This window comes from Pithys albifrons, chromosome 1, assembly GCF_047495875.1.
Source record: "Pithys albifrons albifrons isolate INPA30051 chromosome 1, PitAlb_v1, whole genome shotgun sequence".
Taxonomy (NCBI): Eukaryota; Metazoa; Chordata; class Aves; order Passeriformes; family Thamnophilidae; genus Pithys; species Pithys albifrons.
In genome coordinates, this window is record NC_092458.1 from 106,817,698 (window position 1) to 106,889,786 (window position 72,089).

The 72,089-nt window shown below is 39.4% G+C and overlaps 1 long non-coding RNA gene across 1 annotated transcript; it reads left to right on the top strand.

Moving 5' to 3' along the window:
- The first annotated feature begins 8,303 nt into the window (after positions 1 to 8,303).
- On the top strand, positions 8,304 to 39,220 carry LOC139675502 (uncharacterized). Its single transcript, XR_011698492.1, has 4 exons — positions 8,304 to 8,400; positions 20,468 to 20,587; positions 37,478 to 37,546; positions 39,035 to 39,220. It is a non-coding gene; the product is annotated as an uncharacterized lncRNA (long non-coding RNA).
- Positions 39,221 to 72,089: the final 32,869 nt, after the last annotated feature.

The window sequence follows — 72,089 nt, forward strand, 5'->3', positions numbered from 1 at the left end:
AAAAAAACACATCCTTCTGAACATCACATCTTTCACACAAAATCTTAAGCTAACTCATGAGTAACCCAGAAGCTTCAGTGTCCTAAGTTAGGTATCCATTTAAATGCTGCATTATTTTTTAATAGTCTAATATCCATTGACTCCTTTATTAGTGGGAAAAATATATTCTTTACACTTCCCTTCTCTTTTATAAAGTGCAAGTAGCTGTTGCTGGCATAACTTCCAGTGTTTTAAACTTTCTGATGTGACACACTACTGAAGCTTTTTCAGTGGAGGTACCTGTGGACACAGAGACAGATTTGGCTCAATGAATTCTTTCATGGGATACTCATCTGGTAAACGCTGCTATTCAATTGGCAGTATCATTAAAGTGATATTAGGTGTGGCAGAAACCAGCCTATGATATGTCTGATTTGGGGAAAATCTATCCCCTTAATTTCTTTCATGCCATCAGTCTGTGCATGTGTATGTATAGGATACCCCTGTGCATATAATACAAAATTGATCTCAGTAAGAAATATTTGGCTCCAACAGTCTTAGAGCTGAAAAACTAGGTAAATCAATACATTGCTTGCTAAATGAAGAAGTGATAGTTTGAAAACAGCATTTGTTCATTTTAATTTCCACATTTGACCTTGAATATGCCTCTAAGTCAAGGAACATTCTTAAGAGGTGGTGCCAGGATGTGGGTTTATTTCTTACTATTACATTCTCTAGGTTGCTCTCAACCATGTTTCTGTATGGTAAGCCAAACTTATCCTTGGAGTAAGACCATTTTAGTCAACGGATGCATTTGGCCCATTAACTTTAGCCTGCCATAAAGTCAAGGGCAAAAGGATATTCTTATGCAAAGCAGAATCCCTGTAGATATGCTACTAATCACTGAGGATTAGAATGAAGATATTCCTGTCCTCAGAGCACCTTCATATGTCTTTTTAGCTTTTTTTTCCTAAGTAGCAAAATTACAAGGATTTTATTCTCTTAATTCTAAGAAGAAATCATAGTTTCATCTATTAACACGAAGTGATGAAACTTTATTAGAAATGCAATTGTTTCCTAAATCTTTTAGTACTTCTGTGCTTGTGATTGCTAAGCAATAGTAGTTCTAATTACAATTTCATAAACTGCCTATGGGCAAAATGGTAGGTTGTATGCGAACTTTCCAGTATTACTGTTTGGGTTTGAACATGCTCATGAATTATTTTAAATTTATGTATTTCAAAGGAAGATAAGTTCAAAATATTGAGGTAGAACTGAACCAGATTCACCTTCATCTTGTAAATAGATCTACGGGAAATCAGTGGGACCATTTGGTAGGATATGACATCAATTATCCTTAGGGTTCTGAATCTAATTTTGAGTGGCATTTTATAATATGTAATGTTTTGTCTGAACAATACTACTAAAATCCTTCCAGTATTCTGAAAACCACAACCACACCCCCCACCCCCCCCATGACAGTAAATTATTTCATTGTCAGAATTAAAAGTGTTTTTCTCCTTCAAAATGAAAGACTTCTGACATTTTTAATTTTGTTTAGGTTCAATGTGATTGGATTTTAGCTGTAAATACTTTATAGTGTATTCTATGTATATATATATATATATATATATATATATATATATATATATATATGAGAGAGAGGAAGTGATTTCATTAATAAAGAAATGCAGCTCATCACTATATTTAATTACAATGTTCGGAACTGAAATACACAGCCAGTGGGAATAGGACTATTGATTAAAAACTAGAGTAGTTTCTCGTTTAGTGTGTTGAAGACTCTTCTTTTTTTTTTTTTTTTCCCAATTACTGTGTGTAGGAGAGGTCAGTCTGATTGCATTATAAAATTAGGTTAAGAGACAGTATTTCTGTCACTGAGTTTCTTGCAATCCATTTCTTAAGAAAAGGCACAGTAGAATACTTTAAATTCAGAGCACTTTGCTCTGACTGGTGTTAAAGGGGTTTTATTTCATCCTTCAAATTCATAATTGCAAACACAAAGGAAACAAATACTACAAACTGATATTTATATGAATGTAAACAGTCTAGTTCATACTATATATTTCCCCTCCATTTGAGGGAAATTTGCTATGGAAATTACAATGGATGTTTAGAGAGCATAAAGAAGCAGAAGGAGCATCATGAGGGTTTTATAGGATGGGATGTCATAATAATGTCTGAGAATTACATACCTTCTTGGGGACAGCATCTCTCATCTGAGAGCCTAGTTGTGTTCACTGAGCATCCCCAGCAAGAGGTAAGTGGGCTGAGAGTTGCTGAGCTCCATGGACAGAGATTGCTGCGTGTTCATCAAACAGGTGGCTCCTTTGTGGAAACTGGTTTTATTTTGCATTGCAGTGAGGTCTATACTTGTCTGGTGAAATATGCTAATTAATGAAATGTGATTATGTTGATATGTGAATAAACAGTATAGTAAGATTTCTCAAGAAGAAAATCAGGTTTTGCTTAATGCTGCTTCTCAATGATTGACAAAATTCATAAAAACCAGAACTCAAAAGGATCTTGAAGGGTCATTTCCTCTGTCCTGATACTGGATCAGTCCTGTTTAAAACACCTTGACAGATGTTTGTCAGGCCTGTACTTAAAACCTGAAAGCGTAAGGACTTCATGGCCAGCTCAGGCAGTCTGTCTTTGCACGTAGATAAGCTTTTCCTAGAAGCTGAATTTTCTTTAGTGCAATTTAGGTCCATTATTTTTGTCCTCTCCAAAGTCGGTAAGAAGAGCAGTTTATCTCTCTCCTTTTTCATAGCAACCTTTTACATATTTGAAAGCTGTTATCGTGTCACCCCTTAGTCTTCAATTCTCTGGGCTAAACAAACTCAGTTCGTTCTCTACTCTCCCAAGGGTCACGTTTTTCAGAATTCTTATCATTCAAAAAGTGTTTGTGAAACTTCCACTGATTTTGGGAACCAAGTGAAAATCTTGTATTTGCAAAGCATCTAGACTTAATACAGCTATTTTTACATAAGTGTCTTGTAACCCACATTTATGTCTAAATGTGTTTGCTTAAAAATCACAATAGTACATCTTATCAATGACCTTGTGTGTCCACACTGAGGGGAGCACTCAGCCTTTGACTTGTGTGTTTTAGAAATGTACATGGGACAGATGGGTATCTTGTATACTCACATGACATAACATCTGCCGATGAATAAAGATTGTTATGGAGACATAAAATAGAACAGGGAATGTGTTTACAAGTACTCAACCAGTGTTGCATATACAGCAGTGCATGGAGTTACTTGAAAAAAAGGCCAAAAACAATTACAAAAGATGCGTCCCTATTATCCTTGGACAATTAAGATATTTCACATGTTTCTGCTGTCTGTGCTAGGATATGCATAACTGAATGAAGAAGGAATATGAAATAAGATCATCAGTCATCTAAAAGGGAAAATGCTCATGACAGAGGTAAAGCTTCTCTTCAGGTTACTTTGCTATGCTTTTCATTCCTCTTTAGATGTCTGCAGTATTGAGGTACTCACGTAACCTATCCACTGTACAGTGCCTTTTTTGAGTGGTAAATAAGAGCTTTTAGAGTTCAAGTCACCTAATCATATTTAGATATCTATTTCTGGTTGAGATGAATTGCTGCTGAACCGCTTTTTTCCACTCCATTAAATTTAACTGAGTCTAGGTGACTAATTTAAATGAGTAGATTCTGCCTAAGTTGCTAACCAGGTCCCTTAATGGGATTTACTTTAGATCATCTAGGGCAGAAAGTCCATGTTGCGGCCTCTTTAAAAGAAAGCCCTAAAAAGGATGAAGAGCAGTCATTGGGAACTGAGTAGTGTGGCTCTAATGCTCAGCAGGTAGAAGACACTGGCAAGAGTCCAAGGGGAAACCTGCCATGGGTGAGACAGTTCCAGGAAGAGGAATTGTACTCTCTTTCCAAAGAGAAATGGAAGAAGAGTCAGAAGCAAAGATGAGTAAGAGAGACCTTCAAAGACTCTTCAGAGGAGGACAGCAAAATAAAGGAGGACTTGAGAAACAGCTTTGGTGGAGACAGCAGGAGAAAAGCCAGAGCACTGGGAAGACAAATCAGGATGATCCTATTTTACCTAGTTCCCAGGGCAGAGGAGTCATAAAGAGGAATATGTAAAAATAAAGAGGAGTATGTAAGAATTTCCTCTGAACTTCCTACTTACTTCTGAGTTTTAGCAGAAGACCTGACTCTATAGACTTTAGGAGTGTTGGTAGCTGCTGGAGAGGAAGAGCTGGAACAGAGATTGCAAATGAGGGATACACACAGTGCACTTCATTAGGGAGGAATAAGAGGCTCCTGTGTTTGTACTACAAGGACTGCAAAGGGTGCGGGAAGTCAGGGGATCTCCATACTAGGGATGGAGGAGTCATTGAATCAAGTTCTGCTGAAAGTTTGGAAATTACCAGGATAACTAGGAGAAAACTGAAACTCCTATGCTACAGAAGGGGTAACTGCCTACAATAATAGCTATGTCCTAAACCCAGAGTTGCATAAAACATTCCTCCTCAGGAGCAGCCTTGGAAAGTAGTAGTTGCTGGGAACTGACTCTGAGGTATGACTCTTTCTATACTGCTACTTTTTTCCCCCTGCTATTTCTGTGCTGCTCTATACCTGTATCTTTAGCCATTTGTACTGTACTTTCTCTGGGCTCGAATATATTAGTCACACAGTATGAACTGGAGTCAGACACCTGCCCATTCCTTCTTGCTGGTGTTCTCTGGACAGACAGTAATTTCAAGAGCAATTGTACGTGCCCAGATATGACAGTAGGCAACTCTGACCCAAATCAAGTGTTCTCATGCTGCTATCAACTCCTCCAAAAATAGGAGTAGGTTCTACTTATTTAAATCACTTTTTGGCAAGTAGTAAAGTACAACTTTATTCATATCTGAAGAAAAATTTTGTTCCAATTCTGATTGGTAAGTGTATGATACAGAAGTTTCTCTAAATTTTGGGTTGCTACCTTTCTCAATCTAATAATAGGGTAGTGGCTAGTCTTCAGCTAAGTATGAAATCAAAGTAAAGATTAACAGATTCTTCAGTGGTCCTCTCAACCCAAGAAATCTTCAAGGAGTAGGAGTTTATGGTTTGTAGCAATACTGTGAACTATACATACACTTAAATAATAGCCTATGTCATGTCAGGTTTGACTTACAGAGGGACTTTCCTGTCTGAGGCAAACACTGGGCGGAGATTCGGTATTCAGAGCTGCCCAGTGGCTGTGTTAAGTTAACCCTGCCCCTGGCTCAGGAAATATTTGAGTATTCTGTACAAAATGGACAAGTGAGACGGACAACAATCTGTCTAAAAATAAGTGGAGGTCAGTGGTGATGTCATCTTCAGGGAGATCATCGAGGTTGCAATCCTTGCTCCATTTAGAGACAAGATTTGAACAGGACTTTCCCACATCTCAGAGATGTATTCCAGTTAAACTAACTGAAGGGAAGATAAATAAGAACCAATTCCTACTTTTCATGGTAGCACAAGTAGGACTGCCATGAAGCATTTCTAAAAATGAATAGTGCAGGATGCCAAAGTTACTGCATGTTTTCAGGGATATTTCCTTCTTCAGTGTGCCCAAGGGTCCATGGGCCTACTGCCAACATCTGCAACATCCAGTTTTTAGGTTGGGTCTTATTTTATTTGCTTATTTGCCTCTTAAATCTTGGCTGACATCTCCTAGCTGAAGTCCTTTGTTGTCCAGACTTTTGTGACCAACATTAACATGTTGACACTTAAGGTGTAGCTTCACAAAGGTGGTCTGAGCTCAACTAGATGCTGTCACTCCCTGGCTCTGCCTTAGTCCCGACCTCTCGGTACAGTTGGAAGTGCTGCTGAAGTTCCTCAGAACTAAGTGAAATTACCCTGTTCTGGATTAGAAAGGGTTTCAAAACATGCCCATGAATCAGCACATCTTAGGTAATCAAGGAATACAAAGGATAGGGGATGAGAACAGATGTGGTGGAGAGGTTGGCAAATCCATAAAATGGCCTTGTCACTGATGCTCACATGCCATGGATGTCCAAATTGCACAAAACCGCACTTGATAGTGCAGGATGTTCTTATGTTTCTACGGGTAGTGAAAAATAATGGTGTAGATTAAGGTGCTTTTGCCTCATAGTTTCATTTTCATCCTTCTTTTCTTGACTTTTCTGGTTTACAGATCATACTACAAATTTTCCTGTCCTTCATCCACAATTACAAATATTTCCAAACTAATTAAATAACAAAAATGTTATGTTTTAGTGGTGTGAACCAGAGGTGATTAAAGGATAGGTAGGCAAGGACAACACAAAATTTCCTCATGTATCTATCCTGCAATCTCCTCCCTAGCAGGTTTCCCTTCAGATGTTTTACACTGTTCACTGATGCGCATGGAAAATTATGTTGCTGTAGTTAATAACCTTATTTTTTTCTATTAAATTTATAACCCTTACTGGGAATTAAATGTGAATAAGTCACTTGATGTTTTTGCTCTTATTTTAAAATCCATATGTTTCTTGAGGTCTTCAAGTCTTGCCGTTTAGTGTAACTATAGTGATAATTTTGAAGAAAATGGCTATCTGGTGAATAACCAACAAATTTATTGCTGCCTAAAACTATAGAGGTCATACTTGTTTCTGTTGAAACCTTAGCATTTTCTGAGATAAAAGACATGCCCATGTGCTTGTACTCAGCCTTTTTGGCACAATCCATTTGTGTCTTTTTCTTTTTTCCTTTTAGCTTTTGCACCTTTAATTTGGGATAAGTGGTGTTTGAGGGCATTTCAGTCTTCCTCCCTGAAATAACGACTGGAAAAAACAAGTGTATTTCAGAGTTGCTTCCTAAGTATCAGAAACTTTCCAGTGATGACTTTTTTTCATGTAATCAGTGGTGCAAAGTCCAGCTGGAGGCCAGTCCTTAGTGGCATACTCCAGGGGTCAGTCCTGGGTCCAATACTGTTTAACCTCTTCATAATGACCTGTATGCATGGAGCAGAGTACACCCTCACTGAGTTTCTAGGTAATAAAAACTGTGAGGAGATGTTCATAGGCAAGGAGGTTATGCTGACATCCAGAGGGACCTTGACAGGGCAGAGAAATTGGTCAGCAGAAATGCTATGAAGTTCAACAAAGTCCTGCACCTGGAAAGGAACAACCCCAGGCACCTGTACAGACTGCAGGCCAGACAGATGGAAAACAGCTCTTCTAAAAAGAATCCTGGCCTTGGTGGACACCAAGCTGACCATGACCCAGCAATGCATCCTTTCAACAGAAGGCCAACAGCCTTCCTTTTCCTTCTGCTCAGTCCTGGTGAGACACATCTGGGTGCTGAGTCCAGTGCTGGGCTCTCCAGTACAAGAAAGACAGGCATACTGGAGCAAGTTCACTGGAGTCATATGAGGAGGGGATGAGAGATTTAGGACTGTTTAGCTTGGAGCAGAGCAGACTCAGACACGCTTTCTAGGGCTTGGAAGGGTCTGATAAATGGGGCAGGGGGAGGCAAGAAGAGGGAGTCAGACTCTTCTCAGTGGTGCCTTGTGACAGGATGAGAGACAATGGGCACAAACTAAAATAAGGAGTATTCCACTGAACATGAGAAAACTACTGCTCTACTGTGAGAATGGTCAAACCTTGGAAGAGGCTTCCCAGAGAGGCTTGGCAGATTTTGTAAACCTTATGGGTTGTCGCCCTGAGCAACTTACTGTGGGTGACTCTGCAGTGAGTAGGGATTGGACTAGATGATCTCCAGAGGTGTCTACCTGCCACTGCTGCCCTGTGAGTGTGTGGTTCTTGCCTGAGTACAGCAGAAGCACTGCAACAGCCTTTGTCTAGAAGCTCAAAGCTGACTCTTCTTGCCCATTTTTCCTTGTTCCAGGAAATATGCTTGTGTTTCCAGATGCTCATAGTTTCATTTTCCAAGTTTAATCCTAGTGTAGGAGTCAATTATTTTTATGTCCTCTTTGCTCTACTTAATTTGCAAAATGTTTTCATGAGACCATTAATAATTGTGCAATATACAAATTAAGGCTTTTCACATCCAAGACTTTGCCTAATGTATCCCATGTTTCTTTGTTCAGCAGGGAATTATTATAACCTATAGAAGCTGGGGTTAGCTGTGCTTGCAAAAGATGGGCTTGGATCTCTCAAACACAACAGAGCATCTTGGTTAAAGGTCAAGGTAGTTTCAGGATGTTACTGTATGTATGTTTGTTAACCATGGTACAGCTCTGAGTAAACAGCTTATTCTTTAAGCTCCTGTCCTCGTGTGTTTCCAACAGAAGAGTCATATAAGGGCATTGGGGTTGGTGGACCAAACACTCAGTTAATTCTGGTGGAGCATCCTCATGCCATCTTGTGTACAATTTTTAAACTGCATCTCTGTTGCTTTCATGCACAACTTCAAACTGACTGGTGAGTGCAGCTACTAATCCCAAGTAATTCTTTTTACCTTCTGTTCTTAATTGATAAGTCTAATGCAGGGAAAGTCTCTTAAGTACAAAACCCTACCAGAATGTTTGTATCATTAAAACAATGATGTTTTCCTTCCCTGTCTTCCTTTCCTAGTCTGGTTAATTCAGAACAATTTTAGTAACACTATCTTCCCTAGCTGGTATTCCTTCAGATCTGACTCATTTTGAAACTGGTTGCTTACCCTGATAAGCTCTATGGGCACTTTTTCTCAGCCTACTGCTGCTGCGAGTGAGGTGCCTTTGGGTTGCATGGTGAAGAAAGCCTGTCACTACTTGGCTTTGGCAGTACTCTTATCAGCTACTAATGAAGGCAGTTTGCATTGAAAATCCTTGTCAGATCTGTACTTAAAAGTCTCTGTCATAGTTTCTGGCTCTTCTTGAGCTACCCATACTTGGCCAAAATCCTTTTCATGTTGCACATCCTCTTGACTTGTCTGTTCTTGACTCTTGTCCACTTCTTGACAAGGTTTGCTTTATAGGTCTTGTAGCTGTTTTTCATATCTCTGTTTCATGATTTAGCCAGTCAAGGCAAAGATATTTCCTCTGATACCTCAAGCTGAGACTGCTTTCATCTGCCATTTTCATAGCATTTGAGCACTCACTGAATTATTCATCTTATCTACCACTAGTAGCACCATTGTGTGTGAATGATGCTTACGGGATGTTCTTGATCAATGTTAATCCATATAGTTTCACTGAGTGAAGGACTAGGCATAGGTTATTTCCTAACAAAAAGTGGGATTTTGGATTTATCAATGTAGTGGTTCCTGCATTTACTTCTGACCCCAGATGAGCTGTAGATGGGAGGGTAAGGGGAGAGGGAATTTGCAGTAGTGAAAATAGGAAAAGAAAGAATGGTAAAGCAGATCCCTCTGGTAGAATGTACTCCCTCTGCTTCACTCCTCTTGTTCATCTGCTCTCTTGTCCTGTGTATTAGTGGGAACAGAGTTTACAAAAGACAAATCCATCCACTTCTGTTTCTGAAATGTTCTTGACTCTGTATTTTGACTTACAATCCCTACATACATCTGGTGAGCTGAGTGTTCACAATCTTTAACTAGGTTTTATACTCTTCCCATCATTGTTATGGTTACTCAGTTGATCCTTGGATACAAATGATTGTGTTTCAGATGCTGGAATTTGCAGAAGCATGTAAGTCAAAACTATCACAAACTTTCAGTTTGGGAAGTGGTTTTCCTTTACTGCTTGCAGTTTGAATATAAAGAGATTGAGTTATCATGCAAGATCTGGCATGTACCATTTACCAAGAAGGCTATTTCTGCTGGAGGCCTCTGTCATAAACTGGCTGCCATAGGAAAGCCTACTTCTGTAAACCTTTGGAAGTAGGGTGGTGGCAGTTGCTGTTTGGCTATATTAAAACAAGGAAACCAGGTAGCAAATATCACAGTAGTTGAACATTCCTGTAAACTGAAAAAGAGAGAAAGGAAAATACATGAAGGAGGAAAGAGTGTATTTATAACATCCAGTTTAGCAGAAATGCAGGAGCACATCCTCCCTCCAGTCTGGAATGCTGTGAGTCAGCTGTGGTCTCAAGCTACCTGTGAATGGAGTTTTAAAAGAGATTGTCTCACAAATCAGTGGAACTCCCAGGGCAAAATCCAGGGCAACTCTTTAAAGATATATTTCAAAGTGATCAAAGATGCATGTGTTTTACATTGTTCACCAGGGAGGAGTCTCTCAATAGCAACCAGAGTTAATGCAGTCGTGAACTTGAGGATCTTTCAGCAACTGTCTCACATTTTGCTGAAATTATTATCCCATGAACCCTTTTTCCGAGCAATTCCTTAACCAAGCTCAGTAGCAGCCATTACATCTTCATCCTTCATCTGGTAAAGCAGCAGAACATTTACCAATGTATACATAGCTGAGAAATGCAATTTGACTGGTACATTAAAGGTATTTGGTGATCTTTAATCTTAGCATAACTGCTGCCCATCAGGGGTGCAGTAATGTGCTTCACAAAGCACACAAGAGAAGACAAGACCCTTAATGAGTTTTGGCTGAGCTGGGCACGTTCTGCACAGTGTTGTTCAAATTGTCTCAGGCTTCCTGCCAAATAATGCAGAAGAAAATGCCTTAGAGTATGCTAGCTGTCTATCAACCTCACAGAAAGTTTTCTCAAAGACAGTCTTTGATTTGTGAGTCAACCACTATTAAGCTAGTGTCAAAACCTTCTCTAGAGGCAACAAAATGAAGCACAGTTCTGCTGTTACTTCTAACATCAAAATATTAATCTTGAACTTAAGGCTCTAGGTTATTTTTACTGTGGTGCTGTGGTGTGTCTCTGGAAGCCAGGAAGGGTTTGTGGGGTGAGATATGTGGCTTAGTTTCTGAAATGATGGGAATAAAATCGGGGAATGAATGCATGGAAAGACTGACCATTTTGTAACTGACCTTATTTAAGGAAATAAGGAGTTTATCTTTAAAAGGCAAGCCTCACTCTAGGCCTCTAACTTGACTCACTTCCACATATTGGGACATACCTGTAGGATGAATGGCAAGTTTGCAGAGAAGTGCCGTGACCTTCCTCTGGTTCCACTAATCCACATGCTAAACATGGCAGGTAGGACTGGTTGGATTAGCTGGTGAGGGCATATTGGCTCTCTGGGAGGTTCAGGGGCTCTGCATTCTTTTTCTACCAGAGAAATGTGGTTTAACCTCATGGGCAAGCACAGTGGCCAGCTTTGAATTGACACTGCACTGCCTCTTCCACTGGACAGCAAGATTGCCTGTGTCTGGTCTCTCAGAGACTGCAGAAGAAGTCTTTGAGGAAGGGACACTAATGTTTAGGGAAAATGCTAGGGAATCATTGCAGTAGCTGTCCAACACAGCCCACACATAGGGCTTGAGTAGTCATGACAACTGTAGTTATGAAGCATTAGCATGGGACAGCATTCAAAAATCCTTTTGCAGGCTTTAAATAGCCCATCATGCTATGGGCTGGCAACTGCAGAGCTAGTACATGACAAAAATATATCTTCTGACTTTGAGGAACTGACAAAAAGGACACTAAGCCACAGGTGATCACTAAAGATTCATCCTAATTGCAAAGCATATGCATAACAATGTTATGTCTCTGGGTAGAGCATCAATAAAACCTACTTGAGATCTTCAGTAAGCCAAGCTGTAGACTAAGGATTTGTAATGATACCAGCAGGATATAGACACTCAAAAAGGCCTTCACACATCAACCTGATAAATTTGTTATCTGAATTTGAAAAAAGGCTTTTTAGAGCTTTGCCTCATCTAAGTTTGCATTGTTGTAAGAATTTAAAAGTTTATGTTGTTTGAGGTAATGTATTTGAAAATGAAGACATGAATTTAATGCCATGACTAAATTTGTAGGGCAAAAAGAAACAGAAAGCATAACTCCAGTGGTGGAGAATTCCTTGGATATTGCTTCAGAGTGGGTTCATATGCAATTGTCAGAAAGTTTTCATCTCTTCCCTGCTTCACTTTCCTGACATGGTATTCTTCTTTTCTTACTGGTCCATGTTCACCCCTGATTCCTGTTCTCAAACTTGTACCGCTTTCTTTCCACTGCAGTTTTCCTTGGTTCCCCATGCTCCCTACAGTGCAAACACATGATGAAGCTACTGTGGCTTCACAAATGACATGGCACCAGCTGTGCCACCACTGTGTATTCCCTGCAGAACGAGGAGTAGCATCAGCACAGCTGGCATGCTGTGACCTGGTCACAGCTCTGGAGTCTTGGGTTCCTATGTGGCAGCCTCTGCTCTTAAAGTGCAGTGTGGAAGTTACCTAACAAAAAGCCACAGTAGCCTGCACATAAGGAGTTGCTGAACTTGCTGTAGTCATAACACTCTCCAAGGTGATGGCCTCAGGTGGCACAGGTTTTGTGAGCATACTGTGGAAGAAGCCCTGTCTTCCAGGGAATGCTCACTTGTGCAGAAGGGTCGGAATATGATAGCAAAAGATCTGAAATGTACACATATACTCATGTTGCTGTATGGTACCCACATGCTGCTGCACTCTTTAAAGCCTGTGCCAGCCCTGAGCAGCCTTGGAGGGACAGGGTACTTCATTGGGGCAGCCTGGTACCAGGACTGTTCAGCCCAGAGCTCTGCAGAATGTGCAAACCAAGCTGGGGGAATGCTGCACTAACACATTTATATTGCTCCTGGTAACTGAGCTGGCTTGGTCAGGTCTGATTTTAATCTTGTACGGTGTGCTGCCTTGTATCTGTGAAGAGATTCTCAGTGGGCTTAGTCTCTCAGTCTCACTGTGAGATCATGGGGAGAATTATGCACCAACTACAAATGCCACAGATTCTGAGAGTTTTGGGATGAATTCTCTGCAAGTCCATACCTCCTTTGGCATATTGAGTAAGCCTACAGAGCCTACTTTAGACACTAAAAAATCCCAGTTGAAATCCAGTATCATATCCAAGGCTGTAAGTAGTTTGTTATAGCTTTGGATTGTCTTCTTAATAATTTTATTCTGAAATTTTGTTGCAATGAGAGAGATATGCTCATAGACATCCCATCCACTCTCAGCTTCAGTGCTTCACTTGGGAGGCAGATCCTTCAACAACAGAAATAAAAAAGAAAAATAGAAAAAAACAAGGTAAATCTTCTTCCAGGTTTTTATGTTGTTGCCTCCCAGGGTAAGAAAGACAGCTTTTTGTTTGTTTGTTTGTTTTCTCCTTGTGAAATGATTAAAGTAGGAGTGTCTGAGTGTTTCCAGAGGACTGGAAAATGTTATGAAGATTGTGCTTGCAAGGGAGCATCAGTGTCACAGTAAGGTGAGTTTGTGACACAATGAATGTTTCATACACTGCATGGGACAGAGGATCTTACTTTTACTTTAGTTAAAGTTATTAACCCACTGAGAAAACTAGATATGTGTTGGGGAATTGCTTCTGAATTGCTTTGTGAAAATGCTTCTAAACTATTGCCAATCCCATTTCCAGATACAGTTATTCCCAGCCTCTCTCTGTATTTACTCTTACAATGGTTTTTGAATTTGGCCAAAAGGGTTCAGATCAGTAAGCATCCTAGCTATTAGTCTTACACTTAATGTTTTCATCCCACCACTTCTGAATTCGAGAAATTTTGAATGTGCATTTGGTGTGCTTTCTGACCTTGACTTTTGAGCGTTCAGGCCAAGCACTCAATCATTACCATATAAGTTCATACCCTTGACATAACATGAGTAATTGATCTCAACTCTCAATTATTATGTTAAGCTTATATGGATTTAGAAGGATGAGATCCTTCCTAATTAACCTCAAGTTTTTTGATAAGATTACACTCAAGATTGACACTGACAGTTCATAATTTATCTGAATTTTAAGGAAGCTCTTCATAAATTGCCAAGCCAGGACTTCAGTGTTATAATAGAAATAGATTCCAAAACCCACTAAAAATGTTGAAAATGGGAAAGAGTTTTGTGAGCAAGTATAACAGGGTGGAAGATCTGTTAGACACCCACAGGGGACAATGTTTCAAAGGACACTAAGGAAGAACCCAAATGGAAGGCTGTTTTTCATGGCAACTAACATGAGCTAAACTTTATTGATCTAAACAAATAATGAAAATTTAACATAAGAAGCAGATCTGGAGGTGGTAAAAGTCATGAAGCCTGATTCTCATGGGCTTTGTGTCTAGTGGTTGGATTCACTTAAATCTAAGAAGGTCTTCAATGAATGCCTTGCTCTGGGATGAAACATTTGTAGTGTTTTGGATGTGAACTCTGCTTTAGCCTAACAGGTAAATTCTCTCACAGCTATCCCACTGAGCAGTCCTCTCTCCAACCAAAAACCTTCTTCTGTGTCTTAGTTTTTTTAAATTTAATGTCTTTGAGAATGCAGTCATTTTTCAAGTGTAGTTCTGCAGTTTCCAGAGGATAAGCTGCTCAGGGTCGGATCCCCAGTTAGCATTGTGAGGGTTAAATTAATGCAAAGTCAATCAATCCTTGCTAATTCACACCAGCCAAGTGTTAGCTGTAAAAATGTAACCTTTTTTAAAAAAAATTCATTTTTTAAATGAATTGATCTTGTTACTGTTCTGAGTAACTATTTTCCTAAAAATATGAGAAACTGTGGGCTTCCTAGCTGCTGTACACCAACAGGATCATATTCCTGCATGACTTTATGCTTACATGGCTTCCAAAACTGGAGAAAATGTTGTTAGCAATGTGACTGAAATAGATGATGCTTTGTGACACTGCAAGGAATGCAATATTTTGTATGGAATGGGATGGATGAGTACAGGCACTGAATAAAATAGGAGGAAATTTCAGCTGCTGATTATAGAAGAACTGCAAGTACTGTCCTAGAAACAGTGATGAAACTTGCATTGTGAGGCAGGACATCAGTGTTCTGATAGGGAGAAATTAATATGGATTCAGGTAAAATGAGAATTTTCATGTAGTGTCATTTCTATTTGAGATTGATTAGTCTGACCTTCACTATCTTTCTGAAGACAGTGAAGTAAGTTTTGTTGGCTTTTTTCCCTCTGGTCTCACTGAGATTAGAGTGTGGATTGGCAGATAGACCAGCCTTGTGTGCTGCAGAAAAGGCAGCAGAGAATATTAGCTCACAAGCACTGGGAGAAGATATTTAAAACCTTCCACACAGATGTTGATAAGCAGAGCTGTTGATGGACAGCTGGTTGCAACATTATGGTCATATGTTTGTAGACCTAAGGGAATCAGATACCAATGTCCTCATAAATGCTAGCCTGGTAATTATATATGACAGTCTTATCATACAGGATTATCAGCATTTTGAAAGTGTGTCCTGAAGATGGAGATACAACAGTCCTCTATAGTCCAGCATCAGACAGCAAAACATGTTTATCATGAAAGATAAATTTTGAGATTCTAAATATATAGGTTTAAGACCTTGATAATAGAAGGTAAAGCAATTTTAAAAATGTTGTATATTGAGAGAGATAAATGTATTAGAACTGTTATAACGACCCTGCTATAGACCCAGAAGGATAGAAGGGATGCCATCCCCTTTAAGGGTTGGTTGCCTTTTTCCCTAGTTTTACTGATTAGTATCTTTATCAGTGAAGACTTCCACTGAAATTAATAAGATTAAATGTGTTGGTGTAGCCTGACCCTCTAAATTTCAAGTGTATCTACAACATTGCCAGTTTCTGACTGTGCAGTTCCATTTTGCTGTCATATTTGAGCGCATCATTGCTTTTTTTTTTAATTTATTTTAATTTTGTTTTATAAAGCCAGTTCTGGTTTTAGCACTACAGACTCTCTGTGAAAGCAGTTTAGAAAACCAAATATGTCACTTAAGTGAACAAAAAATCAATAGCACACAAAATTCTGGGAAACCCATTCTCCAGGAAACATGCATCTATATTTTATCTTCTTGACTATGTAGTTCAATTATCAGCTTTGCCAACTTCTGCTAGAGACACTTTCCTGGCTCTCCAACAGAGTCCTCATCAATTCCTGATGCCCTCTCTATTTTAAATGCCTGTGTAGTTCTCCTCCTTCCTACTTTTCTACTGATACTACCAACTTAGATTTTGACACCCATTCTCATCCTTTGTTTTGCTCTGCTTATAAAGTGCTGCCACTGATTTTGATGACAAAATACTTGATTATCTCAATATATGTTGAGTAGGTAGCAATCCTTCCCATCAGGAGTAAGATAGCAGTTAGTTGATCAAAGATATTGTTGCCTCACCAATTAAACTGATGTGAAAAAATCCCATGTGTAGAAGCATCTTCTTGTCCATGTGTCAATGAGAGCTGGATATCAGCAAGTTCTTTTCCTCTTGAGCTGTGCTATATGATTTTAGCAGGGTTTATTGATGTAACAAAAGTGGTGTTTATCACCCAGTTTTGAAGATGTAGGAAAACCAGTGTCACTTACTCCTTCCAGTTTATTTAATGAACTGGCTCATCTGAATACATAATTGTGACAGTCACAACTGAATCAGAGCCTAAATCCTCTCTGGAATTGACCATGGAATGGCGTAAAGAAGCATGATACCTCCCTTGTCTACAATAGACTTGCACACACGTCTGCATAGCATCTCTTCTATTGCTATTATGGATGGCAAAATTTCTTGTGAGGAAAAAAATCAGGTTACCCATCAAATGTCACAAACATGCTGCTGGCCAAAAGCTGGAGACTGACATTAAGCCAGAAGTATTTTAAAATATTTCTTCATTGGTGTTTTATTTAAAGGTCATCTGGCATGTTAAATAATAGGTAATTTCTAAAGGCAGTATGTGGAGATGAAATGGATACTGGACACAGTATGGCACATGCACACCTACTGTTATCTTATTTCCCTGGATGCACTCATTGTAATATTTGTGAAATGAATATACTCCTCAGATTTTTATAATCGTTTGCCCAGGTGAATTGCTAATTAAGCTTTTTAAGGTCAATAAGTGATTTTCTTGGCATGCTCAGAAAAGCCAAGACACCAACCCTGTCAGAGTTGTACATCTGCACCTTTTCAAACCAGCAACCTGGTATCTACCGCAGACAGACAAAAGGTTTCTGAACTGTTCAGAGGCTGATGGTGATCTTAAAAAGTGGCTGCCTGAGCTACTTTCTTGTTTCAATTTCTGTAATGAGTTTCTGATTTTAATTTAGCAGAAACATGAAATTCAGTACACTGATGGGGCTTGTCTAAGACTCTTGACACAGACATCTTCTTTATCTCCCTCAGTTTTGGAGCTGCTCATTTCCTCCTCAGAATTACAAGCCCTCCTTACAGAAGGGGTCTTGGAAAAGGCAATAAGTGTTATCAAAGATCTACCTGAAAAAGGCAATAAGTGTTATCAAAGATTTACCTGAAGAATAATATACTATACTGGCCTCAATTAGAGGATGGGCATCAGTTCAGTTCTCTTCAGAGGAAGCATTTCTTCCATTCTTACTTATGAACAGGAGAAAAATTGCTGCTTCATCTCCCTCATGGTATCTGTGATATATAAGACATCTCAAAGGAAATTTACATCACCCTGTTATGACTTTATACCTCCCCCATCAAATAATGGCCTTGAGCATGGAACAGAGACCTGAGGGAAATATGACAGAGAAGGAAGAGAGCCAAGCAATTAATAATATTTATAATACTTCCTATGTTCAATAACCTATGATAAGGTTAGTTCCTTTTTTTCTTCATTATTTCTCTGCATAAAAGTCACTTCAAGACAATATATATATGTGCACAAAAGCAGTATGGAAAAGACTTGTTTCAGACTCTTTGTGTGGGGGTTCTGATTTTTGTAGAAGTTTAAGGATGTTTCTAGGGTATAGGAGGAAAAAGAATCCATTTAATTCACACTGTACACTATGGATACCCAGGGAATCCTTGTGCTCAGTGATATCTAGGTCTCGCACAGCTAAAAGTACACAACAGAAAACTTGGGTATTTTACTGGCAGGAGACTCATCTGCTTAAATAAGCTTAAAGAATAGAAAGAGAGATATAATTGCTACAAAATTTATGTGTGATACAAAGATATTCTGTGTGTTCACTCAGGTATAATTACCATCACATACATAATACTGAAGGAAAGAAATACTAGGAAAAACAAGAGGGATCACTTGAGCATATTACTTTAGTTAATTTGAGGTAAGGGAGGTGCTACTCAGCATAGCAGTGCCAGAGGCTGGCTTAGAGGACAGAGCTGCTGATGTAAAAAGTCAACATGTCAAGTTACACTGCTAAGTGGAGCTGATTTTATGGTGGGCTTTTCACACAGGTGATATTACCTAGTTTTTAATTACTGCAGACAGAGCGTCTTAACATAGATCCACTGGAGGACATATCAGTTGTCATTTTGTTGGTTCCAGTAAGTGCTCCGAGGTCCCAGTTGTTACTGTCTGTGAAACATGCATTGTAAATCTTATCCTATGTGAATATCCTTGGTTATTGATTCTTCTGTGAACTCGGCAGTCCTGTCAATAAAGGAGGGGGGAAAAAAAAAAGAAAATAATTAAAGGAAAATCAGCGTCCTTGCCTTATGCAGTAACCTGAACAGTTCTTGGGAAAGAGTCCAGTACAGGCACAGTAGCATGGTTAATTAAAGCAGTTACATCGTTAGTATACTAATTTAGTAGCATGTAGATGTTTGTTCCATGTATCTCAGGGACACAGTGTAATTGTTGCCCTTCTGTTCTTGGTTTATAGTTTTGTGGGATTATGTGCAAGCTGAGATAAAGGTAGAAATGCTGAAACAGTTAACTAATACCTGAATTAAAAGACATATAATTTTTAGGGAAGACTTTTTAGTGCCAGAAAGAACACAGTTTTATCAGGTTATTAGGGCACTAGAAAACTGAGGAAGCTGTTCTGAAATGGCTAATGTATGGATCTGGCCTTCTGCCAAGCAGCCATTGGGATCCATAACATGGCAGAGGATTTTGCAAACTCCTTGTTCCCCAGGACCCACACAGGCAGATTAATGTATGTGGGTCAGGTTTCTCTCTAGTCTGGCACTGCACCTTAGCTTATTACTCTTCATGGTAACTCTGCAGGGCAGTGCCACTGCTGACTGAACTCTATAGTCTGTAGCAAATTAGGAATGTTATGGACAAAAAAGATTTTTACTTCCCCTCCACCCTCCCTATTCTGTCACTCAGAATTCATTAGTTAATTGGTTGCACAAGGTACTGCATAGAGCTACAGAATGATGCTGAACCTCTGCTCCAGTCTCTGTCCTAATTTGTATGGAACAAGATTCTCCAAGTGTTTCTACTTAGAGGTCATAGAAAAAAAAATAATGCTGCTGACATGACATTCCTTTTTCAACACTATTAAAAACTGGAATAATAGAAATTTCAACACCTCACCCACTACTAGTGTAAATAAAATATCATTCACTGTGTCTCACACTAAGTACATTTAAGAGAAGGATTTGAGCTTTAATATGTACATTAAATAGCAAAAGGCAAAATGTGCCTTCATGCATACATTGACTCTGCTGAAAGACTCACAACCAAATAGGAGCAAATTTTGGCCCCTGTGAAATCACAGTGGAACTTAATATAGTACTTGCAAGAATTCAAAGCACTTCATTCAGCAAACTGTTATCTTACTTGTGTTTGGAAAAACCAAACATCCAAACTGTAGTTTCAAGCTTGCAATCCATGATTTAATGAGCGTTTTATCACACAGGACAGTATTGTCATGATTCATTCATAGAGAATATAAAAATAGGTATTGACACTGCAAACATTGTGAGAGCTCACCTTACTGCTTCAAGAATATTATATTCATTATGGGCTTGTGGAAGGAAATGGACTTTGGGATTTTCTCATTAAAACATTGGAAAAATATCAATTAAAGCAAAATCCTAAATGCATTTGTCACTTTACCTGTCAGGACTGAGACTGGATTAGGAGTTCTGCTGATCTGCAAACATAAAGGAGTCCAGAGCCACTTGGAGAGGCTGATAGCATGCTGTCTGAGAGAGTGATGAGGATCACCAAACTCTCCAGAACTTAATAATTCGTGCCAATGAAAGCTGACAGAGTAATGCTTTTGTTCAAACCTTAAGTTTTCTCAGAGGTGCTATTCAGTTCCATACACTTCACAGGCTATCCTCAGAACCGGCCCTCTAAGTCCTGATATCTCACATATGGGTATAAGGATGTGCAAGGACTACCCCTGCCTTGGTCAGATATTTGCCCCATGTTTTCCTCCCATCAAAAGACAAAAGCTGAGAACACATTTCATATTCCCCTATTTTAAGAGAATGTCTGCTGCTTGGAAATTCATGTTACTTCTCTCTCAGAGAAGAAGCTGTTGTTGGTTATTACTTCTTACTAGCAATGGAAACCTTATTGGGCAGGTCCATAAGGAGAAAATATATTTCTCAACTGTCATTTATTGTCTTTTCCACTGGGAAGCCCTCAGTGTTTGGGACTGATGCTTCATGACATTAAAGTGTTTCAGATGAAACTAAATAGTGTTAAGCAAAAATTTTACGAGATTTTTTTCCCGAGTTTTCTACTTTGGTTGCTCTTCACAGGTCACCTTGTGGCTCCCAACCGCAGAGCTGCGGCAGGACAGCAGAGGGCGATAGCGCTCAAAGGAGGGGGGAAAAGGCTGAGCATTTCTGCCGGGCACCCATGGCCGGAACATCAGCCCAGTAAGCAGCCGTCCATCGGAAACAGGCAATAATTACATTCGGGTTCCTTTGCTCTCCTGTGGGTGAGCACTGGTGTGGGTAAGAGGCAGTAGCGCCTCCCTGCCCTGCCCCAGAGGCCACCAGCAGCAGTTGTCCTCCCGAAACGGGTCCCTGTAACTTTGCTGGTGTCCTGGCAGCAATCCAGTCGCCTCGTTGGTGATTCCTCTCAGGCAGTGACCTTGCTGGGTTACAGCAGCATGCTGTACTGACTTTATTAAGGCGTGCCCTTTATTGAGAGTGTGTTTAGTGCATGTGTTGGGTCTCTAATTAAAATGCTAAAATATGGTTCCAGGAGAAAGTTTAACAGATTATTATCTTTCCTGCACAGAAGGAAGAGAGTACTAGGACATATCTGTTTGAAGTGACTGTGCAAATGACATTTTGATGTTCCATATTTATTGTACTCTCCCCCAGCACCTTGCATATAAAGGGCTCAATTATACCAGCCCGTCCCAGAGAGAGGTCAGACAATGAACCTGAGTCATGACCACTCTCTCTGGCCACCCAGTCTTCCCCTAATCCAGATTCCTTTAGGTTGGAAAAGACCTCCAGGATCATCAAGTTGTACCTTTTTCTCTGCCTCCCTTGGATGGGATGCCATTTTGATCAGGGTAACATCAAACATTCTTCCATGCTGAGCTATGGCTCTGTGGTACTGTGACTCTTAGCCCCTTTTCACACAAGCCAGAGAAGGATTGATAGTGTCTCATCTGAAATCCAAGCTCTACTTATAATTCATCTGTTCCACCATGAGTTTCACTGGGGTACGTTGTTAGTGATGTGAGAAGACCAGCTCCTGTTCCCTTCCACTGCACTGCCTGGCAGTTTTGGAGTAATGCACTCCTGGGTTTGTCAGCAGAACTAATTTGAGTCTCCCTGCAGAATTTGTTCCGGTTGGCTTTTTTTACCTTTTTAGCTTCCTTATGGAGATTTTTGGTAAAAAATAAAAATCAAACAGTAAGTTTTAACCCAAGTGACCAGACAGCTGAGTGATCAGAAGGGGTCTGTGGCAGGGTTATTAGTAGTGCCAAATGTCTCATTATCTCTCTGTGTTGGTGGCAGTTGTTTTGGCAGAGCCATAGGTTGGGAGCCCCGTGCTGTAGTGCTGATTTGTGTGCTGCTGTGCTCCATGCAAGAGGGACATGGAGAACAGGAAGGTGTTACTGAGTATTATGAAGTCCTGGTGGGGTTGGACATAACTGGGCAAGAGCTCCTCCTGTTCCTCTTTAAAGGTCAGATAAGACACAAGAAATAGTGACCTGCTTGGTCAGTTGCCTAACAATCCCACAGCAATGTTTTCCCTTTTCTTCTCCTTTCAGTCAGATAAACACTGCAAAAGCAGCCTTGCCCTGTTTATTGTCATAGCTTCCTGTGTGTGGGGGCAGGATGTACACAACCCAGACACTGTAGGGCTGGCTCAGGGCAAAAAGTGCCCAAATCCTCAGGCTCCTGACATGCACAAAGGAGCAGCTTGCAAATTATGAAGATATTAATAAGTTTTGGCTTTCCCACATTTTCTATGGGCTTAAATGTTTGGTTTTATAGAATCCAGTGTACATGACTGAAGCCAAATCAGAATCCATGGCAGGCTCAGACAAATACACCTTATTAGCTTAGCAGGAAAGACAGTAATGAAAGAAACGCTGAGTGGAAAGAAAAGGAAAATTCTTTATTCTCTTGCCACGTGGAGCTTCTGACAACATGGATTTGTTGTTCTCTCTTTGATACTGTTACACAGGCATCAGCTTTACTAAAGCTGTGGATGTTGGAAGAATCTGTGGTTTGCAGTACAAGGCTCAGTTGAGTTCAGGGTGGCAAGTCAATCAAAAGACATTAATTTGCAAAAAGATTCCTTTAAGAAGCAGCCCTAGAGGGGATCTTTTAATGAACACTACATTTTTTTGCCCTCTTTCTCTTCCTCACTTGGAAAAAGGTATAAAGTTCCTCTTCCCTGAGGAAAACTGTATTGCATTAATGTTCAACCTCAAATGACTTGTCCTCTGCCTTGTGCTTTGGAAAACAAAGCACAAAGCAGAGGTCCTGGCCAGAATGACTACAACACGGATTTTGTTCCAGAATTTCAGACCTTATGTCTCCATATTCTCCACTACCATCAGCACACTCCTCCCACCAGTGGCAAAGGGTTCTTCTGCTGGGTTGTCAAATTTAATCTCCTGTGAGAACAAGAAATTAAAAAAAAACAATAAAAAACAAACAAACAAACAAAACTGAATGGCACCCTTATCTATCAGCGAGTTCATCATCATCATTAAGATGTTAGTCAAAGTATCTTTGAAATGTTTTCTGACTGTTTCAGGTTTGTATAGTCCACGCTATTTTTTACCAGAAAGAATATTTTAAAATTTGAAGGCTGCCTTTAACACTCAATTTAATTGTATATTTTAAATCCTATTCCACCAGCAGAACAATTTTCCCCCCCCGTGCTTCTCACAAAATGTATCTGCAATGCTGGAACAAAAATGTGGAAAATGTTAGAAACTAGGCAGGAACTAGGCATCAATAAGATACTACTCTGATAGCTAATTTGCTAAATGCTGTGGTTACTAAATACTCCTCTTCCTATGCCTCTGAAATACTTTTATTAAAACTTCAGAAAGTGAATTTCTACTGGGAATTTTTGCATGTGTTTCTAAAGTAGAAAAAACCTGAGCTAATTTATGTTTAAAGATCAAATTGACTTGCAGTTGGGAAAAGTTTAGTGCTTCAATTTTTTTTAAAATTTGATTATACCAGATCATTTCTCTTTGTTGAAACCTTAATCTGTTTGTTTGTTGGGGTTTTTTTTTAGTGGAAATATTTATTTGAAAAGGTCGGCAAGGGCATAATTGGGAGACAGTGGGGAAAGTTGTTTTAGTGGGGTTCCTGCTTTGGCTAACGACCTTTAGATGCGGATGCTTGTCTTAGCACACAACTTTGTGGAGTTCATTCAGCCCTGGATAATTATTCAATGGGACACAGCTGGTTCTTACCTAGTCAGCACTCCCACCAACTTCACTGGGACTGCTACTGCAGGATTCAGCCCCACATGAGCTAGATAGATAAGGGAGCCGAAGCTGTTTTGCTGAGGCAGAGAACAATCATTGACAAAATAAATCCACTGAAGGAAGGAAAGAAATTATTACTGCAGCGTTATGTTCACCTTTGGAAAACTACTCTAAGGTATTTTGCCACTACAAGTGGGAGAGGGCTTTAGGTGGAGCTAAAATACATGGGGAAGCAGAGTTCCTTGGGTATTTTTGTCATTTAATGTTTTCTTTAAAAAAAAAAAAAGAAGTTTCTGACTAAGCAGGGATTTGTCTGTTTTATTTTCTTATTTTTACTGGTGTATTTGTGTCCCATTTGGTGTCTATTGGGACAACTTTCTACTGGGTAGTGTCGGAGGAGGCCCAGGGTTTATACAGTGGCAAAAATACTACAAGAGATGGATAGACGAGGACGCCGAAGTCCAGGAACCCAGCTCCCCGAATATGGAAGCTCTGCGAGAGATTTATAAGGACTCTAATGTTCACACCCTATATTGATGCTTCCCCAGTCTAAATGTTATACCCTTAATGTGGCTACCCTGGTTATTTTTCCCTTAATAGTTCCTTATCCAAGTTTCCTCTTCCCACAAAACCCTCCGGGTCGCAGCCCCCTGTCCTGGCCTGACCCGGCCCATGGGGGCGGTTGCTGGCGGGGCTGGCCACGAGGCGCCGCTGGAGCCTGGGCGGGGGCTGTCCCTGCCTCGGAGTGCCGGAAGCCCTACGGTAGACTTTCCCCGCCCATCTCATTCTCCCATTGGTCCTTTTGCCGCTCCTCCCCTCCCTCCTTCCCTTCGTTTGCATGCACCCAATGAAGTGTGTTACTCCGCCCTGTCTCCGCCCCTCTTCCCTGCCTACATCCGGGGAATTCCCATGCTCTCCTTATAAGCTAGCGCGCGGCATTAAACTTGGCTTTTCCTCGTGGACTCCTGGCAAGTGCAGACTTGTTCCGTTCGGGGCTGTCGCCGGGCCGGGGGCGGGAGGAGCCGACCTCGCTTCTAAGGGGCCTGATCCTAGGGGAGCCCTGCTTGTCGCTTTCCTAGCCTTGCTCCTGGAAGCAGAAACCTCTCCACCGTATCAGTGGGCTATTTTCAATCCGCTGATAATTGACGCCCAACGCGGTGGTGGTATCCACTATGCCGAAGCAGCATAAGCCACGGGACGGGTGAGTCCCTCGGTCATCAGTGGACCTCAGAGGAAGCGATCAGGCAGAGAACCTCGGCATTTCTTCAGCTCTTGGCTGGCAATCCCTCGTTGTTTCAACGTGGGACCGAAGGACTGACCCTCAGCCTACCTTTACCCTGGGTAGGCAGCCCTCCGAGCAGACCCTGCTCCCTATCCCCTTTATTTCATTTATTAAAAATGGGGAAAATTCTCTCTAAGAGAGAAAAAGAGACTTACCGCCGCCTGAAGTCCCTTCTAACTCACGGGAACTGTAAAGTGGACAAGGCCGCAATAAGATCGTTAATGAAATACATGGCTAAAGAGAACTACTCCCTGCCGTTTCATCTTACTACAACGGAATGCGACTGTTTAGGCCGAAAATTGTGGGCGGCGGCTAACAGAAACGACGAACATGCCTCGCATGCAATAGTAGCATGGACACTGATGAACTCAACCTAGGAGCAGACCAGGCCGCAGGGATCCAGGGGGCCCCAGGACAGAGTAGCGCAGGGAGTTGCGGTCGAAGCGCGGTTCCAGCGTCGCGGTTTCAGGGGCCCCCCTCCACCGATCCACTGGCGAACCCTGGAATTATTGCTAGCATGGTGAAGGCCGCCGTTGGGGCCTCTCCATGTGCACATGTTGGGTGCCCACAAGATGGCGGCACAGAGCGTGGTGAAGGGCCACCACAAAATGGAGGTTGGGGGAAGAGGGAGGAAACAGCTGATGCCCACCCCCTGGGCATGGTGTCAAAAGGGGAGGGGCCGATCTCTGTGGTAGGCGGTCCCTGTGAGCCCTTACGCCACACCCAACTTCCTCTTTCCCACGGTGGCCCCGCCCCCTCCCTTTGTCAACATCCGGCCCAAGATGGCTGCACCCATGGACCAGGAGTACCTGGATTACCAGAGATGTTGTTACCAACGTAGATTGTCTCCATCAAAACACCAAAAAAGCCATCATACAAAGGAGAAGGACAATGATCTTGCTTAAATCCTGTTTGGAATGCACAAGTCTTGTGTTGAGAATTTTCTTCTTTATATGTTTATATTGTAACTGTCTTTTAATTATGTTTTGCAGATCTCTGAACAACGTATAATCATTTACATGGGCCATAAATGGGTGTACTAGGAATGCATTTAGGTCTGTGAGTGTGATTGCTTGAATGTGGTGGCCACCAGTGTGAATGAGATAGTCAGGGTGAAGTATAGATGTATCCCTACACTTATTATATTTATCATCCCTGTGTGAATGTTATGGTTTTCCTAGAGGTGCTCTCTGATGGCCACATGCATTTCACTGAACTTTACCCATCTAAATTCAATTAGTAATTCTACATTTTCTTTATTATCAACACTTCTTGAACATAATTTACCATTGCCTAAATCAAGTATTTATATCTCATTTTAATTGTGCTAACATTTACTTTACATGCATTTGACTTCTTTTGATTGACAGCCTTTTGGTTGGAGTAAAGATTTAATAAAATAAAGTGTTAGCAGGTCAGAAGACGGTCTGTGAAAGGGCAGAAGAAAGTTTGTTTGTGTAGGGTAAGATAAGGATGGCCAGTGCAAGTATAGGTTGGAGAGAGGAGCAGGAGAAAGAATCTGAGAGGTAGAAAAAGAAAGGAGAAAAACGAAAAAGAAAGGATACAGGTTTGATGAAAATATAATGATAAGAAGTATTAAAAGGTAGTGAAGAGAAGAACATATCTGAAGAGTGACAGCTATCATTCGAGTTTCATTTACATGTATTGCCTTTTATTGGGAATTTAAGTTGGAACCTGCAGTGTTTCTTTACATATCATTAATTTTTTTAATGTATAAGTTAATGCCTCATGGAATTTTATTTAAAACTGATTACTTTTTCAAGCCTACAATGATTTGTAAACCCAATTCCTGCCCCAGTTTATTCCAGTTAAGGACATTGCTTAATCGTTGCTGTATTTTTTCTTGTATGTTTAAGTCTTTTCAAAGTTTTAAAGCTTTTCAAGCTCCTCGTGCCTACCCGGCATTAAAATATAAAAAAGGAGAAGGGTAGGACAGTTTTATCCAAACTAGTAGTTAAAGAAAAAAGTGAGAAAGACAGAGGGAGTGCTTTAAGATCATAGGACGGAGAATGAAAGAGAAAACTTCTCTGATGTTAAAGGGAATAGGAAAACATGTTTGGCTATACAACTGGGATACTACATTTGAAGAAAAATGTTGGTACAGTGCATGCTTCTGAATATCATTTTTCATTGGAAACTATTTGAGCATAGAACTGAGACCACTGAAATGCGAATAGTACAGGTAAATTAAAGGTTTATACAGATAATACAAACACAACCTATTCATTAAAGAAAACTGGAATTGTAGGAGACAGCAGGGCTTTAAGGAATATTGCAAGAGGACGGATAATTTTGAAGATTGCTGCAAAAGAAAAGAGAAAAAGAATAGTTTGGAGGAGAAATAGTTCTAGATGAGTGAAGTGAGCATCTGATGATGCAAACAGTCTGGGAAGAGGACATACATGTTATTGAAGATACTTAGGGATAAAGTAAAATAAACTGTAGATCATATGTGGAAGAAGCTCATGAGGGATTAAAATACATGTGAAAAGTCATAGCAGCTCATGATACTTGATGGGGGAGGGAGCAAGACATGGGAAGCAGGAGGAACGATGAGTCTTGAGTGTGAGGAAAGCTGACAGTGGCCTAAAGCATACCAGGCAAAGCTAAAAGCTAGTACTGGAGAGGGCTTTCAGAGAGAATTGGAGCTGCTGAGGGCAGGATGAGAAGGCAAGTATGCAAACTGTAGAACAAACCCGGGGTGAGGCCAATGGAAGCACCCAGAGGAAATGAGATAAAATGATAAAGGGATTTGCAGAAGAGAAATATTATCTGAAAAGCCAGAAAATTTGGGAGAGCTTTAAGGAGATCATGTCCTTAATTCTCATCCTACAACCCTGCAGCAAGTATTGCAAAGGGGACATACCAGAAATCTTTATTCACTGGTAATCTCTGTCATAATGGCCCCTTGGAGGTTTTGGCAGACTCCAATTTGAAATAGCTCTGAGATACACTGACATTAAAAAAAAAAAGCCACAGCGTAACTTCAAGAGCTCTTAAAAGTGCCCAAGCTCAATGAGGAGCCTTCACCTGCAATTCAGGGTCTGGAGCTCAGCTTTGTATTTCAGTTTCTCCAAGCAGCTCCTGGTTTTAAAATTTGTTATTCTAGTAATCCTCTTCCCTGAGCATTATCATCAAAGGTAATGCTGGAGAGATGGGGGTGAAATGAAGGATGATTTAGTGCTTTCCTGTCAAATAAGTTAATGGAGGGGGCTCATTACATGGGTAGCTTAGTAACAGTGGATGGCTATCTGACCTAAGTAGGGGTTTGCCTCCTTAGTGTAATGGCTCTTTCTGGTTTGACTGTTTATGAATATGAATCTATAGTCCCTGGTATCTGTGGCTTCCTTGTGCCTGCAGGTTCATAGGACAGGCTGTTTCCAGAGCCTTCAAGAGGTAGATAATTCTTTGCAAGAGAGTTAAATAAAAGTCCTGTTTCCTACAGTGATATTTATTAGTGGATTTTATGCGTCTCGATGAGGAGAAAGGGAACCAAATATTGCAGGTGAAATACACCTTGAGCTCAGCTGAGTGCAGCTGTTAGCATTGTACAGGTTTTAACACAGGCTACTGTGGGCTTCTCAGTGGTCAGTGGGCCACCAGTGCTGAATAACATATGTGGGACAGGAACTGTCTGTGTGTCTGTGTTTCTGAGTGTTCTGTGTGCCACACTCCTTGGGAAATGAAGTCCTACAAGGAGCACTGATGCTATGAGTGACTTACATGTATTAATCAACTGTCCAGAGATACAGAGCGATAACAAGGTGAGTCAGTCAAAGTCAGTAAGAGATACCGACTTGCACTGGTTGCAAATCTGACAATGTTTCTGAAGAACATAAGAAATAAAAATATTAAACTAGAGAAAAACATGAGATTGTGTTTATGGCATGTACCCCACTGGCAGTGTATAGACAGAAAAGAGAACAGAAAAGGTAATTATTCATGAATTATATAAATGGTGGATATTTATTTTCTGTTTGTTACTCCACGAATTGACTGTGGAAGAGGTCACAGTTTTCTCAGCTCTTCCTTATTTTAAATTATTTGTCAAATTCTTCCTGCAAATAATTCACATTTTAACTCATCTGCAAGGAGTAGACTTCTGAATTGATTGGGTCTTTCAGGGTCTGTGAATTGTCTTCTTTTCTACTTTCCCATTGACTTTACAGGGATTAGGTCACCAGCATGAATGATGGATGCACATCAAAAAAATTGCCATTTAATAGCCATAAGCTACACTTGCTTTTTGACTTTCATAGAAACAGATGCAATTCCAGCTGGGAAATGTCAGGTTCTGAGAGGCAAAATTTTTTCCTAAGAGAAGACAGTTCTGGAAACCCTTGTCCCAGCTGAGTTCGGTGAAGTGTTAATAATACAAGGAGGGACAGAAAAATGTTTTTCTCTCCCTAAGGAGGTGGTTCTCCATAACCAGCTTTTAGTACCAGAACCACCCTCACTCCAGTCAGTAAGATCAATATCAATTCAAAGGTGCAGGCAAAAAAGATGTCATTGCTAGTTTTCAGTCTCACTTAAATATTTTAATTTGAGCCACTTCAAGTAGTCTGGGACTGGTTTGGACCCACTGAAGTGACAGATAAATCAAGCAGCTGACATGGATTTGGTACATGCTCCCAAACTGGGAGCCTCTTTAAAATCCTGGATGCAACTTGTTTACAGCACTGAAGCTTCTGCTTTTAGGAGGTCAGAGCCTGCCCTTTCAACAGAAACAGCTAAATCAAGAGAGTATAATGGAAGCACTGGAGGCTTCTTTGAGTCAAAAGAAGGTACTTAAAAACTGTTTAAAATTTTTAGTGTATGCTTATCAGCCCTTCTCCCACATGGAAATTGCTGTGTCTCATTATAACATTTACAGTTCTGTCTGTCTAACTGGTTGTGTCAGCAGGGAAAACACCAGGAGAGCAGGCACTGGAACGCCTTCGAATGTTGACCAAGAATAGAAACACAGACACTGGTGCCTCTGGAAAGTGATGACCCAGATATTTTTCCACTGAATAATTATCAGTCCAATATATAAATGCAAGATTTATATGAATTCTTACGGCATTTACTAATACAAATTGGGGTGACGTCATAATGCAGCCTGCAAATGCATTTTGACGAACCAGCCTTTAACAAGTGAAGATTCATGAACTATTCCAAAACTGAACTTTTACATGTGCTGTTTATATAGAAGGAGTATTAAAAAGAAAAACAATGGGCTATCAGAGTACTGATGGCATACAGAATATTGAAATAAATTGCTCATGATACAGAAAAATGCTGAGAGAGAAGTTTATTCAAGCACTGCATCATCACATGCTGGATCATTGCTTTGGAGCTGTGTCACACCTCAACTGTCTGTAGAGTTCCCACTACTGTTTCTTGCCACCATTACTTTGGGACTGCTGGTCCTGACCCCAGTGTATATAGAACATCAGGGAGAGTTGTTCTGTCATAGTATATTAATTGAAAACAACAAGTTTTGGATATTTAGTTGTGAAAAGAACAGTATGTTTACTAACCCGAGTAGTTGATAATTACTTTCTAAAGGTCTGTCTTCAGTAGGTCTCATTCCCAAGGTGCCTGGTACAGCCAGGCACTGGGAAGTATCTCTAAAATTATTATTAAAATAATTACTTAAAAAAACCCCAAATAACAAACACCCCCCCCGTCACCTTCCCCCCCCCCCAAAAAAACAAAACAGAAAACAAACTTGTCATACTATAATATACTAACAAAGAAACCTAACACAAAAGATGGAAACTTCAATGTTTATATAATATCGTCTTCCCAAAAATCTCAAGTTCCTTGCTAACTGTGGTCATTCTAAACATTCTTTCTATTTTTAGATGCTTAATTTTCTCTGAATACTGAACTGACAATTTTTTTCAGGTTCACTACTGTGTTAATAGTACAACAGATACTTAAAAATTACTATCTTCTGATACATATATATTTTTATTCTCCTTCCAACACCAAAATTCCTGTACTTTGGAGGTTTATGGTGGCTGCTACTGAAAAATATTCAGTATGACCTCCAAATGGCTTGGAATGGGACATGAGCTAGAAATCCCCAGTTGGTGAAGTAAAGACATAGTCATATAGAGTTACATAAGCAGGAATTCTCCAAGGACAGTTTAATGAAGTCCTCTATTGCTGTGAAAAGTTGCAAAAGATTATTAATGATCACAAGTATTCAAAATGTTTTGCATGGTCAGAAATAGGATAAAAACAACACACAACATTTTTATTTTAATAGTGTGCTAGTATGGAAACATGCTTCCTGTTAGAGGGCCATCCTTACTGCAGTAGATCAGAAATCCATTGAACTATTGATTCTTCCACAAGCAAGTGAAGTACAATGTCTGGGAAACAGTGCATCCATCAAGCTGAGCTTGAGTTGCAAAGGCTTATGACACCCCTGAATATACTTAAAAGTAAGAACAGATTTCTGAGAGGAAGCAGTTGTGGTTCTCTGTAGCAACTGAAGGGTGTGTGATAATCAGAACCTCTCCAGAATAATAAGGGAAAGCCGGAAGTGGGAATCACATTATTGTTGGTATTTTCCTAATCACAAACTCCTAATGAAAATTATGTGGCAGGGTCACTGAAAGTCAGGTTAACCATATGGCAGGCATAGTGGCTGCTTCATAATGCGTGGGTTTGCTAAGGATTAGAAATCTATTAGAGAACAGATTTAGAATTCCATTGAAGAAAGTAATGAACTGCATTTCAGTGGAGAGAAAGTAATCTCAGATAAGCAGAGAGCACAGTCAGTTTGACGGTGGTGAGTGTTGAAGAGGTTCAAGAGGTGAAGTAAAAGTCACACAAAACCACTGAGGAGATACAGAGAGGTGAAGTCCTTTTATTTGTTTATTGTACTGTAAATTTCTTGAGGAGGAGTTCTGCAGATGAAGTGCCTGCAAGAGCAGATCTATTAAAAGCAACTCTCAAAATAGTGAACAAATGGGGCTAAAGAAACACTTAGCTAAGGAGGAGATAAAAAGTGTCAAAAATCCTTCAAATGAAAAATTAGTATTTAGTGAATGATGTTTCTAAATGTTCACTGAACTATTAGTAAACCAAAATTATATGTAAAATTACTACACAGGATAAACAGAAATTATAATATTAGATAGGGTGGTATGTCTCCAAAGTCTGAAAGGAAATCAAGAGGGTGTATCTAACTTCCATTTTGCAAACCAGAATCCAAACCCTAGGAGCAATCTCTGCCTGGTTATAGAATTAACTGTTAACAGATAGTGATTCTGATTGGATTTCCTCATTTCTTTTGATAAGATAACTATATTTCCAGTGAAACTGCATAAGTGAGTCTTCTTTTTTCCAAAATAAAGAGCGGTACCACCGAAATCACTATGCAAACAGAGTGTGGCTTCAATATCACTGCCAGGCTACCCTGCATTCCAGACTTGATGTGCCATGAGAATTTATTCTTTCTTCATAGCATATATATTGGGCCTAAATTAGCTGTCAGCATAGGTACATACTTCAGAAGTAGTGAATTTTTACCTTTTGTTTCTCTGTGCTTTGGGAAGCATTACATTCTATGACATGATGGGGAGTATTTGCTTTCTGCCCACTCACCAGCAGATAAAAAAGTGAGTAGTTTCTGGGTGTGTCTCTATTTCTACCATTTCAGAGATCATACTGCATAAAGAAAGCTAAGAAAGGCAAAATATTTTGAGACATCTGCTGTTTAGCTTGTGTGGCATCATATAAGCACCGTTCCATTAGTAGACCTGGAAATGGAGGCTTGGCAGAGAGCTGGGGGATAACCTGCTGGTACAGACAGAAGTCTGACATTAGCTCACAAACTGCCAATGTTGGCTGCTCTGATTTCTGTGTCATCTCACACAAATCACGTTATCATTGCACATACCTGTTCTGCACCAATAGAATTGATCTTCAGTGTGGAATTTATCCACCCTGGAGGACCTACAGTAACAAAGTATTTATTATCACAATACTGAGATCAGCCACCCACACACCTTCTTGCTTGGTCTTTTTCCCTGCCATTTCTTAAAGGCAATAGCTGAATAATTTCTCACCCACTTCCAAGAGTTTTTACTGGTTTGGGATGGATTTTTGGGGGCTTTTTAGTTCTGTGTGCATGTGTGAATCTGGTTTGTTGGTTGTTCTTTAAAATTCAATGTTGATGTGTTATTTTCTTTCCATTTGTTTTAACCATTAGTTCTTTCAATGTGTTCTCTACTTGCATGGCCTGGTCCCACTAAGCTACAACTTAAAATCACTTCAGCTGAGTTTACAGCACTTGTGTGTATAAACTTCAGTTACAATAAATCTGCTTCTCCACTCTTGTCTTCTCCTGCTGCAAAAGAATTCCTCTTCTGTTTTCATCCTACAGTCTTCCTGACTGAACTTTTTCTCTTCCAGCTCAACAACCTCATGCCTATAACCTCACTCATATTCTTCCCACTTTCCATCCCCTTTTGAAACCTTCTACACCTTTACTCTGGGCTTCTCTTCACATGTTGACAGCAATTTATTCCAGTGAAAAATGTATATACACCTTTCCTCTTTGAAATGACTATTTGACCTTCCCACCCCGGATTGCCTCACAGTCTTTGTAAAGGTTTTGCAAGTGTCATCATCTCCCCTGATTCAGGTTCAAGTTCCTGAGTCATGCTCCTTCTCTACACTTCCAGTTGCCTCAACACCATCTTGTTTTGCCCTCAGTCTGTACCTATATGTTTTCCCTCCTCTACCCTGTCCTTTCTCTTATGATGCTCCAGCTTTTCTCTTCACAGTATAAGCCATGCTTCAGTCTTTCCTATCTTAACAGAAATTGCTTGTGCACCCTTGTCTTCATGTGCCTTTACATATTCTGTTTTCTTTCTCCTTTACATTTCTGTGTAATTGAAAGTGTGATTTAGAACTCTGAAGGCCTCCTTTCCCAGTTATATCTCACTTTTCTTCCCCTTTTTCTCCATCAGACCTATCCCACTGAAGTTACTAAAACCTTTTCTCTCTGAAATGACCAGGACTGTTATTAAGGGTTTATTCTTGGCACATCAATTGCATTCATATTGAGTATCAAACATAGCACACATTTCTCATGATAACCCTCATTCTTGGGCAATCATCCCAATAAATATCTAAAATTTTGTCAAGTTTATTATCTTACCATGTTTCAAATCTTTTAAATTCTTGTCAGTGAAGGCATTGGTGATCCAATTCCCCTCTACCATGCTGACTAGCACTGTTTCACAGTTTTTCATGTGTAGACCTATGTTAACTATTAATGTCTCTTATATTGCTCTTGTGACAGTAACTGTCTTACCCTGGAACTCTGAAGCCCAGTCAGTTCTTGCTCCATAATTGCTGCTTAACTACTACAGCAATGGTAATAACATTAATAGTAGACAGAATCCTATTGACATTCAGCACTGTAATCAGCACCTTCAACAATGCTTATTAATAGTACAGAGAAATTATTGGCAGGAAGGTCAGATGATTTCTAGGTTGTTTAAATAATAGAAAACAAAATTAAATTCCTCTTAATGAGCATGGTTTGAGTCTGATTTTCTTGGATTAAAACAGATTAACCCACTAAACATAGCTTCAGATCCTGATTCAGTTATTTATTTTCCTGAAGCTAAAAGATGTTTAAGTCCTTCTTGTATTGATTCAGTCTTTTTTTTTGTCACTGTGACAAACAAGGACATAAGAAAAGAATTTGGCAAAGAAGGGGTTAGAGGGCAGGTTTCAGCCACCTGATCTGAGTATTCAATCAGAAGGATAATCAGGTATGGTGAGCTGACTCTCCTTTTTACAGTAATAAAAAGGGATGTGGGCTGAACTGTCAAAGACCAAGTATTTCAGAAGAGAACTCCCAAGAAACAAGGATGGAAATGTGTTTTTCTCTGGTGTGTGGCCAAAGATTTTAGTGTGAATATTGGATTATGCAAGCTGTTATTTATGTGTGGAAACGGAAAAATCAAGACCTCCCTTGCCGTTATATTTTTCTACTGCCCCATAAAGACAACAATATTTGCATGTCTCTCAAAAGGTACTTGAGCCTTACATTTATGTGCAGTATCCTCCTTTAATCCTTGCTTTGAAGGGCTTCACACTTCATCCAGATCAGCAATACATCATTAAGAAAAAGCACTCTTTCTGTCAACCCCAGTAAAACCTTTACCAAAACTGTTCTCCACCTCATGCAGCTTCTCATCTGAGCCTCACTGACTACAAATTGGCTGTGGATGCTCCCAGTTTCTTATGCAGCCATCTCTGGTTCTTCCTATTGTCTTGCCAACAGGAGCTGTTTATTTCTCATCTTTCAACTATTTTACATTTCTCAACAAGGCAGTCTCACAGACTATCTTGACATGAGTGTCAAAGTATGATAATCTCTTTATTGAACTTCTGATTTGCAAAACCCTGACCCAATATATATTCACAGAACCACTTAGGCTGTTGTGGCTGAAGTGTAGGACTGTTGAACCTCATACCTCTGGCCTTGGCCAGATCCCTATGAAGTACTTTCTGCCCTCCAGCAGACTGACCCTCCCAACCAAATTGGTTTCCTCTGCAAACTGACTGAGGGTGTGCTTGATTTCCTTGCCCAGATCATTGATAAAGATATTATAGAGATCTAGCCCAAATACTGAGCCCTGAAGAACACCACTGGAGACCCACCACCAGCTGGATTTAACTCCATTAACCACCTATCTCCAGAGCTGGCCATCCAGCTACTCTTTTATTCATGAAATTAATATTCTGTGTATTCCTATTACCATCTATTTGCACTTTTGGTCTATGTTTTTGCTTTCAAAGATAGAGTAAACCACAATTTTAGGGATGACTGGAGTGTTTGCATGGTTATTTCCAGCTCTTTTCTTTATGTGTATTGATATTTATTCTATTATATTGTCTTACAGTGTATTGATTATTAGAACCTAAGGTTGGATGGATTTGTGGTAAATTAAAAATTTCTGTGTAGTCCCAGATCTCAGTTTAAGATTATGGAGATATTACCCATGTAACATGAAAATTAAGGAGAAATTCTACCTTGAAAAGTTTCCACCATCAAATCTCTGAAAATGCATTTTTCTTGTATTTTGCCAGTCAGGTAGTCAAATTTTCCCTTCTTTATTTTTAATTGGAAGCTCACCAAAGAATCATTTAAAGGACTTGACATGAACCTCTCCCAGGGCATTGAATTATTCCTCCTGGCCTCTCATATCTGTCTAGTTTTGCTTTTGGGAGGGGTACAGGCAGAAAACATCTCTTGTGGGAAAGGACTGACACATTTGTACCCTTCCAGGTGCATTCTTCTGGTGGCCTGCAGTTCACACAATCTCTTTGTTCCCTCAGTACAGGAAAGCTGTAGCTTTCAGCATGCTACATTGCCAACCAGATCCCTCAAAGAAAGACTTGGCTGTATTCATACATCCTTCTAAAATATCAGCTTTTGGCTAAATGGCAAAAGGATAATCACATTTGCATAAGTAGTCACTAAAAACACCTTGAATTTCTACAGAACTGTTTGTGAGGAGAAGGCTTTGTCTCAAGGTTTGTAGTATTTCTTGGTAAGAGATTTAAAAATCTGGAAGGTCATGTAATCACAAAGTGTTGCAAATGTGAAGATTTGACAGAGGGAATGGTGTCATTTCCATACACAGCATCTTGACACCAAGACAGGACTGTCTGGGGATTGTACAGTTCTTCGTGCACTGAAAATCCACTGCAGTCTCTAATATCCATCATTGGGTCTCCATCTCTAATGAACGGTCCCTTCAGGCAATATTTAATTGGGTAGTACAGTAATTTTGTGATCAAGATATAAATTCATTACAGACTGGATTGTGACTGACAAACTCATTTCACCTATGACCTAAACTGAATATGAACTCAACTTTTCCCAGGTAGGAAGCTGATGTATAAAACTGTTTTCAACACATTGTCAGGGGATTTAGAGTGCACATTTTTAGTGGTTTAATTTGGGATTTAAACCTGAAACCAGTTACTAGAACTGGCCAAAATAAAGATATACATAAATCTGCCTTTTTTTTTTTTTAATTGGGATCACTTCATGGAACTTTAGTGTTACCAAAATAATGTTTTTGATGGGAAAGACAAAATGTTTAATTTTTATTTAGCATTGAAATACATGAATGTAATAGTTATCAGAAATACATTTATATGTTATGTTCTGGATTATACTTTGAAAGTGCAAAAATTAAAATAAGCATTGCAGTGCTCACAATGTGTGGTTTTGTACGTTTTGCTCTTGATGACGAATTCAGCAGTTTTATAACTGGAATACAGATAAAATGGAATACAGACATATAAAACACAATATAGATAGCTCCCTAAAGACAGACCTTGGTCAACTTCTTTTTAAAACAAATCCCTAAAAATTTACTACAGCTGGAAGAAAAGAGAATGGCTTTCTTAGACTTTGTAACATGTTAAAATTAAGCAAAGAAAAAAATGCATTTACACTGTGCAGTTAATAACTTTTAATAATCATTAAAATTCTCACTTTCTTCTCAGAAATGAAGGACTCTCCAGCTTCATGGCTGGGTGAACAAAGACCTTTCAAGAACATTTCTCTACTCTTCTGTAAGTTTATTATCTTAATAGATATTCCTATTGATCACTGTTTGCTTTACATTTTTTCACTTCATATTTAAAATTGACATATATTTGAATACTTACCATTATATGGTCAGTGGAACTATTCATTTAATAGGTCAAATAATCATTATATTTCACTAGGTTGCTGGGGTTTAATTCATTTAACATTTTAATCTTCCATCAGTTTTTCCTTTAAGAGGATTTCACTGCATATACAGGATTTGTATAAATCTGTGCAGTAAATTTATTCTCTTAACAGTTTTATTCTTTCATCAGAAATTCATTTAAATGGATTCTACTATATATCACATTCACTGCCAGTGTGGCTTTAGGTCAGGCTGTAATTGATGCAAAAGCAATGAGGTATTAAAAGAGAAAGGAAATATCTGAAATTGGAAAGGGTTCAAAAAGTGTGCCATTGTAAGGCCATGACAGTCCTCAGATATGATGGGGGATGGGCCACTTATAAGCCATTTTGGTCCATAGCCTGGTATAGCTGCTAATTTCAGGTTTTGACAAGTCAGATTCTGTGACAGGAGGGCAGTTGCCTTCAAAGCCTGAAGGTACACATCAACACCAGAATCACCTGTCAGGGTATAAATATGGTCCCCTCTGTTGTGGTAAGTCTAGAAGTATCAAAAGAGAAAAAATTTGGAGAAAATATCTTCCTCTTCTGCATTTTACATATTCAAGGTAGGTTTTCCTGGAGATCATGTAGGCTGCCCTGGTGGTATGGGATGCACAGAGGAGCAACTGTAATACATGCCTTTTCCCAAGCTTAAAGGTAGATTGGTAATGACAAATATGTGCAACATAAGGGTAGACTTTTAAAACTATGAATCAAAGTTAATTTGACTGTAACTTTTTCATTACTTAGCTAAGGTGGATCCACAGGGTGTGAGCTCATTCCTCAAGGCAGATCCAGCACAACAGCTGTCTCTTAGTGACCTTGCTGTCAAAAACTTCTTGTTTGTGGATGTGGGCAAGCCAAAGACAGTCCAAAATGCATCTGACAATATAATACCCCCAGTGCTATTAACTGCGGAAGCTGATGGAACTTCACTGCCCTGGAAACCAAGGGTCCAGGATATCAGGGGTAGCTGATGGACCTCTTATAGTATTGGTGCATTCAAACAGCCAGCTTGCACAGCTTCAAAGTAAAGAGAAAAAGAAAATAGTTTCTCAAAATTGACAATACACACAAAAATATTGCAAAATATCTGAGGAAAATTAAGGAAATCTGAGGAATATGCTGGAGGGTAGAGCCTGTAATATTTATGTATGTGTGTAAGAAAGACTATGTGTCTATCCAGTTAAATAATATCAATAATTTTATTGGGAAAAATTCCAATAAAATAAATAAATAAATATATTTTTTAATGGAAAAACATAAACCTGGATCCTTTGTTTTTATTTTACATGTATGGCCCATACAGTGTATCTTAGTCAATTTTTAAATTGTTTTTTTGCTAGAAAGGCCAATGGTTGGAATGAGGTCTGGAATATAAGTAGCATTTCAGCACTGATGAGAAGTGGTTGATTAGATCAATGAAGAAAAATATAATGAAGAGTCTGTTGAACATGTTCTGTGCTTCTGATTTTAATTCAGCAAATAACTGGCTACGAAAATAAATGATTAACATGTAAAACTGAAATGTATTCTTCACTCAGAAATTACAATATTTGTACATAATTTTCTTTGGGGTTTTTTTTCACTATGACCTTTTAGATGGTATTGTGTAATTACTTCTTTTGTAATAACTTTTTCATCTCAAACATGTCCTTGGGACCTACGCTATGGCTCAGAGCACAACTCATTTTAGGCTTATGGTTAAAACTACAGTGAAAATAAGGTTTAGTATTAGGAGAGGCACAATGCCTAAATCTCCAGCTGCAGTGGGACTGCAAGAGGGTTGGCAAGTGGAGCAATATCCTGCAGAACAATTTCTCTGCTGACAGTTTTTTTATCTAGGTGATGGCTTCTGAGTGTGGGCCAAGTCTCAACCCATCCTGGTGGTTGGGGTTAAGGCCAGGAGAGAGACAGTTTGTACTTTCTTCACTCAATCTGACAGTCAGTTATTCATTTTCTTCTCTAATAGAGCTCTGTATTTATAGGATATCTTTCCATCACATTTGAAGTTACACCCCTAGACTGGTGTGATGGCTCTGTATGCTAGGGATCTAGTTCCTTCGGCTTGCTGCAGTCAATTTACTTTTGACAATCAAGAAATTTGATTTTTATAATGAGGTGTAAATCACAGGAAAGTGTTGTCTATAATGGACTTCAGCAGAGTTAGGAGCAAGAGTGCAGTAGTTCATATCAAGAGGATTTTAAAATAGCTGCACAATAGAGGATATACTCTTCCTGGAGAAGGAGAATTTAGAAAAATCTGGGACATCCAGGTAATAGTTACACACCTTGGAGGTTTGAAAACTGCTGTTGTCTTGTTGTGGTCCATTGTGGTTCTGGTGTGGTACTTGGTTTGATATATGAGAATATCACCAAGCCAGGAAACTGGGTGAGAACAGAAAGATGGGGTGAAGTGCAGCATGCCCAAAACAGCTGCGGTACACTGAGCTGCATGTTTGTTAAATTGAATTATAACTTTAAATTAATTCAATTGAATGTGAGACGAATGAATTATAAGTCATTCCTGGTGAGGCTATAAATATGGCTTGATAGAACCTACCACCACAAATAGGAAAAGCCTACAGTAATGTATTTGCATGTTTACATATCACTCCCCTGTGGTGGATTAGCAAGCAGAAAGAAGTCTAAAACCACAGGGGGAAGGTTTAAATAGGATGATGCAGACATTAGTGAATGATTAACTGTAATTTCACAAAGGTGGAGGGTAAGCTGTTCATTTTGCAGAATCTCACAAATGTGTTTTGAACGATTAACTAAATTTGCTTGGCAAAAGTTTAATTAAGGCTTCCACCGATTAACCACAATTGTTTAACTCAGTGTATAGACTGGCTGCACACACTGTGCGAAGAGCACAGCATTAACCAACGTGAAAGTGTTCAAGGGCTCTTGGGGCTGTCTGTACTGGCTACCCCTCCGACATCCCATCTCCAAAGAACACAGGGAGTCTCTCAGAGAACATTACACATTTCTGAAAACCCTCTTGTAGTGTCTGACAGACTCCTCTTAATAGAGTGCATATACATACACAGAATCCATACACAGACAGCTTTGTGGGCCAGTGCCTGAATGAAGAGGGTCAAAGCCCTGTCCCCCGGGTGAAATGATGGATGCTGCCTTCAGCACCCTTGGCAATTCTACAAAGCTGAAAAAAAAGGCTGGGTCTTGTGTCTGCAAGTGAGCTCAAGGCAGGGAGTGAATGGAGCTCTCTTGTATTCTCCTTTGCTCCTGCTTCCTCCAGCACCCTTGCTCTCCCCTTTCTTATTGTTGCTCCTGCTCATTATAAGCCTGAAAGGAATCTTTCCCTGGCTGGTTACAGCAAAATTTTCAAATGCTCCTTGCTGTCTTTTATGGGTAATACTATTTTGGCACAATTGGACACACTCAGGAGAACAAGTGACAACTGTGTCATTTAATTGCTTTTTATTCCTTGTCAGAAGGGGAAAACAAGACTAGTGCTCTTAATAATAACTTAGGACTAGAGCTGATCAGGAAATAAGTATTTTCTGGAAAGCATTTTTCAAGAAGCACAAATTTTCCCTTAAAAAAAGAACAAAGAGTTATTTTCATGGGTTTATCACAACCTTCTTATCTGTCTTTTTACTCCGTTGTTAAACATTCTCCCAGCTTTTCATATCATAGATTCTGGCTTCACAATGAGTCTGTGGTTGTCCGTACCCCAAGATTCAGTGAAGAGGTGTTGATTGTCAGATAATGGCAGACCAGGTCAATCTCTGATGGCTACTGAATGCAGCTCTTCCTTCTAAATAGCTCCATGAATGTTATTATAAAATTAGTAGGAAATATGGTACATTTCCATGGTTGACTTAGCAACATTTGAGTTAAACACTGTTTATTATTGTCCAAGTTCAGCAAGTGGGACCAGTTATCACTGTGGGGGTGATCAAAGCTGTGTATTCCACCCCCTCTATTCATTTCCCAAGGACAATGGACCATTACTAGCGGCTGCCCAGGGAGTCATTAGCACCCTCACACCCAGCCTGAGGGGGTGTGGCTGCTAATTGGCCATCAACAGTTCAAAAATACCCCATGACTTACAGACTTAATCACCCATTGTGTGAGTCCCCACCCTGGGGGAGGGATTGGGTGCTCCCTGAGGGTACATAAGTGGTGGGTAAGAAGACCTTGGGAACCTATCGTTGGATCCAGAGGAGCAGCAGGACCTCAACAGGAGGAGATTACCACTCAACCAGACTACAGCCATCACCTGCACCAACAGGTTTTTCACTTCCTTTTGCTTTGGACTTGGGAGAACTATGTGGGTCTCAGCACAAGGGCAAACAAACCCCTTTTGGTTTGTGCCCCAGGACACTGGGTTATACTGCTGGGTTTTGTGAGTTGAAAGCAATTTCCCTTTGTGTCAGTGCATTTATTGTAATATTATTATTAAATTGTAGCTCTGACTTATAATCTCTCTCGTGTTGAGTTCATTTCTCCTGCTGGTTCACCTTTAAACCAGCACAATTATTAATGTTCTTTATGAGGAAGAAGACCTATGCAATCCAGGCAGGATTTCTATGGCTTCACAAGACTTGACAAAGATGTCTTACAGAAAGAGATCCTCCTGTAACTGCACACCGTCTGATTTTATGCCTCAATCATGCAGTTTCTAAGTGTTCCATCCATTGGTTTGATGCTTCTCAGTGTACTTTGAATACTTCATATTTTGGAGATACTTAGTATTTTATTTGTATCACTCCTATATTGTAATGTTTGCAGAGTTATAATGTTATTCAAGCAGTAACTTTGCACATTTCAGAAATTCCAACGTTACTTCATTAGCAGTTTCCATGAATGCTCAGTTCCAAAAATATCTGTTACCTTGTTTACAGTGATTTTCAAGCTAACACACAAATTCAATAGAAGGCAAACTCATTTTATTGTTCCATTAAGAAAGCCATATGTCTTCCCTATATTTGCACCCAAGGCCTAAACTTAATTTCTGTTATACCAAGTATAGTATTTCTGTTCTTCTATCTGCAGTTTATAAAAACTAGCTGATTTTTAGCCTGCTTGCTTTCTGTTTGTATACCTCTAAATCACTACTGCATGCAGCAGTACAAGAAACTACACAGAATCACAAAAAGGTAAAAAAAAATAGGGCTGAAAACTATGAACTATCTGTGGATCAAGTTATGCAGAGAGTTCCTATGAATCTTCTTCCATGCTTTGTTTGCCCTTTGAATATTCATAAATAATTAGCTTTTCTTCTTCTGTCAGTGTCTAAAATAAAGGACTAATGATGTCAGGACAGCCTGCTTTGGCATTTATGAAATATGCTATGATCTACCTGTAACTGATTGTAGGTGTAGCTGGAAGAGCATATTTTTAGATGGCTTCATTTTCTGTTTTCAGAAAATCTGTCAGCCTTAGCTGCAAGGCTTTAGCAGTTCCCCTACTTCAAGGAGGCCTCTACATGTCATGCCCTTGAGAAGCATCTGTTGTTTAATTTTGTGAACTGATGTTCAGGTTAAACTGCAGAAGATTAGCCAGATCCTCCCTTTTTTATTCCCTCTCCTGTTCTTCTGAGCCCCCTGGGGCATTCAGGGAGCTGAATGCTGTCTCTAAGAAGGCAGACACCACAGCCTGTTGTCTGGGTTCCCCAGCAGGGTGTTGGGACCAAGGTGAGGAGAGAAACCAGGGGGAAGCAGGTTGTTGTCAGTAGTTCTCTCTATTTTCCGACCTTCTCAGACTCAAGGTAACCCATACTCTTGCTCTTGAGGCATCACCTTTGAAGTGAGCTTTCCTTCCCTCCCAGAGGCAGGGTTTAGACACCTTCTTGCTTCTCCTTCATGATCCCTTGGATTACTGTCTTTATTGATAATGTCACACTAGGTCCCCAAGGGGCAAACTTAAGACAAGATGAATGCCTTACATACAGGTATTTCTATTTTTCAAGAGCTTTCTGAAACTTCCATCTTTCCAGCAGCATAGCTATGCCATTTCACTATTCTTTTAACAATGTGCAACTACAGTTTAGCCACAATGGTTTGTTCTTCAATTTTTCATCACTACCAAGCTGCCTTCAAGCCCATGTGTTACTTCTTCCCCTGGTAAGAACTCACTGAGGTGTGCTTCACTCACCCCCCACCACACCAGAGGGCAGAATCGTGTAGATTGGGTGCTGAACATGAGACCTTGTTCCTTTGCAATCCCAGCAGCCAGCATTTGGCAAAGAACTAAAGAAAGTAAAATGAACAGCAGAGGTTTCTTCTTGGCATATGCCAAGTGAAGTGGCCCTGTTTCAATGTGAGCAGACCTGCATTACCTGCCTGCAGAGAAAAGTGCACAGACCCTTTTCTCCACCCTGAATTCAGGAGATTCAGCTCAGATTTGACAACTTGGAAGTCGTAGAAACAATTAACAGGTCTCAAGGGAAAGTGCTGGATTGCCATAATCCGGTTGTGAGGTGACAGATGTTTGCTTAGCTGGCTTTAGGTCACCAGGTGGGATGGCCTCTATTCTTCAGGTTAGTCCCAGGACATAGGATAAGTAGTAAGATGTTCTTTTGAAATTCAAAGTAACAAAGGGTTACAGAGGAACTCTTTCTCTGTCAGAGAGTTTTGATGGTTTGTGGCTGTCTGCTTTAGATGCTGCACTGTGGCTGCAGATTCTTCAAAGTATCTGCTGCTTCTTATAAGTATAATGTCAGTTTTGTGACAGTTTAACATGAACCAGCTGCTCCATGACCATATGGTGACCTGAGCAAGACACTGGACTGACTGGATTTCTGTAGTTTTACTGAATGGAGGTTTTTTATGTTGATACAGGAAAATGCAAGATGGAGAAGTTTATTACATATCTCTCTTCCTTCACTTCTACTCTTGGAGCAGCTGCTTATGCTCAGCCTCTGAACTGAGTCAGTCAATTTACTCCAACAAATACTAAATCAGTCCCTTTATGCTTAATTGTTAGACAGCAGCAAAAGGCACATCTGATAAAATGTAGGGAAATCCAACACAAGACTTTAAGCTTCCCTCACAGAGAAAGAAATGAGCCCTAACTGTGACTGAGCAGGTTAATGGCAAAACTGTACCAAGTAAAATCATTCTGCAAAATGAAAGCAGGATCAAAGACATTAGGCAGAGGCAATAACATATTTAAGGTGCAATAAAAACAGTGCCTCAAGCCATATTTGTCAGCAACTATTCCTGCATAAAGAATGTCTTATAATTAACAAAAGATTACAATTGAGCTAAATCTTAACACTTTGCATTGCAGATTTTCTGTAAACAAAGTGATTTGTCTGGATTAACTCTGTATTCCAAGCAACCCTCATAAAAGGTCTACTTCACTGAAAACTACTATCCATCTCTTAAATTCAATAGTTTTATCTGACCTGCCTTCTTTAAACATTTTACTTTTTTTTTTTACAAAGATTAAAAAATACACTGTGGAATAAAATTATCTGAGCTTTGAAAATATGAAATTGCATCTGAAGCAGTGCTTCAGCATGTAGTAATTTACTATGGTAGCTCTAAAGCACAGATGGGAGAGTATAGAAAGAGGATTAAGCTGCTTTCCATATCCTAAACTTTATCAGGGATAACACAGAAAACTGTGTCATTCATTACTGCCTGGGGAGTTCTTAAGTGTTAACAATTTATCCAACTGATACATTAGAAAAGCTAGGAAGTATTTTTTTTTTCATTAGCAATAGCAGACTGCAACTAAAATGAAAGTCAAAATTGCATTGCAAGAGTTTTATTCACATGCCAAACAGAGGAAATTAATTGGTTCACCTGGAAATATTGATCATAGTACATCTAAGCCAAAATCTAAGTGCATGGACTCAAGAAATGCACTGCTGAAAAATGTTATCTGAGGTCTTTATTTTTAAAAAGGTTCTTTTTGCTACATTAAAAATAAGAAATAATGAGACACTGTTTGTGATACTTCATGTCAGGCAAGGTTTGTGTTCATACACCATACTTCACACTACAAAACCAAAATGGTTTGTAATTAAGTTCAGAATTAATTAAAATCAGAAGAAATACCCTCATTAACATTTAGCAGACTTTGGATCAGACCTATCCAAAGATTCAGCTGATAATACCAATACATGCAAGAGATTATGACCAAAGTCTTGTTATCCCTTGTAATTATACCCCCCCGTGTTTGTTTTCACTTGGATGCTTTGGCAATTTTTCTAGACACTTCTGTTTAAGCTGTGCACTTGGATTTAGCAGAGCTTTATGGCTGCATTAGTATTTCAAAGATTTTCGAGCTTCTACAAATCCAAAGTTACAATGCTCAAGTGGCAGGAATACTGTGGTTTTCTGTAAAGATGACATTACATAGTTCTTCTGTCAAAGCCCATTAATATAACATGGATTTTCTTAAGAAAGAGAAAAAGAAAAAGCAAGATCTATACTTGCAGGTTTTCTAGATTTTATAATAAAATGGTGTATGGAATCCAGTGTTTATATATATGCCTAGAGATCTCTGCCCCAAGAGTATACATTTCATCCTGAAAGTGGTAAGTTGATTAAAAATTTTTCAATAAGATTTCTCTGTCAAATTTAGTAGGAATTCTGCATGAAGGCCTGGACCTCTCAGACTGAATCTCTCTGTTACATGGTATTTTTGTCCCAGTTTCCATTGAAAATGTTTGCTACAGTTCTGTTTCTCATCTCCTAGCTTTTGTTCTGTGCATCTGTGCTTCCACTGGCTTTTTATTGGCTGGACTGTATTTTATCTTCTACTGCTACAATTAGTGTAAAATCAACACGTAACTTGCAAGTGTAGGACAGCTTTTGAAAATGGGAAAACATCTCTGGAGTGCTTTTGACCCCATGGGCACACTCACTGCTCAGTGTGCTGGAACTTTTGGTCAAGAATGGATGAGTATCCCATCTCCAACAGTGACTTAATTGTTATTAGTCATATACAGAAATATAATTCTAGCCCTCATATTGTGTTTTTTTTTCTTTTTGGCTATCTAATCCCTTAATAATATATTATGTCTCACTTGCTGTATGTGAGATTAATGATATGTCATCTTTAAGTGTAAACTGACACCCAGCAAAGCTATGACTGTGGCTGATACCACCTGTAGCAGCAAAAGTTTCCAGTTTTGGGCGAGGACATATGCACACACATTTATCCTCTCCTATTTTTACATAGTGTCATCATTTTCTCTCAGCTTAGATTCCCTATATCCACTCAATCCAATTGGGTTTTTCCAGCAAAGCACTGTCGACAAAACGGACTGGCTTCCCTGTGGTTAATGCTACAGGCAGCAGCAAGCTCCAAGCAATCAGCTCATTGCATTTGGCTTTCCCACTGCCTTTATGAAATGGCTCCTTCCACCCTGACTGTTTTACTCCTGTAAATTTTTCTGACTGTAAATTCCGAGGGACTGGAGGAGGGAGGTAAGCAGTGAGCAGAGTAAGAAGATGCAGATCAGCATTTGTCTCTCAGGAGGTTGCACATTGGAGGTAAGAAAGTAAGAGACTGGCAATTGCACTACATATACTGCACAGTTTACAAACTGACTGCAGATTAAAGCAATTCCAGTTTCATTCTGAGGACGAGCAAGTATCTTCACTCACTGGATGCTCATTAGGTAACTCTACAACTCTAGTTCAAATTCCTGTCTTCTGCAGACTTCTTATCTAGGCACCCGTAGCCAGTCCTCCAAAACCCTTCATTTTACTTGCTACAACAGTTTTAATTTCTGCCCTGAACTAAAATAATATTTAATATTTATTGGAGCTGGGCCTGGGGAATTCAATTGTATCCTTTCTCATGTGACTGCTCTAGCAACCAGGCCAAAGAGTCATGTGCAAACATGCATACACAGACACACCTCTCCTTAGCTTAAATGATACATAATTAATTTGTATAAAGCAGAACAGCTGATTCAAGGTTCTGGAGAAGGAGAAAGTCTCTCACCTGGTGGTTGGAGAAACGACATAGAAGAGGGGAACAGAAAACAAGAACCAAAATTGAACCCTAGTGCGAAAGGGTGCTGCACTTACTGGTCTGTGACTGGTGGGATGCCATGGAAGAGTCAGCAGGAAGGGCAAGTCCTGTCCACTCCTCTACCCTCATTCTCTACAAAGCTTCCTTGGCTAAGTTTGCTCTGAGGAAAGCAAGCAGATTAATCACAGAGGTAACACAGGAACATGAATGCATAAATTATAGTTCCTGATTTAGCTTAAATGTAGGATAGCTTGTCTAGCTGCTAGATATCGCCAAGAATTCCACAGTATCTGAACTTCTTCAGAGACAGACTACATTTCTAAGTACCATTAAGCTACATATTTGAAAATCAGTGTTTTGGCTTCAGACACTCCATCACCAATAACTGGTATATGTATATGATTAAGCTTTTTAGTGATGCAGACAATAAGCTCAGCTATTTGATAACATTGGCATAGTCCCACATTCCTTGTCATGTGGAAGCTGAAAGGCTAACTGTGCTAAAGATTAAGTTTTAGATCTCATAACAATGGTACCATGTGAGTGTCCATGATGAAGGTGGAAAGGTATGGCCAGCGGAGCCATTGAAGTTCCACAATACTGGGTAAAACTGCTCCTAGAAGTTTGCAGCACTAAACCTATACATGAGTGATTCACTAAGCTATTCCTGACAGATATTTGGAGTTTATTCATGGACAGTGTTTTCTTTATACAGCCACGGTTTTCTTTCTGTGCTATTAAGTTAACATGGTTTTGAACTACATGTGGATTCAATAGAGCTAGAGTAAATCTTGGCTGTTCCCTGGTTATCCAGGATAAAAAACCCAGTCATGTATTCCACTGAATTCTACTTTGAAGAACTTGAGTGAAATAAGAGCAGGGGGAGTCACAGGGGGCTGGGTCACTCTTTGATGTACAAGTCTTTGAACTGTAACTGTGTCTGTTGTCTGTACCCTTTTTGTGGATTGCTGGGTGCCAGTTTCTTCAAGAACTGTCCTGATTGTTCCTTGTTCTCATAAATTAAAATAATTTTGGCTATCTGTGTAGAGGTTCCTATTCAAATACAGAAATACTGCCTTGCAGTTTCTCCTTTCTCCCCTCTCAACCCATCTATAATTCATTAGGATAATATTAATTGTCCTGTTGAAAGATTCTGTTCTACTTAAAGTAGAGCAAGACTGAAATTTCCTCAACAGCAGGTTTTTGATTTTGTTATTTTGATTATTGCTTTTGGGTTCCCTCCCCCCTACTTTTTTTTTTTTTAATGTATGTTCCATTTTTCAAATTATCCATCATAGGCTTTTGGTCAGTTGCCTGAGGTAGTCGTGTTCTGCTAAATCAGGGCAGGGGGGCAAGAAAGGGTACCTACTCAACCTTTAATAAAGTCCCTGAAACTGACAACTCCAAGCATCTTGTTTAACTACCATGGATCTAAATGAGTGATAATATCCAGTTACTATCTCTGGGAAAATTTGTCCATCTGAGGTACCATGAGGATTCAGCTACAGCAAGCAAGGCTGTTCCCCACAGAAATGAATATATGCTGGTATGCTGCCAAGATTATTCTAGGCCTGCAGATGCCATCTACAGTTGCTACTGTATAAGCCTGGGTTTAATGGAACTGGTGCAGACAGTGTGTAGCTGATGCTATTTTTTTTACTGGGACGTGATAATCAAATTTAAATTTTCTTTTCCCTAAATATTTTAGAATACACTGATGTGCCATGTGTTGTTCCTACAAATTTCCTGACAGCAGTTTACTGACTTCTTCCCCTTAACATCAACCTCTTGTGCATATTTGGTTACCTTAATAAAAGCCAGTAATAGTGGTACAGATGAGTCATATTTTGCAGGTACGTAAAGGCATGAGTTGCAATAGGGCACGAGAACTGCCACTTTTTTTTTAAAGGGGCCCTAAAAGGCAAATGCAGTTTGTCTCTCACATGGCATAGTATGTTTGTAGAAGGGGTGGAAAGTGCTATAACACATGGAGAGGCAGTAAGACAGTGTGCCAGGGTCATGTATAGCCAAAAATGAGGACACTCTGAGCTGGAGGCTCTGCAATCACATGCACAGGGATGTTAACTGCTCAAATTGCCACTGTGACAGTTGCTGTATCCTTGCCTCTATAAAACAGCACTGTTGTAAAATAGGTGTAACTGCTTGGTGACACTGGATGAGCTGGCACAACTCAGATGAGAAATCTGAACCTTTGCTAATATCTACCCAGAGTAACTTGAAAGAATATTAATGGTCTGTCCAAACAGTGTGGAACTGTTTAGCTATGTTAAACAGCAAGGTGGGAAGAAGTGCTCTCTGTCAGAGCATCTATTACTTGCCAAAATATGAACTATTTTATGTAGTTGATTCCAGCTCATGACTATAGTTGCAGCCCTTAGGTGTCTAGACCATTATCTTTTATGCAAATTTCTTGGGTGCATTGTTGCTCACAGTTCAGAAGTGGTCTAAATATTAGAATCTCATTGCATTTTACTAAGTAGAGATTGAAAACTAAGTTGTAGAGTGTTAGAGAAAAGCTCTATTTGGTAAAACAGCAACTGTATAGCCTTTAATTTATAACTAACACGGATTACTGGTCTTCTCAGGTACTATAAAAGAACCACATTTTTAACAGAAAGTTGGTTTTAAAAAGCTCTTGAATCTAATTTAGAATTAGCGTAGTCAAAATGTGGTGCTTGTACAGCAGAATTTATTTGGAGTTATCTATAAAAGAAGAGGCTACAGACAGCAGACACATACCTAAATCAGCTAAGGATCCATGAGACGTGAAAACTGAATGGGAAATTTCTGAGTTCATCATTTTCATTTTCAAAAAGGTGAGTCTCACACAGATTTGATAAAATTAAAATATGAGCCAGGAGCTCACAAATGTAATTATTAGTTTTCATTTTTTTAATCCTAGATGCTATTGCAGCCTCGCTGTCTGCCAGTGAGTTACTCCTGATTTGTTTGAAAGTGAGATCACCCACAGGGCCAAAGAGTGTCAGGGTAGATTCCTGAGGACAGAAGCATATTTTTAATCTGGTGTTGTGACTACAAATATAGACAGAAGCAAGTCAGAACTGCCTGGCTAGGAACCAGAGCCATCCCAGAAAACTGCAGAAATTATGATGCTGTGGACAAAATAGTACATTCTGCTTAGAAGCTACTCAAGGTGCAGAGATGGGAGGAGTGGGCTGTGTGAGCCAGCTGGCTCCTTCTGTTTCACTTGGAGCATGGTGCTGTCAGCAGCCATCTGTGGGTATTTCTTGGAGGTAAGGAGGTGCTTGGGAACAGGAGTAGGTACCTATGGCCACAGGTAGTGCAAGCTGGGATAGAAAGATTCTCAGAGTCATAGAATCACAGAATGGTTTGTGTTGGAATGGACTTTAAAGTTCATCTCCTTTCAACCTCTTGCCATGGGCAGGAACACCTTCCACTAGACCAGATGCTGATTGCCTCATGCAACCTGGCCTTGGACACTGCCAGAGATGGGGCATCCATGACTTCTCTGGGCACCCTGTGCCATGGTCTTGCTATACTTACAGTATCTAATTTAAACCTATCCTCTTTTAGTTTAACACCCTTCTCCCTTATCCTACCACTGCATGCTGTTGGAAAAAGTCCCTCTCTGCTGTTCGTTTTGGCCCATTCAGGTACTGGAAGGCTACTATAAGGTCTTCCTGGAGCCTTCTCTTTTCCAATCTGAACACATCAACTCTCTCAGTCTATCTTCATAAGAGAGGTGTTCCAACCCTCTGATCATCTTTGTGGCCTCCTTTGGACTCTCTCCACCAGGTCCATGTCCTTCCTGTGCTGCGACCCCAGAGCTGGAGGCAGCACTGCAGGTGGGGTCTCACCAGAGCAGAGAAGAGGGGCAGAATCCCCTCCCTCACCTGCTGCCCACACTGCTTTGGATGCAGCCCAGGACATGAGTGGTTTCTGGGCCACACTGCACATGGTCAGGTCATATCCACCTTCTTGTCCACCACCACCTGCAAGACCTTCTCCTCAGGGCTGCTCTCAACCCATTCTCCACCCAGCCTGTCTTTGTGCTTGGGATTTCCCTGACCCAGGTGCAGGACTTTGAACTTGGCCTTGTTGAACTTCATGAGGTTTGCACTGGCCCACCTCTCAAGCCTAAGGTCCCTCTGGATAGCATTCCTTCCCACCAGTCTGTCCACTGGTCCACGCAGCGTGGTGTTGTCAAGAAATTTGGTGACGAATTCAATCCCACTCTCCTGTCACCGATGAATATGTGTCATCAGGCTGTATCCAACTAACTTATAAATTGGTAGAGGAATTCTGAATTAAATGGCAAGAAACAGATCAATAGATGGATTCCTTTTGGCTTCATTTAACTTTGGATCATGCTCTCAAGGAAGAAATAGATGACTAAAGTCCTTAACCTGAATTCTCATAGACAAAAGTGGAGAGGTAATCTCTCTTGCAGAGTGGATTGGAAAACCTCTGCTAGCCTTTCGAAATTCTGTTCTAAATGCTCACGCAAGGCTTAGGTGACTACAAACTTAGAGGGTAGCACTGATTGTTTGGAGCTGTTTCCAGCAGAGTGTGCTTCATAAGACTGTCATCTTGATATTAAAAATAAATTAAAAAAATAGCCATCCAAGTACAAGGGAAGTGGGGTGATGGGAAGCCTATGTTTGCAATATAGGCTGGTTCTTTGAATTTCCCATTTCATTACATAACAAAAATGCATGAACTGTGTGATTAAGAATACTAAGTAGTAAGTACAGAAATCAATTCTGTTTAGTGAAGATTCAAATCCCCTTGAGGCTTTAAAATGTTTTTTTTAAAGTCTAAGGAGGTGGGGGGGTGGGGGTGGGGTGACATCTTTTCTATAAATGCATAGAATTACTAAGCACAGGGGATTTATTTAACCAGGAAACTTACATTACCGAGATTAGACATCTCGTTTTCAAGGTGCTCCAGGAAGATAATGACTCCTATACCCATAATTCACTGTAGACATCAGTTTTGCCTGATAATACATAAATTGACCTGATGATAGAAGTTAGCAGTTTTCACTCTAAATAGCAGTATAGTGCTAGATAGCAATAAAGAAAGCGTGAGCCTGATTCACTGAGTTTCAGTAAATTATAGAGCAGAGTATTTGACCCTCCTGTTTAGGAAATAAACATTCCCTCTCTAAAACAGAGATGCAGTTTTTCCTTTACTTAAAATATAAATGCTCTGAAAGAAACAAAAATATTTGGACAAGGAAAAGAAAAATGTCATTATTTATCCTTAACGGAATCTCGGCTTCAAGGCATAGCTGAATGTTATAATGAATCATGTGGAAAACACCATGGGCTTTTATGATGCCATGTTTAAATGGGATCAGTTAGCAGGAGAAGGTGTGTGAAATTCTGATTGCAGAGAATTTTATGGAAATTTTGCCCATGTTTTTAGTAGACTCAGAGCTTCCCTTGGATTCTGGAAATTATGAAAGCATCTCACTTGTCGGTATGATTTTGAGTTAGAGAATATTTGCTCTTCTTGTCTTTATTTGCATGATTTTCTGTGCTGAAATAAACTTTACAGCTATTTACATTGAGGGACTTTAAAATAATCTCTAACTGAGCTAAACTCTGTTGAAAATCCTTGTTGCAGAGGTGTAAAAACTGCTGTGTTGAATTGATCACTGCTACTGTAAAATTGTCTTTTCAAAGGAGGAACGGAATATTGCAATTTGGCAGGGGTGAGTAGGGTTGTGAAGCTTTTTTCTTAACAATTTTTAATTAGCTGCTGAATGTAAAAGGAGGAAATGAAGAAGCTGTCTCTAAATTGAAGGAGATTCTAAAAGAAAAAAATCAATACCATTTAAGGAATCCGATTTTTAGTTGGTACTTCATGGGTCCCTTCCAAACTATTAAGTAGATGTAATTTAGAGGCACTGATTGGAACATCTGATTCAGGAATATCAAATGTTAGTAGCTCTGCCTTAGAGACACTATTGTGCTTATGGTATGAAATGGAGCTTTCTACCATTTGGAGTGTCTTTCGGGAGTGTTCATGATGAGAAATGTTAAACTTGTCTTACAGTAGCAGTCTTCTGGGTTCTCAAAGAGACCTCAGTGATGGAGAAAGGAGAGCATTCTGCACAGCACTGCTTTGTCATCTGCCCACTGGAAGGGAACAGAAAGAGGTGAAACGAGGCCAGAGTTTTACCCAATGTGCCACCTACGTGGTTGCCTTTACATGTTAGGGGATATTTGGTGTATTGAGTAGGTATTTGCCGAAAGTTCTTCTTTCCAAAGAAATGGGAGAGCCAAAAGGAAGGTTCTAACTGACTTGATTTCTGAATCTCCCAATTTCCAGCAGGATAGCCATGGAGCATAGTAGCAATGCACTATGTTTACCTTGAAATGATGATAAAGTAATAATTCAGACTTTTATGTGGAATGAACAGAGAAATGTGACCACTTAGCATGTGATTATTTATATGTTTAACACTCATACTGTATCAGGCAGTACATTGTTGCTCTTAGTTTTAAATCTGTAAGAAAACATTCAGATGACAGATAAATGAGGATCAGAAGCAGATGTACATTTTAATTAAGGATAAATATGTTGTAAGAGGAATAAATGAAGGTGAAAGAAAATAGGAGTAAATATTAGTTCCAAATTTGCCGTAATGTGTCCAAGTTAACCATTACTAATACTTTATTTTGCCTTTGTCCAGCAAACCAAAGGAATCTGAATTGCACAGTCCTGCTAATGAGTTCTCCCAGTGGCTGATGAAGCTGCACCAGTAGAACAGCTGTCACTGGACTGGGAGCCTGGAGCCAAGGATGGCTAGAGATCCAGCTGTGAAGTCTATTCACTGTGCAGGAATAGAAAACTCAATATACAAAAGCCTCCATTTGTGCACGACATTTCTTTTTTTATTCCTTTTTTTTTCTTTTGTAGTTGGGGAGGTGTTGGGTTGGGTTGGTTTGCATTTTACATTCTAGGATGTAGAGCCCAAGGATGTAGAAATCATGTAGCAGTGAAGAAAAAGAATTAAATGCTAACAGTGGTGCAAGATTGAGCTTGGAGATGAAGGTTCAAGTGTTTCCTGTTTGCTGAAACTGATTCTAGTCCCCTCGTTATAGTGTGGGTTTGCTGTTCTGTTATGCTACTGCTGCAGCAAAGTGCTCTATTCATACCAGATAAAATGTACATAGAGGTCACAACACTGATGTTACCTTCAAATCTGTTCTGCTTAGTTACTGTTTTTTAATTATTTTCAAAGCTCAAATTCTTCACACACAGAGCTGTGATATAAAGTAGCATTATAAATTCTTGTTGAGTATTTTATTTATATTATTCAATCTGATCAACCAATCCTAAGGTGTTACTTCTTTTTTTTTTTTAATTTTATAGTTGGTTCTTCCTCACAGTTTGTAACTTATCCATTCGTCTAGGACTGGAAGCTGCTGGGTAATGTCATGTACAGTTTAGGCATATCAACAAGCTTGACCCTTATAGAAGATTGTATCAGTGAATAGTAGATGTCTAAGAAGTTGCCATTTCATAAAAAGAGTTCTAACACTGACAGTACTCAAAAACATGTAATAAGTTGCCAGTCTTTAGTCTCAGGGTCTTAGTGGCTTGCATCCAGAATATCTGCAGCAGTGCTTTGAGATCCCACTTGAAGTCTTCACTGAAAGTTATTTCTCGTAAATCTTGTAAATGGAATCAGCAGAATGGAAATCAAAGTGGCTTAAATTTCTGTTTCTCAAGCAGGATATTTGAACTGAATAGTTTAAATCTGACTCGAATAACTGTCACCAAGTGCTGTCACTGTAATGCCTTCTGTACAGACATAGATAGAGAGCTAATACAGCTGGAAACAGAAGGATGAATGCACCAGGATGTGCAATGAGAGCAACTGATTGCTATAGGTCTGCTTTTTGGAGAATGAAGGATGTCAAACAAGAAATCTGAGCCATGCACTCAGGAGACACATCAACAGAGTCCAACCAGGAATGACTCCCAGCTTTAATCTTTAGCTCTGTATTTGTGAAAAGCCTGCCTTTGGTTTCCATGTTTTATTCCAGCAGAATTGTGAGCTTTCAAGCTTGATGTGATGAATTGCACCTGTCCAAGTGGTGAAGCAGGAACAACTGAAACAAGAGCTGGCCCAACACCCTAGAAAGTTTCCAGATGAGCATTTATCTCCCTTCTACAGCTCTTCATTTTTGACTTCCTACCACAGTTGCTCCCCATACATGTGTATCTGTAACTGTAGACAGAGACCTTTTTATGTTTTAATTTTTCCTCTTGGATTATTCTCTTTTCTGCATGTCTACAAACATAAGCAAAATGAAAATTTAATAGCTCAAGGTGAGGTTTGCACTTACTTTGTTACTCTTACCTTGAGGATCTGTGGTTTAAATTTAAGAAACTTCCTCCTAAAGGTTTCAAATATGCATAGATAAATCACCTCAAAAGCTGTGACCTAAAATCAAAAGACCCAATCAGTCTGAATGAAAAACATGTTCCCCTGAGTTACTTATTGTGCTTTTACTAGCCAGTCAGTTTTTCTGGAGTTTTTCAGGCAGATATTACTGTAAGTAGTCATTAAAGAAAAAAAAAAGTAATTCTTTGTAGCTGGGAGAGAGTGTGTTTGATCATTACTTTCATGGTGCTTTGCACATGAAGTTTGTGCTCTTAGTTAAGCTTTTCCAGCTGGAGAACCTGAGGCGCAGGAAGGGTAAGAACTTGTTCCCTTATGAGGAAACTATGAAGTGAGTCATAAAGCAAATGCAAGCCCATCTCTGGCAAGCTAGGTCTCTCAAATGTCTATTTTTGTGTAATCACATTAGGGAAGTGTCACTAGGTGGTAATTGACAAAATCTGTTACTGTTTCTCCAGTTTATATAAGGAGTAAATGAGAAGTCTCTCATTAATTTGCTTCTAACTATAACATTTGTCATGACGCTCTTCCTTACCAGCCCTACTTTTCTAATATGTGAAACCAACCTGAAATTAGAACTGAAAATGAAGCCTGGGAAAAGCCTCCAAAAATACTTTTATATAATTCACAACAAAATGGGAAAGTGCAAACTAAAGATCTTTTCCTTTTAAAATCTTGAATCTTATCTGTCCTCTGGTGTGTTGGTTTGTATGAGCCTTGTTTGGGTGCTGCTCAGAGTAGAAACTAACTTAGAATCATAGAATCGATTGGTTTGGAAAAGACCTCCAAGGTCATCAAGTCCAACCCTTGGTCCAACTCTAGTCCATTTACTAGATCATGGCACTCAGCGCCACGTCCAATCTGCGTTTAAAAATCTCCAGGGATGGTGAATCCACCACCTCTCTGGGCAGCCCATTCCAATGCCTGATTACTCTCTCTGGAAAGAATTTTTTCCTGATATCCAACTTAAATTTCCCCTGGCAGAGCTTAAGCCTGTGCCCCCTTGTCCTATTGCTGAGTGCCTGGGAGAAGAGACCAACCCCCACCTGGCTGGAACTTCCCTTCAGGTAGTTCTAGACAGTGATGAGGTCACCTCCGAGCCTCCTCTTCTCCAGGTTAAATAACCCCAGCTCCCTCAGCCTCTCCCCATAGGACTTATGCTCCATTCCCTTCACCAGCCTTGTTGTTCTTCTTGGGACCCACTCCAGCACCTCAATATCCTTTCTGAACTGAAGGGCCCAGAACTGAACACAATACTCAAGGTGTGGCCTCACCAACGCAGAGTACAGGGGAAGGATCATGCTATTTTTGATCCAGGACAGGATCCCATTGGCCTTCTTGGCCACCTGGGCACACTGTTGGCTCGTGTTGAGCTTCCTGTCAATTAGTACCCCAAGGTCCCTTTCTGCCTGGCTGCTTTCCAGCCACTCTGTGCCCAGACTGTAACACTGCAGGGGGTTGTTGTGGCCAAAGTGCAGGACCCAGCACTTGGCCTTGTTGAACTTCATCCCATTGGAATCAGCCCATCTCTCAAGTCTATCCAGATCCCTCTGCAGAGTCCTCCTGCCTTCCAGCAGGTCAACACTCCCTCTCAACTTGGTATCATCAGCAAATTTGCTGATGATGGACTCAATCCCCTCATCTAAATCATCAATAATGATGTTAAAATGTATTTATTTGACAAAGTACAGACATTTCAAATTCACTGTGATGCAGATTCAGACTGCAGAATTACTAGAAAAAAATTGAAATATTCAGAAATATGAGCAATGAATGGATGCCTGTCATTTACAAATCTGAAGCTCTGGGCCTAAAGAAAGGAAATCAAGATCTTGGTCAGAAATCACACTGCCCCTCCATTTGTGGTGAATTTCAGCTTATCTGTTTGGCATCAACTGCTGCTTGTTCATCAAAGCAAATTTCATAGCATTCACATAAAAGCTATGGCAAATTAATTATAGGCAATATTATTCCAAAACCAGTCTGATTTCATGTATTTCATTAGGTGAAAAAAAATTGAGACTCACAGTGATTTCAGCACTAATTCTTTGACAGACAGTTCTATTCAGCTACAGGTGATGGAATTTTCCTGATTTGTACCAGCTAGTGACATTGGCTACTGGATTTTTATACAATTCTTATACCTTCTTTTCCTGTCTGTATATATTATAATATACTTACCCATGGATCAGCTTTGACCACTCCCAATTTTTTATTTCCCAGACTTATCATGTTTTCAAATAGCAAAATTGGTTTAGTCCTAATCTTTATCATTAAGCTGTCAACATGTCAGGCACCAGTTTTGTAACTATTCTTTAGTGCATAAACCCAGAGTGTGAGGGTTTTAGTTGGTTGGTTGGTTAGTTGTGAGTTTTTTTTCATAATTTGATTGTGGCTCACAGTTTTTGGGTTTTTTTTCCCCAAGGTCCCTGAGTGAGATACGTCCATTTAAAATGCAGTCAATAATAATTACTGAATTTTGTAAATTAATTCAAGTGTATCAGAAACCAGCATTTTGTGAGAATTCCTGTGTGTCTTTTCATAATCTGAGTAAGCTGAGAAGATTGTCTTTGGAGTTAGCTGTAAGTTCCAGTGGTCTCAGGTAGAAAGAGCTTTATTTCTGTTGGATGACAAACTTTAATGGAAACAACAGCCTGCAAGAGAGCATTTTCTAAGTTCATGAAAATCATTCAGACCATGCTTATGTTTCGTTAGTAAACACTCTTCTTTAATTCAGAAAACAGTTTGTACTGGCCTGGGGAAGCCTGTCTCATTTGATAATGGGCTCTGAATCCAGTGGATTATTGCAGGGATTTTATCTTGCAGTAATCTCCAGGGGGAAATGCACAAACAGCTGGGAGAGCAAGAAGGAGCTGCATTGTGCGGCAGGAGTTTGTGGAGCCAACTTTTAGGGTGCTGGACTGGATCTCAACACCAACATGAATCTTTTCTGTTTTTCTCTGGTAAGTGGATACACATATGTTTTTATTTACTGGATTACTGAGTTCATAAACTGAACTGGTGGGTGTGTTTTGATGAAAGAATAATGATGGGGTTTATATCATGAACTGTGCAAGGGTTGTGTAACAACAGTATGTCTCTCTAGCCTAGATAGAGTTTTTTAAGGAGAAATTATAGCAAAATATGATTCAGTAAAAATATGAAGCAAAGAATGCATAGCAAATGTACCATGCACTCTCTGTGACTATTGCAAAATCATGCAGATTTAGACATGAGGTATTTAATCAAACACAGTAAAAATGCCTCATATGTAAATTCAGGTTACTGAATATATGTATGTTATAATTTGCCTTACGCTAAGGATTTTTGAGATAATAGTATCTGTTTCCCTTCTTAACTACTTTGGGAGAACTACTAGAACTTTTCGAACAATAATTTTCTATTAGTTAAGCATGAATAGATACTTGTCAGGGCTAATTTAGTCATAAGGTAATATTTGCTCACAGAGGACTTAAGATCCTCTCTGGGTGGGGTCGTTTGGATTTTTCCACTTTCTCTTTTTTTTTTCCTCTTTACTTGCCCCAAGTCAACTTCTCAGAATGAACAGATAAATCAGGATAGGAAATCCACAGAAGCTGTTTCTGGTTTAAAAGCTTGACCATCTGCCAATACCAATGCTCAGTATTAGTAATGGTAATTAGCTGAGTATATTTGCAGTATTTACACAGCACAGTAGATCTGTTTGCCCATTTTTCATCTTTTGTTCAGATGTTTAGTATATCTTCCCCATATGTTTAGAAAGAACAATAAAGATCAAAATTCAAGCTGCACTAAGGCAAACTCAAATAGAGGAGCTGCTTTTTGTAAACCATTGTTCTTGATTGCTAATGCCATCTTCGTGCAGGGTACTGGTGTTTTCTAGATTATAAGGATTAAAAGCTGGTTTGTACTTTAAGTAAAATGCAGTGGTATTTCAGGATTCTGTGACAAGAGTCACTCAGAAAAATAATTCCCTGGAATTCAATGAAAATTTTGATCACAGTTTTCTGTAAATGCCTGTGTATTTGTTGAAAATGAACAATGGCTTTGTGGTACAATCTGTAACAGCTTGAAAATACTCATTTCTGAAGTTCTTTGGGAAAGAACTGTTCTACTGATATTTTACTATTCCATCAGAGCAGCTTCTTTTTTTCCATGTAATTCCCTTTTATAAAAGGTGTTGGGCCTTGTATTGGCTGAGAAATCAGCATTTAGTCAAAATGTCAGGTTGTGTGGGTGAGAGAAAGTCAAGTCCCACTTTCTTTGTTAAGCTCAGTGTGCAGCAACCAGTTTCTTTGGGGCAGGTAATGACTGCAGTAATAAAGGATGGTTCAGACAAGTGAAAGCTGGTGCCATGATAGTTTCTGTAATGAAATAATTAGTTCTGTTTAAAGACTGCTGCTAAGAAGATAACCTCCATTCCTTACAAGCTTTACATGGGAGCCATTCTGTCTGTTTTGGTAATCTTTTGCACACCCAGAAAAACACTTCACAAGTTACCAACATCCAAAGATAATTTATAGGTCCTTTATGTATTTGTCAAAATGAAGAGCCCTGTGCAGTCCTCCCTACGCATGTGACACAGTGCAGTTGCTTTCTGTAATCAGATTGTCCAGCTTGGAAATGAGCTAGTGAACCCAGTATGGCCACTAGCCACTTTTACTCTGTCAGCCTGTGACTTGAAAAGACAGGCTGCAAAGTGGTTGAAGTAGCAATATAAGGGTATTTCTCTATTCAAGAGAGTTGAGCAAGAAATAATGCATAGCAGGGACGTAATTAGGACAACTTTTAAAGAAGGTAGAGGAGTCAGCTCCTCAGTAGGTGCAAAAAGCCACTGCTGAATAGAAATCATGGCTGATTTACATCAAGTGAACATCTGGAGTAACTGCTAAACCTGAAACCATAGAAGAGAAATTTAGATTATTGACAGACAGAACAGAAAGAGCTGTCCAAAAAATTAGTATTCTCATGCAAGTATTTACCTCATGCAGACTGACTGACAAGATTTCAGACTGCATGAGTGTGTGCTTGCATGTACATATGTGGGTACCTATGCAAATATTGTTAAAAGACATTGTTCTATAGCTCAGAAAATAGATCTCTACCCTGCAGGGTATAGTAGTTGAAGTAATCGGCAACCTGAGGGGATGACAAAAATGTTCTGTTTAAAAACAGAGTATAACCAGACTGCTGCCCCATCCAAAGTGGTGAAACACCAGGGTAGTTAAAAGAACATACATTTATGCTGTTGAATTTGACTCTCTGTGGGTTTCCTTTCTTACCTGTCCATAAAAGTGAGACACAGTTTTAGCAGAAGAGACACTGTGTATGGGCCAGTGTAGCAAAAGGCTGAACACACACAATAGTCACAAGATGGTTGTGGGAGCTTCGGAGCCTGATCTGGACTCTGCTCTTCCCAGGGAGGCAGACCAGAAATTACTCCACTCTGTCACCATCTGTGAGTCCTTTAATCTCATAGTAGGAGTGTTCCAGCATGAGGTGTTTCCCCAGCAGTACTTTGTGCCCTGAGTTGACTTCAAAATGATTTGGTTTCTCAACTGCGATTATTTTTGGCATCAGACTCATTGCCTTGGTCTCAGGGGATTTGCAGGCAAAATAGATTTGCCTTCAAAATCTTGTGTCCTTCTTCCGTTTACAAAATGATCAAAAGGATAAATATCTCTTCTTTTGCAGATATAGTAGGTTAAAAGGTCAACCTCAGACCCTGAATTTGCAGTGTTTTCCATCTCATGGTGCTTAGCATGTCCGACAATGGAATCAGAACAATAGTGTTTGTATTATGAGCAATACACAGAGAGGTGCAAAAATCAAGCACTGCTCCTGTATGAATTGCAAGGAATTATTTTGCCAAACCACCTGTTTTGATACCCTGCCTAATAAGTGACAGAATCCTAAAAATCTGAGAAATAAAATTATTATTGAATTATGAAGTCCTTTAGTTAAGATAGAATACCATTCTTACACTATTTTTCTGAACTGGCACTCCAATATCAAGGATATACACTCTGGGGTTAGCACAAATTCACGTGGAACACTACCAGATAAACCTGCCCTGAGTTATACTATTTTCTGGAAGGGTCTAATTTCACTGGTTTGATAGCATTTACTCCTGGAAGCAGCAGAAGTGCCTCCTTAGATGGAACATCCTTTGACCATGGTTGTACACTTAGCCCAAGGAACAGGCTTTGCAGATATTTCTTTACAGAGGCTCCAATTAATAAAGTACACACATCTGGAATATGTCTAGGCACAAGTACCTGTGCCTGTTCTAGCAAACCCTCAAAAACAAGGAGGCTGCATGCAAACTGCCTGTCAAATATAGTTCTGATGGTGTTTTAACAACTATGCTGAGGAATCTCTTGGATGTCTCTTGGTTGACATAAGACAAGCATGGCCAGGCACTGTTCTGGCAAGGGGGCACCAGTGTGGATGATCAAACTACATTACCCTAGTCCATTCTAGTCCATCATTCCGTTTACTAAGAGAGATGCAGGTAGATGTGCTTCTGTTTCAAAAAAACCCCAAACCCCATTGTTTCAGTAAAGCTTCCATAAGAAAGTGGGTAAGGACTAGGTCCTACCTGCTTTGACAGTGCACAGTGGCATTAATGGACAGTAATGGACTAATGAGGACAGAGAAGAATTTAAGATACTTAAGAAGTGTCAACTCCTTGTGTAGCAGAAAGCCATGTAAGAAGGTCAGTAGGAAATGCTATGACACTCCTAAGTGCAGCATTGTTCCAATCAGTTATTCAAGTTGAGCATTTGTCTTAGGGTTTAAGCCAAATAAGATTCTTTTCATTTGTCTATTTCTCTCCCATATGGTAGCTTTCTAGTAAAAAATATAAAGTACTGAGGGAAAGTCTAATCGTCTTACTGATTTTCAGTAGCATTGAAGTAGTTACATGTTTTATTTTGATTGTTGGTTTAAAGATGTGCTGATAGCAAAATGTAAAACATGCTACATCTAATGTTATAAACTGAAAGAGCCCTTGGCACTGAAAACTAATGTTTCTATGGTGCAAGATGCAAAGAGAATAAGTATTAATAAAAGTGATGTAGTTGATAAATTATGAATTAACTGAAGCCTCTATGTGTTAGAGAAACCATAGAGCAAATAGAAAGATGTTAATGCTGCTATGGGTATTGGGACATAGTGGTACCCAAAAATGGACTGAACTTCAAAATGTGTGTTTTAACAAAGAAGGATTAACTGAATGTGGAAAGACCATTCTTTAAAGTGTAGTGTGAGCAGAAGAGATCTGAGAGGTTAAACTTTGTAGTGCTTCCCATGTAATCATCTCCATATACTCCTTGTTCATTTTAACTGGATTGATATTATCATCCCGCCACAGAGAAGTCCACATTTAAACTTGATCTGGAGAATGACCTGACTGCATTATTACATGCTCCTCTCTGCATGCCATCATAATAATATCATGCAAAGGAAAGAGCTTCAGACAATGATTTTCTTCTAGATTTGAGCTAAGATTTTTTTATCCCATTAAACTCCTGATGCAAAAATCTTCAGCAGGCTTTCTTATTCCATGTAGGATAAAAAAATGTACTAATTATTTCAGAATTAAGTTAATATTTTCTACTGCTATCTCATGTTTCTCTGTGATGTTTAATGTGCTCAGGACTACTAAAAGAGTTAACATATAAAATGGAAAACCTTACTGACATAGCAGTTTTTGTTATAAAAGTCGACCTAACTTGAAAAAAAAAACACTAAAAGGGAAAAGAAAATTTTGATTTCAGTTAAATACTTTGGATTACCCTCAAAGAAAGGCAATTGCTAGAAGAGAAATACACTCTTATAAAAGTGAAGAAAACTATTTTGAAAACTGAAAGTGTATTTTCTCCTTGTTGGGTGCTCTTCTCACTCTTTTGTTCTTTCTTGTGCAAGAATTCTTCACTGCACTTGCTTCCCTGGATGTCCTCTCACACCACTCTCTCTCATGTGTTCTCACTCTTTCTTGTGTCTGTGAGCCCACTTTGTCACAAGCCCTGCCCCTTTCTTGTTCCCTCACTCTTTCCCACACCTTTACCCTTTCTTGTGCCCACTCTTGCTTACTTTCTTGTGCTCTCATGCTCTCTTGCTCTCCCCATCTTTCTCTTTATTTTTCTTTTTTGTGCACCCTTGCTTTTTTCTTTAAAGGAATCATATTCTTTTGTGTGGCCACTGTCTCACATTTATGCTTTTCCTTGCACCCTATCTTGTGCTCTATCTTGCAACCTCACTCTCACTCTCCCACATGGCCTTGCACTCCCTCTCCCACTCCCATGCACATTATTTCTCTCCCTTCCACACCTTCTCTGTTCTTTGCACACAAGCCCCCTCTTTCTTGAGATCTCTCTCCGCTCTAATCCTTCCCCCTTCACTGCCTCCTCTACTCTATCCTACTCTTTTTGCTTCTTCTTCCTCAGTCTCTAACTCCTCTTCCTCACACATGCACTTTCTCATGTTCACTCTTTATCACACACGATGATGCTTTTTTCCTTGCTCACTTTTCCTCTCCCTCTCTTGCACCAATGCACCCTTGTACCCTTTCTCATGACCATTACCCCCTTCCTGCAACGTTACCCTCTTTCTTTTGGTCTTACACCCTTTCTTGCAACATTAGTCTTGCTGTCTTGTGCTTGCTTTCTTTCTCACATCACCTCTCTTTCCTAAACACTCTGAATAATCAGTGCACTCTGCTTCCCTCTCGATCTCTCTCATTCATACTCGCCCACTGTACATCTTACTCTTTTCCCTCTCTGCTTGTCTTACATCCTCTTTCCCTTCCTCTTACCCTGTTCTTTCTCTTTCACAATTCATCGTTTTGTTTCTTTCCCTTTCTCTCCTCACACTATCTTGCCTTCTTTTGTCTCCTCCTCTGTCTCTCCTCTATCATTCTTTAATCTGCTCACTCTTCAGCCACTTTTCTTGTGTCCTTATTACTTTTGGTGCCCTTCTCTTTTCTAAAAACCGTTCTCTTTCTTACATACTTGCTCTCCCTTGTTTCTTGCACTCCTGCTCTTTTTCTTGTGCCTTTGCACCTATCCTTTCTCATGTGCATTCTTTCTTATGAAAGCTTTCTGTCTCTCATTCTTGAGAGCTTCATTTCTTGGGGGACCTCTTCCCCCAACCTCCCTGTTCCCAAGTACTTGCTCTTTTTCTCAGTTGAGAATGCTCTTCCTTGTCCTTGTTCTTTCTCTCAACCTGTTCTCTTTCTCATGTCCTTACTCTAATAACCTCCCATTTTCATGACCTCACACCCTTTCATTCCTCTCCATCTCACCCACTCAAACTCTTTCTTGCACACTTGCCCTCTCTCACATTAACTCCTTTTCTGTGCCCTCACACCCCCCCCCACTTATTGAGCCTGCTTTTTCTCACACATGGTCACTTTTCCTTGTGTTCTGTCTCACGTGCACTCTTGCTTTCCCATGTGCCCCACCTCTTCCATGCATTCTCTTTCCCATTCTCCCACAATTCTTTGCACCTGCTCTTTCACATGGACTTGCTTTTTCTTACCTGCCCACCCTTTCTTGCAGCCTTGAGCACCATCTTTCTCACACTTCTCTTTCTTGCTTGGGCTCCTTCTCACACTTTCCCTTTCTCAAGCACTAATTCTCACGTGCTCCCCGAATGATCTTTCTTCCTTTCTCTCTCATTGTTTCCCTCTTATATTTCCCCATCTTCTCCCTTTCTTATCCTCACTCTTTGTCTCCCTTCCTCCCTTCTCTCTGTCTTCTTTTACTTTCCTTTCTTACCCTTTTTCTCTCCCCCCACTCTCTCTTTTCACTCTTCCTTGCCCTCTCTTTTACTCTCCCTTTTTGTCTCTCTCATGCTCTCTTTCAAATGAGCTCTCATTTATATTTCTGCCTCTTAATTAAATGCCCTCTTCACCAAAGTCATGTGTTACTCCCTATGGAGTAAAAAGTATATGGTTACATTCTAAATTGGAGAATCCTGGAAGTTTGTAATAAAGTTTTAAACTCATGGGGTTTTGTCTAGAAATACTCAATCCACAGCATCAGACGTGGGGCCTGAACCATCATTGCTATATGGCAAAATACTTCGTAATAACAAATAAATGCAGTAATAAGAAAACACAGTTGTTGTGAAAACCCAGGCTCAGCTGGATGTTCACCATGTCCATGTGTAATGTGTTTCATAAACCAGGCACCAATGTCCCAGGAAGCATGAACTCATCAGTTCCTAGAGTAGGCTCAAATATATAACAGGAGTATTTCCAAAACCAACATGTAATATCTTTCCCAAAACATTTATTTTAGCTTATCAAAACTCTAGGAGACTGAAGTAAATAAAGATGCATAGACAAACATTTTCTTGCAAAAATTAGTCATGTCTTTGAACTGATGCCTTACCAGTCAAAAATATTGCCTGTAAAATTTTATGTATTAACAATATAATTTCAAATATACATCTGTGTTTATCTTCTGTATAAAAGGAACCAACGCCTTTAAATAATAATATACCATGTTAATTTCAATGGTGTTGCTCTGCTGTAAGTCACACTGCTATAAATTTGATTTATTCCTTAATTAATGCAGTTAAAATTAGCAATCAAAATTCATTGGGAAAATATTCAGTGCAGACCAAAATGGCAACATCTAAAATCCAGGATCATCAGTTAGAGTGTCTTTAGTGTTGCCATCTGCTTTCATTTAACTCTTGAATTATGAAATGGCAGTGTATACATGTAATCTTGGTTCTTGGAGTTGTGGGATAAATGTGTAAATCTTAGTTTCTATTAACATGTTTATATTTGTGGTGGTTGGAGAAAAAGAACCCTACATGTGCATTAAAACATGGAGTTAAGAAATTTGAATGCAAAAGGAATTTATTTTTCATTCTGATCATTATAAGTGTTTTGGGGGCCTAAATCATGATTATCAAACTCTGGGAGATGACAGCCTTGTTTCTCTTTATTTCTAAGGACCAGAGTTACCTTTCTGCATCACATTAACCTTTTTTCCTGTAAAGAAGTACTAAATATAAAATAGTTCATATAGAAATTTTCATGGTTTATACTTTTCATAGTTTTCACAGGAATTATCATGTACTGCTCTAGTGGAGATATACACCTGATTTTACTCCTTCTGAGCAGATAATATTCTTTTTTGTCGTATCCTCAGCTTTATATCTGGGAATCTGTGGCAACAAAGTCATGGCACTGTGATTTCCAGCATTTGGGTACTTACTATAATCAACTTCTATATGCCTTTTAGGAGAAATAACTAAATAAAGGATTTCAAAAGACAGGGGAGGTAAATCACAAAAACTACTTGTTTTTTTTTTTAATTATGAATAATTTAATATGTTTACAAGTGTTCATCTTTGAAAATGTGTTTAAATGTATTTTAGGAGGGCTCAATGGACAGCTTGTATGAGCCTGTCCCACAACATCAGGAACCCAAGGATACAACCACTACTGACAGCCAGGCTAGCACTCCAGTGAGCCCACATCTAAACTGTGGACCACCTGATAGGTCTAAGTCTTTGGTAAGTAACATTTAATTGCAAAGTATGCAATGCATTTTGCAGAAAACTATTACTCTGTGTGCTGGCACATATGTGCTCTGCTGGCTTATCTGCCAGTTTAAACTATTTAGGCTGTTTAGAGCCACTGTTCAAATCTCATCTCTGTAGCCAATGACCTGATTTCTGTCCAGTCTTAACAAGCACACTTGAAAAACAGGTCATGAGTTTCTCTACAGTTAGCAGCAAAGGGAGATTAGTGCAGCTTCACTGTATGAGGGAATTTGTCTTTGCATATGAAAATGCTGGGTACAGATATTAGAATAGTTTGTCTCTGAATGAGATCCTATTGATGTCTTTGATTGTCCTTTTTATTCATTAGAAAAATGCATTTCTGAAGTGAGAGTTGTATAAAGTTTGTAACTGATGGCCTCTGGAATAACCATTACATTTTACAAGGCCTCATTTGACAAACGTGTGAAGAAAGTTTTCTTCTATTTTTTTGTGCTTTTTTTTTCCTTCCTAAATGATGTTACCCTACTTAATCTTTTATTGTTGGTGTGTTATTGGTAAAATATATAATAGGAACTTTGAAAGATAGTTTAAAATAGTATGTTACATTTCATAATCTTATTAATTTCAAAATCTCTGTTCTGTGCTTTACAACATACCTTCACTTATAATTACTATATTTATCTATAACAACATATGATGCAGTCTGGTAATTTAATTAAGAGAAAACAGGATGCTCATTATTCAGAGGAGACTGTCCTGTCTTCAGATATTGTGCCAAGCTTTACCCATGTGCTCTCTGGGTCAGGTACTGTGGATCTATGAGATTGCACTCGGTACATTGCTGATGGACTAGAACTCACCTGTTCTCCTCAGACCCTTCTGCTGGGACCATCTCACTATTTGAATCCCCCTCTCTTCAGGTATAATGGTCTGGTTTTGAGAGAATAGCAGCTCAGAGATCTTGAGATGATTCCTCATAGCATCCACACACATCTATGAGCCCAGGCTCTGAAATGTCCCTGTGTTATAATTTTACTTCCATAGGTGGGAGTGATAAGGCTTTCCCCGATTTTCAGGTTGTGACACTGTCACTATAAGAATGAGCCACCTCTGCAAAGTTCCAACAAAGAGTTTTTAATATTGGTTGTGAAATATGGCTGTAAACTCATCCTAGGGTGCTTGTAGTACCTCAGTTGTGTGAAGCTATTTGCCTAGGGCTGTGTTACACAACTGTATTGAAGCACGCCATTCTACATTCTAGTGCCTAAAGGTGGGCATTAGAGTACAACTTCGACATCCAGTCTTTTTTTCTCCCTTGCCATGACTACAAAACAACTTAATATTTAATACTGCTACACTTATATTTCCTTGGCCAGTAGGCGTTTATTGGTTAGGAGCAGTATTTAGATAAAGTAAAATGGAAAAAAACAGATTTTTTGTTTTTTTTGGTTTGTACTCAGAATGTGACATATGATGTCCTAACAGACTTTGTAAGAGATGACTACTAGAAATTAACCTTTATCTTCTCAAAGTGTGTTAAAGACACATCCATAGCACTGTGCTCTGCTATGGTTTTCACAATGTGTAAGACTAAGAATTAAATCTGCAGTGCTTGTTTACATAAGACTTTTTGTTTCTTGCTTTTCCCTGTTTTACAGTTTTTTGGTCTGGCAGCTTTACTTCAGACTTTTAGTTGTATTAGTGTAGAGTTAGTCTTCATAAATTATAGGTTAAATAAAAATAATCAACTATCCAATGCAGAACTTTATTTTCATTGAGCCAACCTAGAGAAGCACACTTGCTACAAGTGTAGGATTAGGAAATCCTGTACATTAATCTGAACAAATTATAACAAAATGCTTTTGCATTGCCCAGTGCTGTGTTTTGTCAGATGGCACTTCATAGTCCACAAAGATACATATATGGCAGTGAATAGAAGAATGCAGCACTTTGATTTCTAACACCTCATCATATATTTTAGTTTTCTTAAAGTGGTTATTTTAGGCCCATTTATTCATCACTAAATGTTAAATTCACCATCAATAAAAACAATACCCACTGCGTAAGCACACTGTTGGCTCACTAGGTATTAACAAAGAGCTTCCTAAGGCTGGCTGTGGGTTTTATTTTCTGTTTTGAGAGAATATTCAGCTCAGCACTTAACTAAAAATAACGGCTGGATGCTGTGTCACTGTGCTGGCTACAGAATCAACACGATTATTTATAAAATACTCTCTAGAAATGGAAAACAAGATTAGTGATGACGTGTCGCCAGTAAGACCTATGGAAAAACGCCGCTAAGGCCAAAGGACTGTGTGTAATCTTATCTGCTATTTCTAGCATGTGAGTTATTAGACCTACACCTTGGATGAAGCCGTTAAGCTTATTAACTGAGCCCATTTGTATTTCTCTCCCATTTTTAATTCCGTCACTTGGTTCCAGGCTGCAGGGCAGCCCCCACAGCATGATGAATTCAGGACATTATTGGCTCCATTTAGCCATCTATCATTATTCAGTAATGCATGTACTTAAGTGCACTGCTAAGTAGGTGTGGGCTTGAGTGTATGTTTAAATGGTTGACTGAAACAGCAGATTCCACAGAGCTGTGAAATCTCCTAAAGGTGGAGAGACCTGGCATGACACACTTCTTCCTCAGGAGGCTTTGGCCCCTTCCTTTTTCCTATGCAACTTCAAAATCAACAGGACAGGCATCCAAGGTCTGCTCTCCTCAACTTTACATAGGGTGACTAGGGCTAGAGAAAATTTTTCCTTATATTGCAACAAGGTGGTTATTTTCTTGCAGTTATCTTGTCTATTGTGATTTGTCCTAATCATTGCTGGGCTGTGACATTCTTTGGGAGATTTAGGAAAATTTATGGTACTGTGGTCACTGAAGCTGTGCAGGACATAATTCAGTGAACATACTCTTTGGACACCTGTTTTTGAACCATGGATCCCTCTGCTCCTGGCCAAATATCTTCCCAAATGGCACATCTGTGATGAAAAATAATCTCTCTTTCATCTCCTTCATGTATCTTAGAAGACCTGTTTAGTATACAGAATTATTTGCCTGGGATGTTCCCACTCTGGGTGCCTGTGGTACTGTCTTGGGCCTGCAAAACACAATTGCCTTTTGATTTGAATCCTCTTGGAGAATTGCCCTGTTAACTTTGTGGTTACTTTTCCTGTTGCTCAGTTTCAGAGGTATTCCCAGACAGAATTTAGGTTTATGGAGTTGATTTTGGACTTCATGCATAGCAAATCTGAATTGGACCTTCCTCAGAAGTAGCTAATAGCCATCAACACATAAAAAATCCTATGGGTGCCCCTTGCCTGTAACTGTGCTATTAACTGGAAAACTGATTTTCTACCTCTTGATGTTACAGTCTTCTACCTCATGAGCTGTCTCAAGCTCCTAAAGAAAAGGGTCTTCAGTATTAAAATGATTTTCATATATTTTCTGTCTGACTGCAATCACTAAATGTCATGAGATCCACATACTTTTCAACTGCTGACTGTGATATGATTGAGTACCCTGTTTATCAGAAAAGGGACAAATAATTTATCTGTCTGTCCAAGTTGCTGCCAGAAAAATCACAATTCATTGTGATACCTACTTTAATATGCAGCATTGATTTCAGAGATTTGATTTCAGAGATGGAAAGAGCAGGGCTAGTTATCTGAAATTATCATTTCCCTCTTTATAAATCTTACCAGACACAGGAGTTTTCAGCCCGCTTGGAAACACTGGAGGGATTAATTCAACTCCTTATTTCAGAGTTATTTGATGAAATCAGGGAAGAAAAGACTTTATCAGTAACTTCATCATACTACATTTCCATGCAGTTTGTTTCTTGGAAACAGATCATTCATATTTGAGACAGGGAAGGAAAGAATTGTTCCCATTAACAAGTTAATTATGTTCTTTGGAGAATGTGGAGAGTAGAGCCTAGATGAACCTTAATGTACATTCTAAGATAAAATAGGTTTCTAAAAACTACTTTCATGTTACAGTTCCATACAGTTTTAAGTGTAATCAATGCTGAGAGGATACTTTTAAAATGTACAAAGAGTAGTTTATTCTTGTATCTCAGTTTAGCCAGCGGATTCAGAAATAGCAAGAAGAGTGTGTTGAATGAAAGGTGCCATTTTAAAATGTCCATTTAAATCCACTATCATATTTCATTTTGGCACTGCATCCCATGATATCCAGTGAACCCACATCAGTTATCACCTCAATGTATGATGTACTGTCATCAATGTAACTTTGCTGGACTTTCAGAAACCAATACTGAAGAATTGGTTTCTAATCATGGAGCAAAAGGTTAAACCCATCTTTCATGGTCCACACCAGGTGTTTGGCATGTGAAGATATGAATTAGTGGTCTTTCCATATATATGGCCACATTGCATTTTAGAGGGGAACCTGTCCCCAGCTTTTTCCCTGGATCACATAGAGATTTTAACTTACAATATCC